This window comes from Kogia breviceps, chromosome 10 (assembly GCF_026419965.1).
Source record: "Kogia breviceps isolate mKogBre1 chromosome 10, mKogBre1 haplotype 1, whole genome shotgun sequence".
Classification (NCBI taxonomy): domain Eukaryota; kingdom Metazoa; phylum Chordata; class Mammalia; order Artiodactyla; family Physeteridae; genus Kogia; species Kogia breviceps.
Window position 1 is genome coordinate 101896107 of NC_081319.1, and position 72089 is coordinate 101968195.

The 72089-nt window shown below is 42.0% G+C and overlaps 1 protein-coding gene across 2 annotated transcripts; it reads left to right on the top strand.

Annotated features, from left to right (window-relative positions):
* Positions 1 to 4333: 4333 nt before the first annotated feature.
* Positions 4334 to 45227, top strand: BLOC1S5 (biogenesis of lysosomal organelles complex 1 subunit 5). Of its 2 annotated transcripts, XM_059077208.2 has the most exons (5): positions 4334 to 4525; positions 8944 to 9026; positions 25940 to 26069; positions 32901 to 32959; positions 43214 to 45225. In XM_059077208.2, the coding sequence occupies exons 1-5, from the start codon at positions 4405 to 4407 to the stop codon at positions 43421 to 43423; spliced, it is 603 nt and encodes a 200-aa protein (XP_058933191.1). In that variant the 5' UTR covers positions 4334 to 4404; the 3' UTR covers positions 43424 to 45225. The 2 variants fall into 2 exon arrangements, with proteins under 2 accessions (XP_058933191.1, XP_066862883.1); XM_067006782.1 differs by lacking the exon at positions 25940 to 26069 and having other exon boundaries at positions 4356 to 4525; positions 43214 to 45227.
* The last annotated feature ends 26862 nt before the right edge of the window (positions 45228 to 72089 follow it).

Sequence of the window (72089 nt, forward strand, 5' to 3'; positions counted from 1 at the left end):
CCTTAGTGGATTACAACAACAAAAATTTATCATTTCTCATAGTGAAACCGCACAATTCAGATTGGGACGTGGAACCCACTGTCTTTTCATTGAGATCACACACCTGGTCTCAGGACTTAATGAAGCTCAGGTTCTTTATGTCTCAGCATAGAAAGAATTTAGTGAGAGACAAAGGGATAGGTAAGAAATGAATTTATTTAGGGAGGTACATACTCCATAGACGGAACGCGGGCTGTCTCAAAAGGCTGGAGTGGCCCTGGGAGAAACACGTTTCACACACAGACCGTGTGGGCCATCTCAGAAGGCAAGAGGTCCCAGAATATGGGGTGGTTAGTTTTTATGGGCCGGGTAATTTCATAGGCTAACGAGTGGGAGAATTATTCCAACTATTTTGGGGAAGGGGCGTGGATTTCCAGGACTTGGGCCACCGCCCACCTTTTGGCCTTTTATCATCAGCCTCAGAACTGTCATGGCGCTGGTGGGTGTGTCATTTAGCTGATGTATTACAATGAGCGTATAATGAGGCTCCAGGTCCACCGGAAGTCGAATCTTGCGCCATCTTTGACCTAATGGTTTCTAGCCAGTTTTTGTCATATCCTCAATGGCTATGTCATTCTTTTAGAGGTTGTGCCCTGCCCCCTTCCCTCCTGTTTCCATAACACTGTGGGTTGATTAGGCAGTTTTCTGACTTCATGTTGTGGCATCCACTCCATTGCAGTTCATGGGCCTGCATTCAGCTGAGTGATGGCTTGGCTGAAAGATCCAAGAAGGCCTCCCTCACACTTGGCTGCTAGGGGGCTTCCGTTCTCACCTATAAAGCCTCTCTCTACAGGGGATGTCTCATCTTCCCGTGCTTCTCCACAGCATGGCCTCTCCCCAGCAGGACAGCCTAGATAGACTCCCTGACAAGAGCAAAAGCAGAAACTGCCAGGTGACTTAAGGCCCACCATGTTCTACCCATCAAAGCAAGTCACAAGGTCAGTTCATACTCCAGGGGAGGGGAGACAAACTCCATCTCTTGATGGGTGGGAAGGGAGGAAACATCGCAGCCATCTTAGAGACTCTCCCACATTCTCTGATCCTTGGCTTCTATATCTGAAAATGGGTATTTTAATATTTATCCCAACTAGGTTAATGAGAAGATGGTATGTTACGTGTGATGACATTTTATAAATTGTAAAGCGCAAAACACGTGCAAGACATTATAGTGGTGGCAAATAAAGGTGGATTTTGGGAGAAAGCAGATTATACAGGGCTTGAAAAGGAGATAGAAGAGGTTATTGAAATAGTATTTATTGAGCATTTGCTGTGCCAAGCACTGTTCTAAGTACTTTACAAGTATTATCTTCTTCAATCATCACAACTTTATAATATGGATATCTTATTGCTATTCTGTAGAAAAGGAACATCAGGCAAGTGGCACAGTCAGAATTTGAACCCAGTTCTGTCTGATTCCAAAGTCTTAACTACTACACCTGGAATTCTTTTTTTGTTTGTTTGTTTGCCGTACGCGGGCCTCTCACTGTTGTGGCCTCTCCCGTTGCGGAGCACAGGCTCCGGACGCGCAGGCTCAGCGGCCATGGCTCACGGGCCCAGCCGCTCCGCGGCACGTGTGATCTTCCCGGACCGGGGCACGAATCCACGTCCCCTGCATCGGCAGGCGGACACTCAACCACTGCGCCACCAGGGAAGCCCTGGAATTCTTATATCATAATCAACTGGCAATTGGGTATGGGGAGGTAGCAGCTACCCCAGAACTACTGAAACAGAATCTGGGGAGGTAGAACCCAGAATCTGCAATTTTAGCAGCCATGTTAATGTGGGAGAAGTATCAATCTCACTGTACTAGAGGGAGCCTGAAGCCAAATCTGGCTTCTGTATCCCGACACCAAATTAAATCTTGGAGACAGAGTTTTGGGTGAAGTAGAAGAGAATAGCTTTATTGCTTTGCCAGGCAAAGGAGGCCACAGCAGACTCCTGCTCTCAGAACTGTGTGTCCCAATCTAGAAGGGGTAGTGAGAAATTTTATAGTAATGATTCAAAGAGGGCGTGATCAACTCGTGGACATTCTTCTGACTGGTTGGTGGGGAAGTAAGTGGGAGTCAGTATGGTCAACCTTCTGGTTCTAAATGGTCTGGGGTCAACGTGCTTATTACAGTTAATTTCTCCCTCCTGGTAGGGGTTTCAGTATCTGCAAAGATATTGTTATGTATCCCTGCCCCTAAGGCTGCACTATTTTTTTTTTTTTTTTTTTTTTTTGGCCACACTGCGTGGCTTGCGGGGATCTCAGTTCCCAGACTAGGGGAACCTGGGATTGAAACCCAGGCCACTGCAGTGAAAGCACTGAGTCCCATCCACTGGACCATTAAGGAACTTCTGACACTACTGTTTCTTTTCACTGTTCCTCCCTTGTCTCTGCATCCCCTCCCTTCCCTAATTAGCAACTGTTTGAACCTGCTAGTTAGAACTCTGGGAAGGTCATGGAGGCTGAATGAAGCCTATTTTCTGTAATCGAGAAATGAGGGACACAGAATTTTGTGTCCAGGAGCCCCACAGTGTCCTGCTCAGTATCAAGTCTTCCCAGGTTTTTCAGTAGTTCAAAGAAACTAAGAAGACAAGCTTAGAGAAGATTTAGTCTGGCAGATGCAGAAGAAAACTTAAATACAAAAAGTGCCTAGAAGTGGGGAGGATAATGAGTGGCTTTAAAAATAATTACGTTTTCTAGAGGTTAATGCCAAAGCGAGGGAAATAAAAGGTTAGAAGCCGGACCCAGTAACATGCAATTAACCAAGTTCACATTCTATTTATGAATTCATCTATTTTATGCCTCTTTGTTATTCCTGTGCTAGAAAACCCCAAGTTCCATCTTCACTGCACCCCATCAGACTTACACAACATTTCAGGTCTGAAGATAAAGTATACCTCCTCTGGGAAGTCGTTCCTGGCCACCTCCTGCCCCCAGGTGTCCCACACATGTGCTGCACTTTCCTCCATCCTATCATATACAAGGCGCTAGACTGTAAATGTTGGTGACTGAGAGACCCTTGAGGGTAAGGACAGTGCAGGAAGAGAGGAGGGAGAAGGAAGAGATTAAGAGATGATTCTTAGAAAGAACCGCTGGGTGAACACAGGAGATGAAGGAGTCACTGCAAAGTTGCACCGTCTGTCGTTTGAACAGGCACAAATATTAACGCAAGTTCATGTGCCCGACGCACAGCGAGGCCAAACAAACTGAAACGTCGGCGTTTGGAGCAGAGAAACGTTTACTTGCAAGGCCGTGCAAGGAGACAAGGCGGCCCATGTCCTAAAAAGCCTCCTGCTCTCTGAAGGGTTTCGGCAAAGCATTTTTAAAGGCCAACTGCAAGGTCAGGGGAGGGGTCTGCAGGATACGCGATCAGATCGTGCACAATACTCTGATTGGCTGATGATGAAGGAACAGGGTGGTGTCACAGGGGTTAACTTTATCAGTCCTTAGGCTCTGGGAGGCCTGGGGCTACATGCTCTGAGTCATCAAGTAGTTAACATCTTCCATTTGGTGGGGGTGGGTTCACATCTGCGAAACACCTCAGGAAAATTGCATCAATTACTATTATCTAGGTACTTCAGAGAGGAGCTAAAGCAGAGGCTATGGGGGAAGGCCTGTGCCAGGAAGGGAATGGCAACTTGTTGAGAATACAAGATCAACTCTAAGGAGTTTACCAAACAGCAGCACTAGATACAAATCTGTCAGCACCAGGTTTGTCTCTTCAGGGCTACGAATCAAAGCAGCCTAGCAAATTATGGTCCCTTCCATAATTACATGCATTTATTTTATCTTAGCCCCTATAACAACTGGTTGAGATTCTGTAAATACAAATGCCAAGAACAGACGTTTTTGCTCTTTACATGGGCATGAATGAGTCTGAGAAGTGATTTGGGCAAATTACTTAATCCTGTTTCTTCTTTTGTTAGAAAGAAATGACAAAACTGTGTCCCGCAGTTGCCATGATGAGCAAATGTGGCAAGGCACACACGTCAACAACCTCCATTAAATACTGGTGGCAGGTAAAAATATAGATAATGTATTTACACCACTATTATTCATATTCATCTATGACTAGATCCCCTCTCCGCCAACCTCTCTAAACCACGATAAATTCCAGCAGGTTTGGGGAGGAATAACTTTAGCTCTAACTTTCAGACACCTTCCTATTCCGGCAGCATCTGCCCTAACCCAGCATGGCGGCACCGGCTTCTTCAGGCTCACGTCCCTGGCCACACCACAGTGGCTTTATAGGAACCGCCCCCTGGGTAGACTCAGCTTCCCCGATGCCCTTTGATGACGCCAAAAACCCGCGCGGGGAAAGCGGGCCGCGTAGGTTTGCGCAGGCGCAGCGCGGCCGCGGGTGGGCGGAGCTGGCCGGGATGAACGGCGGAGGGTCGGAGACCCCCTTGGTTTGTGAGGCCGCCCCGGGCGGCGGCGGCGGCGGCGGCAAGAAGAAGGACTCGGGGACCGCGGGCTCGCCAGCCCACCTCATTATCAAGGGTACGGAGTAGTAGGGCTCTTGGCCCGGTGGTCCCAGCGCAGCCCCACCTCCCAGGCGACGTCCTCTGACCCGGGGCCGAGCCCCAGGTCGAACCCTGGCTCCCGAGCGGCCTAGCGTTTGCGGTGGGTGGGTCGGTGGTTGGGTGGGTCGGTGGGGGAGGGGTCCTTGCGTATTGGCGCCTGTTTCCGCACGGCAGGTGCCTCCCAGTAACAGCAAACCGCCCCAGCCCCTCCTGCTTCCTCGTAGAAGCCGCAGCCCGGCTGTCGGGCTGCCCTCTCCCCTCCCCCAGCCCGGGACCCTGCGTGGAGCTGCCGTGGACGCGGGCTCGCGACCCACGTGTGATGCCCTGAGCTTGGGAGTCGGGAAGAGCCCGCGCACCCAGGCAGGCCGCCTAGGAGGTGTGTGCCTAGGTCGTTCGCTCTGACCCTGTCTGCTCCTGGTCGTGCAAGGTGGAAACGGGAGAACATGAAAGCATCTTAAAACACGAGAGGCCCCCAACACGTGTACCGATGTCCACTCGTCCCGTCTGGTTTGAGCTGGGAGAAGGTTACAACCTAGCTGTAGCCCGGATTCTCACAGAACCTGAATTGGTTTGATTCTCCAAGCTCTCAACAACTGTTGCCTGCGGGAAGATCTTTGCCAGTTAAATACCGCACCGCCTTATCTCCGTCCTCTCTTAACTTCTCGTTTCTGCCGGCAGCCCTACCGTCTTGCAGTGTTGACGCCCTTGTAGGATTCCGGCGCCCTTCAGCGCTGCCCAGGGAATGGCATCCTCGTGTTCATGCCTATTGTATTTTAACCGTATCTGTCAGGTTTGTGTAGAATTCAGTGTGTCTCAAACCTAGTTAGTAGTGTGGGCGTAGTGCATGGGTGTTAGGCCTTAATTATAATTGTTTACATGTGCAATCTTAGTGAACTATTACTTAAATTTTTTTAAAATTAAGGTAAAATACATGGAATATAAAGTTTCCCTTAATCATTTTAGCGTACAATTCAGTGGCATTGGTACGTTTCACGTTGTTGTGAAACCGTCACCACCATCCAGCTCCATAACTATTTCATCTTCCCAAACTGAAGCTGTGTACCCATTGAACACGGACTCCTCAGTCTCCCCTTTCCCCCGCCCCTGGCAGCCACCATTTTACTTTCTGTTTCTGAATGTGGCTACTTTAGGTACTTCATATAAGTAAAATCGTGCATGTGTCGGAATTTCCTTCCTTTTTAAAGCTGAATATGATTCAAATACTTCATTGTATACACACACACACCCAACATTTGGGGTGTCCATTCACCCATGGATGGACACTTGGATTGCTTCCCATTTTTGGCCCTTGTGAGCATGGATGTACAAATATCAAGTTCTTGCTTTCAATTGTTTTGGATATATACCCGCAGCTGGATTGCTGGATCAAATGATAAATCTATTTGTAACTTTGTGAGCAGCCACTATACTGTTTTCCATAGTGGCTGAACCGTTTTACATTCTCACCAACAGTTCACAAGTGTTCCCATTTCTCCACAGCCTAAACAATACTTGTGATTTTCTGTTTCTTTGATAGTGGCCATTCTAATGGGTGTGAGGTAGTATCTTGTAGATTTGTTTTTGTTTTGTTTTTAAATATGTATTTATTTATTTTGGCTGCGCCAGGTCTTAATTGCGGCACATGGCATCTAGTTCCCTGACCAGGGATCGAACCTGGGCCCCCTGACTTGGGAGCTCGGTGTCTTACCCACTGGACCACCAAGGAAGTCCCAGGATCTTGTAGTTTTGATATGCATTTCCCTAAGGTTAATGATGATGAACATCTTTTTATGTGCCTACTCGACATTTGTAAATCCTATTTGGAGAAATGTCTATTCAAGTCCTTTGCCCATTTTTTTAATCAGGTAGTGTATTTTGTTGCTGTTGAATTGTAGGAGATCTTTTTCTATTCTGGATATTAGCCACTTTACAGCCATGATTTGCATATATTTTCTCCCATTCCATGGGTTGCCTTTTCACTCTGTTAATTGTGTCCTTTGATGCACAGAAGTTTGTGATTTTGATGTAGTACTTTTTTTTTTAATTGAAGTACAGTTGATTTACAATATATTAGTTTCAGATGTACTTTCTTTAAAAGAAGGTAATTCAAAGGAAGTTTTTCAGGTTAATTCAAAATTGAGTTATGATTGAAAATATGTCTAGAACCTCCTTGGGTTTTTTTGTGGAACCATTTATTTTCATTATGAAAATCTGTTTTTAGTTCATCTTACTTGAAAACTATCGATTGTGAAAATATACGTGTCGAGTTTTATTGCCAGGGTCTAGTGAAAGGGAAATATATAAATAAATGATTTCAATACTTAGGCCCCAGGTCTTTGAGGTTTTCTGGGCTGTGGTTGGCTGTTAGGAGACAGGGGGAGCTTCCTGGGGCATGGAGTGTCTGACCTGAGTCTTGAAGAATAAAGGGTTAGTAGTTGAGAAAAGAGGACAAGGATATTTTGGACTTAGTTTGGAACAGCATGATCAAAGGCGTGGAGGCCTGAGTCAACATGGCATGTTCGGGAAACTACATGTGGGAATCAGATCGAAGAAGAATTCTTGCGTTCTTGAGGAGATTGGACTTCTCGTTGAATGTTCCATATTGTTCTGGAGCAACGATAAGTACAAGAGTCATGTGGTTAGATCTGTGTTTTAAATAGAGCACTCAGGCAGGTACAGTGGGTCCTCATCTTGCAGGATGCCCATTTGTGAACTTGCCTACTTTATAAAGTGAATTTGTAATTGCAGAATCAGAGAATACAAAGGACCTACTGTCCTGCAGATAAGCAGAATTGACTGTTCGTGGAGTGGGTTGAAGAGGGGTGTGACTCACTGTTGAAATAGTCCAAGACAGGCAAGGATGGAACAGAAGGGATGGATTTGAGAAGCAGTGAGGTGACAATGGTGACGATGTGGGTGTTACCAGAAAAATTTACTCTGCAGTAAATTGTTCCTTATGATGGGCAAAGAGATCCACATACTACATTAAAGGTCTGCAAATTCAGGGCCAGAACTTTATTAGATAATGAGAGATCTGCAGTTTACTGTGTCTTTTCTTTTCTTGTCTCATAGTCTGCTGAAGTGCTTATTTCTATCTTTTGTGTGAAAAGATTGTCTAACTTCCACATTAGAGTATGAACTTTGGAGAACAAAGGATTATTATATCTTTTGTCTTATTAACAAACAACAAAAGTGCTTTGCCTGTAGCAGGGCTAGGATTGAGTTTATGTGGAAATATGTGGCTTACCTTTACATTATTAAACTGAGAATTTGTTTGTAATCCTTGGGATATGCCTGCAACTACGAATTATTATAATGTGTTTGTTTTGTTGTTATAATGTTATTACAAAACCAGCCTAATTTCTGTGGTTGTGTGTGTTTCAGAATCTTTTCTTCCCCCTAACCTTCACATCTTAAGCTTTGGAGCGCAGTCAGCGTTTCAGAAGTGATCATTATCCACTTCTGAACAGTACTGAATTCTCCAAAGACTAAGTAAATCCCCGTTACATCAGGCCACAGACGCAGATATCCCCAAATCAGTGTAATAGCTTCTCAGTCATATAGAAAAATGTATGTTAACCCTCTGTGGATGATACAAACACTTTGGTCTCCGAGATACTCACTGGAGTAGAGAGGAAATTTCAGGACAATATGGTAAGTGGTATGAGAGCAGAATATACCCCGGGATGACTCACCAAAAACAGTTAAAATTCAGAACTTTTTTTCCTTAATTATGACTTATAGAGACTTACAATGAACACTCACCACCCATCTTAATAAACACACATGAAGAGCCCCATCGTGCCCTTTGCTCTCATTGCACGGCCCTCCTCTAAGGTAACCGCTGTCTTGAATTTGGTGTTTATCATTCTCGTGCATTTCTTTATAGATTTATGGCTTCTGTATATGTCCCAGCAGGAAGTGATTTTGCATATTTTGAAAGTTTATATCAATGGCTTTATCCTTCTGAAAGTTGCTTTTTTGCTTAACATTTTATTTGTGGGATTTATCCTTGTTAATAAATGTCACCCCACTGTATTCATTTTCACTCACTGATTTGTAATATCCATCCTATGGGTATGTTAGGTCATTCCCCCTTTTTTTTTCTTTTGACATATTCATGCTGTAGTAAACATTATGCATTTCTCTTTCCTTTGTTTAAGAGTTTTTCTAGGGCACATACTTAGGCGTGAAATTGCTAGGTATACGTCTTCAACTTTATTAGATATTGCCAAATTGCTCTCGAAAGTACTTTACCAATTTACTGACTGGATAATCCATAGTCTGAACTGGATTTTAACCTTCATACGTTTATGGGGAACAGGAAGAGTAAAACAAGGTAGAGATCGTGCCACTTAGCGTGGATTGACCTTGAATTTCATTTTGTCTTTACAGATCTTGGAGAAATTCATTCAAGGCTGTTAGATCACAGACCAGTTATCCAAGGTGAAACCCGTTATTTTGTGAAAGAATTTGAAGTGAGTATTTGAAACCTATTTTGTAAAAAGACTGCCCTAATTGTTAGTGTGTTAATATACGGAAGGGAAATTCCCTAGTTTTAAAATCTATGGTTTCTGTTCATGTGTTCATAAAATATACAAAGTATTCAGAGGCCTTGACATGAACGAAGGGAGCTCGAGAGCGGGCAGCGGGCGCCTCGGGCTCCAGTCCTGGGCCTGCCCTCGGATATTGACTGACTGTTGAGCTCAGGTCTTCATGTATAAAATGAGATATAATGAAAAAAATGATTTAACAGATGAATGGGTCAGTTTTGCAGACCCATTTTCTATGTATTTTTTTCTCATTTGGGGCAGCAGCATCTACCCAAAGCACTCAAGTTAAAACATGCGAATTGCCCTTGGCTGTTCCATCCCCTTTAGGTTGCATTCAAAGATCAGGCCTTCCAAATGTGACCTAATAAATCTCTGTCCTTTCTGATTGGTATGTCTGCTTTGTCACCCGGTCAAATCCAGTCTTCACCCTGCTGCCAGAGCGCTCTAACATGAACTTTTTGCAAACCTTTGATATCATTTTCTGTCTACAGGACAAAGCCCGGCAGCCTTCTGTGACCTGGCTCCTATCTTTCCGGCCTTACCGTCTCCCACCCCACCTTGTGTGCTATGTCCCAACAGTCCGGATGCACTCGCCTGCCATCCTGTTTCGTTTCACTGTGATTTTGCACATGTATAATTGGTTCACTGTGCATTGAATAGTAACATCCCCAGCTGCTGTTGGGTAGATGGTAAATGATGTTACACAGGCAGTTTTGTGATTTTTGTGGAAGTTGGGGTTTGGTTTTTTTTTTTTTTTGGCCTTGCAGCTTGCAGGATCTTAGTTCCCCGACCAGTGATTGAACCCCCTGGCAGTGAGATCACCAAGGCCTAACCATTGGACCGCCAGAGAATTCCTGGGGTTTTATTTTCAAATGAGACTCCAACCAAGCAGGAAGTCCAAACCTGCTAAAAGGAGAGAGCCTTTCCATAAACCCTTTAAAAGTACAGAAAGCCTGTGGTACAGAGCACTCAAAACAGAGACAGAGCTGCAGCATTAGACACCATTTCTGGGTTCAAGAGACTCAAAGTCTGCATAATATCTGTTTCACGGGGTTATTGTGAAGATTAAGGGTGTGTGTATCGTGGAATATTTTCTGGTACCTAGGAATAACTTGGTTATCTTTGTCACCATGCCTGTTGCTGTTGTAGGGTAAGAATGATTATCCCCCACACAGAAAATTCACCGTAGACTATTCCTTCACCATATGCTGTGTAAAGATTATTAACAGTTCAGTTAGTGAGAATAAAGTAGTGGGAACGAAGTCTGGGCACAGCCTGGTGGGTACTCTGCTCACGGCCTTACAAGGTGAAAATCAAGGAGCTGCCCGGGCTCCACTCTGATTTGGTGCTCCGGGTCCTCTTTCTGACTCACAGGACTCCGGCGGGACTCAGCTCCTTGCCCAGGTAGCCGAAGTTCCCGTTTCCTTGCGTGCTGTCGGCCGGGGCCGCTCTCAGCTCCTAGAGGCCACCCACATTCCCTGCCACGTGGCCCCTTCCTTCTTCAGAGACATACGTGGAGTCTCCCTTTCATGCTTTAAACCTCTCACCGAGAAGAGTCCCATCCCTGTTAAGGACTCACCTGATGGAGTCAGGCCCACCAGGGATAATCTCCGTTTCTTAAAGTCAGCTGATTTGGGGCTTTAAGTAGACCTTCACAATAGCTATACAGCAGCACCTCAGTTAGGGTTTGACTGAATAACTGAGAGGTGTGTATATCCTAGGGGTGGTGCTCTCAGGGACCATCTTGAATTCTGCCTTCCATGAGCTCTTATTACTGCCTGTATTTTCCTTACTCTTTGCTTGGTTATTGCCCGTTGTCCTTCCTAGAATATAGACACTTACCTTTCTTATGCTCTGTTGTGTTCAAAGTGCCTGAAAGAATGTCTTGTGCATTGTAGGTACTTAATATGATTCAAAAGCACAATTAACAGAGCTTGGCCTAAAATTTGGCTTTTCCAACATCCTTTCATAAGTCATCTTTTTTTTTTTTTTTTTTTTTTTTGCCAGTCTGGTTAATTTGAAATGCTAAAAGCTTTTATTTTTAAAAAGTTTGTAAATGTATCTCTAAAGGCCTACTTTATATTAAAAGAAGCATAGAATTTTGGAATTAAGATGGATTCTGTAATCCAACCCCCCCCCCTCAGCTTCACTGAGCCCAGAGATGGAAAGAAATGTGTGGAAGGTCACACAGCTGATTAGTGGCTGAGCACTCGTTAGATAATGTAGGTGGTTCCTGTGAAAGGGCTGTACAGGCAAGACTGAGTCTTGAATGGATGATGGAAGAAGTGTTATTACATTTACGCTGTGGAATATGTTATATTGAAGAGCTCACTCCCTTTGAAGCCAACACCTCTGTTAACTGGGACCGAGAGAAGACTGGCGTGTGCCTGAGAGGAGAGCAGTTACCTGGGTTCTGCGTTGTTCAGCCCTCCAAGGTCTCTTTGGAGACAGAGCTGTGCTGAAGCGTAAAAGAACATGGGCCTTGGAGCTGGACGTGTGACATATCTGGGCTCAAATCCTGGTATCCCTCTTCCTAGGTGTGATTATTTGCTTTATTAAGGCCGAGTTTCCTCTTTTTTAAAACGGGAACAATAATACATACTGCAGAGTTTTTGTGAGGATTAAGTAATGTATCATTTTTTTAAATCCCTGGTATGTCGATGTCAGGCAGTTGTTGGTAACTTATTATTAAGAGAAAGATGGGAGCAAGTAAAATCAAAATTGTATTAATTCAGAATTTGGAATACTTTGAATGAGTTTTGGTTCAGTTTTTAATGTCTTTAGGGAAAACAGTGATTTGCTAAGCAAATGGCATAGACATCTCTGGAAAATGTTTACTAAAGAATAAAATTTTCACACTGTGTATGACAGTAAGCTTATTATAGAAAGTGAAACAAAATGTCTTCAGCACTTATTTTGTGTGAGACCTCATGTCAGGAACCAGTGCTGTATCCCTGAGTAAGACAGACGGGCCCAGCCTTTATGCAGCAGGGCAGGCTCACGTTGTCACTGAAGAATGGTCTCTGAAGGGCTCAAAAATATTTCATCAGCTGCGTTTGCGCTCTCTCCAGCTAATTGCTCACATGACTCCTCTTGAAAAGTACTTGATGCCGTCCTTTCAGGCAGTCACCTCCCCCGTCTGTCTTTTTTAGTGTGTCCTGGAAGCTTTGCTGTACGTCAGGCTTGGCTACCTTTTCTGTCTGTTACACACTAACTTTTCCCCTCAGATTACGAGAGAAAAGCTGAAAGCATTTTAGAGATTTAGATTTGAATAGATATGTGCATTACTTACCGTTCTTTTCCATCTTGGCCCAAATAAAAACATCCTCTGTTTAATAAAACTGGTCTTTCCCCAGCGTCGCACAGCTGGACCGGAGGAACAGGGAGGCAGAGCTGCCAGGGCTTCCTACAAGTTCCGTCCTTTTTAAACAAATTGAAGTACACTTGATTTACAGTGTTTCAGGTGTGCAGCAGAGTGATTCAGTTATACATACATATATATATATATATATATATATATATATACCCGCACACCTATACATATATATGTATGTTCTTTTTTAGATTCTTCTCCATTACAGGTCATTACATGATATTGTACATGGCTCCATGTGCCACACAGTAGGTCCTTAAGTTTTGTCTTCTCTAGGTCATTTAAATGTGGTTCACTTGAAGAAAAACTGGCTAGCATTTAAAAGGAAACTCGTTCATAGTTTATATATTTTTAAAAGTTAACGCACGCGACAACGATAATCTTTTTCTGTATAAAATTTTCTTTCTAAAAGTGGGGAATAAGTGCCACACGGTGGCAGCATTACCTAAATTATCGACGTTCTCTTATAATATTTTAAGCTCTCTTTTTGTGTTTGTTAGGATTTCAGGATAGTTGACTGTCTTGCTCCCAACTGCACACAGCTCTTTTATTCCCCCCGATTCCAGTAAAGACTATGAACAGAGATCCTGGCAGGGCCTCTCCAGCGAGCCTGTCTGGTTGTGTCAGCGGGTAAAGGCATGATCTTCTGCACTGTTATCTTTCCAGCTGCAGAGGCGCTGGGGCCTCTCGTGTGGGACAGAGGGGAGGCCGTGCAGGTCAGCGTTTATGAAGTGCTTAGGGGCTGTGCAGTCCTGCACGAACTCATCTTTAGCAAACTTCGGTCTCTGACTGCTTTATCGACTGGTTCCCGAATACCTTGGTGTATCATAAGGAAGGTGTTTGGTCACTGGTGACAGACACCTGAGGAGAGTGGCTTTCCAAAGTGCTTGCTCTTCTCTCACAGCAGCCAGAGCCAGAGCCCGGGGCTCGTGTGGCAGCCCCAGGCTGTCAGCTCTTCCTCCAGCTTCTGCTGCTTCCTCCCTGCCGGGCTGCGCTCACCCCAGGCTCATGTTCACAGGGTGGCTGTGGGAGCCCAGCCGTGGCGCGTGCATTTCATGCAGCAGAAAGGACGGCAGGTGGGCGACGGCTAGCTGTGTCTGTCACGTGCAGGTTTACCACCAAGTGGTATCTGGGTGTGGAGAGGAGGAGAGGAGGGGGATGGATCCAGAGCTGCCTGTCGCACCAGATACGCAAAAATAGTTACGAAACCGTCTCTACCTTCAGGAATTTACAGTCTGCGGAGAGCAGATTGTAATGGTGAAATTATAGTGATAAAATAAGCACAAAGTGATTGAAATCTCAGAAGAGGAGATAACTCCCAACTGAGCTGGGAGGGAAATCTTCAGAAGGGCGGGGGGCTGATACTTGAACTAAGAAAGAAAAATAGATGTTAGAGAAATAGGGAAAAAATGGAAGAAATGATTAAAATTGAGGCCAAAAAAATTGTTAAAATAAGTACAGTAGTTACAGGAGGTGTGAGGGTTCTTATTGCTGCGTCTGAATGTGAGTTGTACTGATAAAAAGATAAAGTCCCTTAAAAGGCAGGGCAGACAAGAATTTCATTTGACATCTGATCTCATTTTTGTTAGGTTGTAAGAGTAGCTGTCAGAGTATTAAAAATCAGGAAAAAGTCGATCCCATGTGGCATGTAATAGATTCACGTATGTATGATAACGGTTTTAAAACTTGTGAGAAAAAAAAAACTTGTGGGACTGACCATTTTGTGATGGAAAGAAAATTTTACATATTACATCGGTCTCTCATTTCCTCTCCAATACGATCATGTCACATCTTTAATGTAACTGTTACAGTGACTGCACTAACGTTACGAACAGTTGCTAACATTTTGAAGCGTTTAGTGCCAGGCAGTGTCTTGAAGCAACATTACCTGAGCACTTGTTACTAATTTCAACTTGAGAAGAGTTAAGTGCACATGTAGTTTTGTGGGTGTTATTCATCGGAAACCAAGCTTCGTTGGTGCCGTGCTTTGCTCGGAGAATTTTCACCCCAGAAGTAATATTCATATAACAAATAAACAGATGTTGGTTTATAGTCTTCCTTTGTAGTAGCTGTCAACCGTACACCTCAGCCAAAAATATCAGCGTAAAAACAAGCACATACCGATGGGCCTCTTTGTTGTTTAAATTAATTATTGTCATTAATGGGCTGTTAGAGAGGTGACGGTACAAATTCACTTACTATAACGTGAAATTTAAGGCTCAACGATGGCTATAAGGGAGACGGCCTAACCAGGTCACATGCGGTGGCTCTGTCTTCTGCCCATGTCGATAAAGCCTATCAGAAAACGGAAGGAGAGGGGAGGCCATGTGAAAAGGAGACTGTCCTCACTTGTTGCCTTATCAGTATTAACTGGGAAGGAAAGGATGCTATTGCAGATTAGATTCTGAGGGAGAGGGAAAGGCTAGAGACAGAAGAGGTGACCACCTAATACTAATCTTGCTTAGAGTAGGGAACCAACAGACAGCAGCCAGAGTGGAGACCAGGGCATTGTAAGAAGTATTAGTGTAAACATAACCATGAGAACAAAAACTCCAACTTTTGAAAATACTGAAAGAGGGCTTCCCTGGTGGCGCAGTGGTCAAGAGTCCGCCTGCCGATGCGGAGGACGCGGGTTCGTGCCCCGGTCCAGGAAGATCCTACATGCCACAGAGCGGCTGGGCCCGTGAGCCATGGCCGCTGGGCCTGTGTGTCCGGAGCTTGTGCTCCGCAACGGGAGAGGCCACAACAGTGAGAGGCCTGCGTAACACACACACACACACACACACACACACACACACACACACACACACACACACACACAATTACTGAAAGAGATACCCAAAAGACAAAACAAATAGACCGCATGACCACATAGAGAAAGATTATATATGTTGTGGGTGTGTGTGTGTTAATCAGCGTGACTCAAAGTGAAATAAGAAAAGTCTGTATATCGTTTCTGTTTAAGAAGGAATTGAAATATATATATATATTTATACATATATATATATTTATACATATGTGTATGTACACACACATGTATGTTTATATACGCGTCTGTGTATACATGCACATACATATGTATATATGTGCATGTATATCCTCATAGTTAAGATGATAGCAGTATAAAAATATAAAAATAATTAGAGTGATAGAGGAAATAGGGTACAAAAAATAGTGATAGAAGCTAGACTTTTTTGAATATATATTTTTTTACATGTAGTTTGGAAGCCATGTAAATATTTTACATAATTTTAAAGAAAATTAAATTTTAAGGAGCAATCCCTAAAAATCAAGTAACATGTAAAAAAGCAAACCCATTTTTCTAGATGGTGGCATTGCCACACAGATAAATTCTTCCAGGTAACTTTAAAACACAGTAATTTGTGTACATTTCTAGTGGAATACCCTTCAGAACAGAAAGTTAAACCTGAAATTATTTTCAGTAGTCATTTTGTTAATTCTGGCACTAGTATTTCATTGACTTGGTGATAAAGCAAATGAGTAACTCTGTTGGTATTTTGAGAATTGAAAAAGAAACATAAAGACAGGAGGATAATTAAAAATTCTGGGGCTTCCCTGGTGGTGCAGTGGTTGAGAGTCCGCCTGCCGATGCAGGGGACACAGGTTCGTGCCCCGGTCTGGGAAGATCCCACGTGCCGCGGAGCAGCTGGGCCCGTGAGCCATGGCCGCTGAGCGTGCGCGCCCGGAGCCTGTGCTCCGCGACGGGAGAGGCCACAGCAGTGAGAGGCCCGCGTACCGCAAAAAAAAAAAAAAAAAAAAAATTCTGTAGTCCCGAATTTAAGGGTTTTTTAAAAAAATAAATTATTTATTTATTTTTGGCTGTGTCGGGTCTTTGTTGCGGGGCGCAGGCTTTCTCTTGTCGTGGCGAGCGGGGGGGCTTCTCTTCGTTGCGGTGCGCGGGCTCTAGGTGTGCGCTCTCAGTAGTTGTGGCTCGCGGGCTCTAGAGAGCAGGCTCAGTAGTTGTGGCGCACGGGCTTAGTTCTCCGCGGCATGTGGGATCTTGCCGGACCAGGGCTCGAACCCGTGTCCCCTGCATTGGCTGGCAGATTCTTAACCACGGAGCCACCAAGGAAGTCCCCTGAATTTAAGTTTGATTATGAATGTCAACTTAAGATGTTTCGTTTCTTTTCACAAAAATACCTGTGTCCTAGCCTTGTCCACTCAAAGGGCTAGAAATGATGACTGACCCTTAGTGCTCAGTCTCTAAATACCAGTGGTGTTTAGAGACCTGCTGATTCCAAGTCTGGGTCAGGAAATGGACAAGAAGAGCCTGGAGCATCAGGTCGAACTAGAAAGCCGAGAAGCTACTAAGGAGCACTGGGGTTTGGACTGAAGCATTCCAGAGCCAAGATAAATAGGCTCTCCCTGGAAATAGGGTAATTTCAGCATCAGTGAGGACAGATAACTGCAATGGGTTAAAAACTTCAGATATTCCTATGAGTCACACGAGTGCGTGGAAACATACCAAAAAACACCTTTAGCGAAATTTAGGGAACCAAACCATTATTTTTGAAACTAGTGAATAAAGAGAAATAATCAAATTATTCTGCCTTTCATATGAGCATATCTCAGAGTAACCAGATAGTTGCCGAGGGGAAATTTCTCATTATGGAAGTATCCCTGCTGATAAATGAAGACGGAATGTTACCAGCATCCTGTTGAAAGTGCACAGCCCACCTCTGAAATGTTCCCCTTTTTTTTGAATTTTATTTTATTCTTATACAGCAGGTTCTTATTAGCTATCTGTTTTATACATATTAATGTATATATGTCAATCCCAATCTCCAAATTCATCACACCACCACACATTTCCCCCCCCACTTTCCCCCCTTGGTGTCCATACGTTTGTTCTCTACATCTGTGTCTCAGTTTCTCCCTTGCAAACTGGTTCATCTGTACCATTTTTCTACATTCCACATATAAGCGTTAATAAACAATATTTGTTTTTTCTCTTTCTGACTTCACTCTGTATGACAGACTATATAGGTCCATCCACGTCTCTACAAATGACCCAGTTTCGTTCCTTTTTATGGCTGAGTAATATTCCACTGTATATATGTACCACATCTTCTTTATCCATTCGTCTGTCACTGGGCATTTAGGTTGCATCCATGACCTGGCTATTGTAAATAGTGCTGCAGTGAACATTGGGGTGCATGTGTCTTTTTTTTTTTTTTTTTTTTTTTTGTGGTACACAGTCCTCTCACTGCTGTGGCCTTTCCCGTTGCAGAGCACAGGTTCCGGACGCACAGGCTCAGCGGCCATGGTTCATGGGCCCAGCCACTCCGTGGCACGTGGGATCTTCCCAGACCGGGTCACGAACCCGTGTCCCATGCATCGGCAGGCGGACTCTCAACCACTGCACCACCAGGGAAACCCGCATGTGTCTTTTTAATTATGGTTTTCTCAGGGTATATGCCCAGTAGTGGGATTGCTGGGTCATATGGTAGTTCTATTTTAAGTTTTTTAAGGAACCTCCCTACTCCATAGTGGCTGTATCAATTTACATTCCCACCAACAGTACAAGAGGGTTCCCTTTTCTCCACACCCTCACCAGCATTTGTTGTTTGTAGATTTTCTGATGCTGCCCATTCTAACTGGTGTGAGGTGATACCTCATTGTAGTTTTGATTTGCATTTCTCTAATAATTTGTGATGTTGAGCAGCTTTTCATGTGCTTCTTAGCCATCTGTATATCTTCTTTGGAGAAATGTCTATTTAGGTCTTCTGCCCATTTTTTTGATAGGGTTGTTTGTTTTTTTAATATTGAGCTTCATGAGCTGTTTATATATTTTGGAGATTAATCCTCTGTCCGTTGATTCGTTTGCAAATATTTTCTCCCATTCTGAGGGTTGTCTTTTCATCTTGTTTATAGTTTCCTTTGCTGTGCAAAAGCTTTTAAGTTTCAGTAGGTCCCATTTGTTTATTTTTGTTTTTATTTCCATGACTTTAAGGAAGTGGGTCAAAAAAGATCTTGCTGTGATTTATGTCAGAGTGTTCTTCCTATGTTTTCCTCTAAGAATTTTATAGTGTCTGGCCTTACATTTAGGTCTTTAATCCATTTTGAGTTTATTTTTGTGTATGGTGTTAGAGAGTGTTTAAATTTCATTTTTTTACATGTAGCTGTCCAGTTTTCCCAGCACCACTTATGGAAGAGGCTGTCTTTTCTCCATTGTATATCCTTGCCTCCTTTGTCATAGATTAGTTGACCATAGGTGCATGGGCTTGTCTCTGGGCTTTCTGTCCTGTTCATTGATCTGTATTTGTGTTTTTGTGCCAGTACCGTATTGTCTTCATTACTGTAGCATTGGAGTGTAGTTTGAAGTCGGGGAGTCTGATTCCTCCAGCTCCATTTTTTTGCCTCAAGATTGCTTTGGCTATTCGGGGTCTTTTGTGTCTCTGTACAAATTTTAAGATTTATTGTTCTAGTTCTATAAAAAATGCCTTTGGTAATTTGATAGGGATTGCATTGAATCTGTAGATTGCTTTGGGTAGTATAGTCATTTTCACAATGTTGATTCTTCCAATCCAAGAATGTGGTATATCTCTCCATCTGTTTGTGTAATCTTTGATTTCTTTCATCAGTGTCTTATAGTTTTCTGAGTACAGGTCTTTTACCTCCATAGGTAGGTTTATTCCTAGGTATTTTATTGTTTTTGTTGTAATGGTGAATGGGATTGTTACCTTAATTTCTCTTTCTGATCTTTTGTCGTTAGTGTATAGGAGTGCAAGAGATTTCTGTGCATTAATTTTGTATCCTGCAACTTTACCAAATTCATTGATTAGCTCAAGTAGTTTTCTGGTGGTATCGTGAGGATTCTCTATGTATAATATCATGTCATCTGCAGACAGTGACAGTTTTACTTCTTTTCCAACTTGTATTCTTTTTATTTATTTTTCTTCTCTGATTGTTGTGGCTAGCACTTCCAAAACTATGTTGAATAATAGTGGTGAGAGTGGACATCCTTGTCTTGTTCCTGATATTAGAGGAAACGCTTTTAGTTTTTCACCATTGAGAATGATGTTTGCTGTGGGTTTGTCCTATATGGCCTTTATTATGTTGATGTAGGTTCCCTCTGTGCCCACTTTCTGGAGAGTTTTTATCATAAATGGGTGTTGAATTTTGTCAGAAGCTTTTTCTGCATCTGTTGAGATCATCTTACGGTTTTTATTTTTCAATTTGTTAATGTGGTGTATCACATTAATTGATTTGCGTATATTGAAGAATCCTTGCATCCCTGGGATAAATCACACTTGATCATGGTGTATGATCCTTTTAATGTGTTGTCGGATTCTGTTTGCTAGTATTTTGTTGAGGATTTTTCCATCTATAGTCATCAGTGATATTGGTCTGTAATTTCCTTTTTTTTGTAGTATCTTTGTCTGGTTTTGGTATCAGGGTGATGGTGGCTTCATAGAATGAGTTTGGGAGTGTTCCTTCCTCTGCAATTTTTGGAATGGTTTCAGAAGGATGGGTGTTAGCTCTTCTCTAAATGTTTGATAGAATTCACCTGTGAAGCTATCTGGTTCTGGACTTTGTTTGTTGGAAGATTTTTAATCACAGTTTCAATTTCAGTGCTTGTGTTTGGTCTGTTCATGTTTTCTATTTCTTCCCGTTTGAGTCTTGGAAGGTTATACCTTTCTAAGAATTTGTCCATTTCTTCCAGGTGGTCCATTTTACTGGCATAGAGTTGCTTGTAGTAGTCTCTTACTGATGCTTTGTATTTCTGCAGTGTCTGTTGTAACTTCTCCTATTCATTTCTAATTTTATTGATTGAGTCCTCTCCCTCTTTTTCTTCATGAGTCTGGCTAATGGCTTATCAATTTTGTTTATCTTCTCAAAGAACCAGCTTTTAGTTTTATTGATCTTTGCTATTGTTTTCTTTGTTTCTACTTCATTTATTTCTGCTCTGATCTTTATGATTTCTTTCCTTCTACTAACTTTGGATTTTGTTTGTTCTTGTTTCTCTGGTTCCTTTAGGTGTAAGTTTAGATTGTTTATTTGAGATTTTTCTTGTTTCTTGAGGTAGGTTTGTATAGCTATAAACTTCCCTCTTAGAACTGCTTTTGCTGCATCCCGTAGGTTTTGGATCATTGTGTTTTCATTGTCATTTGTCTCTAGGTATTTATTTCCTCTTTGATTTCTTCAGTGATCTCTTGGTTATTTAGTAACGTATTGTTTAACCTCCATGTGTTTGTGTTTTTTACATTTTTTTTCCCTGTAATTCATTTCTAATCTCATAGCATTATGGTCAGAAAAGATGCTTGATATGATTTCAATTTTCCTGAATTTTCTGAGGCTTGATATGTTACCCAAGATGTGATCTATCCTGGGAAATGTTCCATGCATAATTGAGAAGAAAGTGTAATCTGCTGTTTTTGGATGGAATGTCCTATAAATATCAATTAAATCTGTCTGGTCTAGTGTGTCATTTAAAGCTTGGTTTCCTTATTAATTTTCTGTCTGGATAATATGTCCATTGGTGTAAGTGAGGTGTTAAAGTCCCCCTATTATTGTGTTACTGTTGATTTTCTCTTTTATAGCTGTTAGCATTTACCTTATGTATTGAGGTGCTCCTATGTTGGGTGCATATATAATTGTTCTATCTTCTTCTTGGATTGATCGCTTGATCGTTATATAGTCTCTTTCCTTGTCTCTTGTAACATTATTTTAAAGTCTATTTAATCTGATGTGAGTATTGCTACTCCAGCTTTCTTTTGATTTCCATTTGCATGGAATATCTTTTTCCATCCCCTCACTTTCAGTCTATATGTGTCCCTAGGTCTGAAGTGAGTCTCTTGTAGACAGCATCTATATGGGTCTTGTTTTTGTATCCATTCAGCAAGCCTGTGTCTTTTGGTTGGAGCATTTAATCCATTCACGTTTAAGGTAATTATCGATATGTATGTTCCTATTACCATTTCTAAATTGTTTTGGGTTTGTTTTTGTAGGTCCTTTTCTTCTCTTGTGTCTCCCACTTAGAGAAGTTCCTTTAGCATTTGTTGTAGAGCTGGTTTGGTGGTGCTGAATTCTCTTAGCCTTTGCTTGTCTGTAGAGCTTTTGATTTCTCTGTCAAATCTGATTGAGATCCTTGACAGGTAGAGTCATCTTGGTTGTAGGTTCTTGCCTTTCATCACTTTAAATATATTGTGCCACTCCCTTCTGGCTTGTAGAGTTTCTGCTGAGAAATCAGCTGTTAACCATGTGGGGGTTCCCTTGTATGTTATTTGTTGTTTTTCCCTTTTAATAATTTTTCTTTTGTCTTTAATTTTTGTCTATTTGATTACTGTGTGTCTTGGCATGTTTCTCCTTGGGTTTATATTGCCTGGGACTCTGCGTTTCCTGGACTTGGGTGGCTATTTCCTTTCTCATGTCAGAGAAGGTTTCAACTGTTATCTCTTCATATATTTTCTCGGGTCCTTTCTCTCTCTCCTCTCCTGGGACCCATATAATGCGAATGTTGGTGCATTTAATGTTGTCCCAGAGGTCTCTTAGGCTGTCTTCATTTCTTTTCATTCTTTTTACTTTATTTTGTTCCGCAGCAGTGAATTCCACCATTCCGTCTTCCAGGTCACTTATCCGTTCTTCTCCCTCAGTTATTCTGCTATTGATTCCGTCTAGTGTGTTTTTCATTTCAGTTATTGTATTGTTCATCTCTGTTTGTTTGTTCTTTAATTCTTCTAGGTGTTTGTTCTTTAATTCTTCTAGGTCTTTGTTAAACATTTCTTGCATCTTTGCCTCCATTCTTTTTCTGAGGTCCTGGATCATCTTCACTTTCATTATTCTGAATTCTTTTTCTGGAAGGTTGCCTATCTCCACTTCATTTAGTTGTTTCCTGGGGTTTTCTCTTGTTCCTTCATCTGGTACACAGTCCTCTGCCTTTTCATTTTGTCTATTTTTCTGTGAATGTGATTTTCCTTCCACAGGCTGCAGAATTGTAGTTCTTTTTGCTTCTGCTGTCTGCCCTCTGGTGGATAAGGCTATCTAAGAGGCTTGTGCACGTTTCCTGATGGGAGGGACTGGTGGTGGGTAGAGCTGGGTATTGCCCTGGTGGGCAGAGCTCAGTAAAACTTTAATCCACTTGTCTGCTGATGGGTGGGGCTGGGTTCCCTCCCTGTTGGTTGTTTGGCCTGAGGCAACCCAGCACTGGTGCCTACCTGGGCTTTTGGTGGGGCTAATGGTGGACTCTGGGAGGGCTCACGCCAAGGGGAGTACTTCCGAGAACTTCTGCTGCCAGCGTCCTTGTCCCCACGGTGAGCCACAGCCACCCCCTGCCTCTGCAGGAGACCTTCCAACACTAGCAGGTAGGTCTGGTTTGGTCTCCTGTGGGGTCACTACTTCTGGATCCTGATGCGTACACTACTTTGTGTGTGCCCTCCAAGAGTGGAGTCTCTGTTTCCCCGAGTCCTGTCGAACCACTGCAGTCAAATCCCACTAGCCTTCAAAGTCTGATTCTCTGGGAATTTCTCCTCCTGTTGCCGGACCCCCAGGTTGGGAAGTGTGACGTGGGGCTCAGAACCTTCATTCTAGTAGGTGGACTTCTGTGATGTAAGTGTTCTCCAGTTTGTTAGTCACCCACCCAGTGGTCATTTGATTTGATTTGATTTCATTGTGATTGCGTCCCTCCTACATCTCACTGTGGCTTCTCCTTTGTCTTTGGATGTGGGGTATCTGTTTTGGTGAGTTCCAGTGTCTTGCTGTCGGTGATTGTCCAGCTGTTAGTTGTGATTCCGGTGCTCTCGCAGGAGGGAGGGAGCGAGCACACGTCCTTCCACTCTGCCATCTTGAACCAATCTCTACCTCTGAAATATGCCTGCAAACAAAAGGCAAAACAAACGGTGAATCTGATCAAGCCTCTAGTTGTAACTACCCATTTACAGGAAAGAGAAGAGACAAAAGGGTATCTTAAATCACACCATTAGGATTCATTCAGTTAAAAAACAGATTGTGGGAAACTGCAGAACAGATGACTCACTTTTTTTCAACAAATTGCAAGGCAGAAAAAAAATGGAAGGGAAATCTATAGATTAAAAAGGATTTAGGAAACATATTAACCAGTTGCAGTGTATGAATCTTGTTTAGATTTCAGTCTAAATGAACTGGAGGATAGAAGGAAACATTGGGATATTTGAGGTAATGTGAGTACTTCATTGATATTTAGTATTGAAGAATTATTGTTGAGAAAGAGAAAGTGAGTGAGTGGGTGGGCGGGTGGGGGCAGGGGGAGGAGGATATGGGGGAGGGGAAGGGTGCTGTGGCTTCTTTTTCTTTTTTTTAAGAGGGGTCCTTGTTTTTTAAAGGTAGATGTTGAAATATTGCTTTAAAAGAATCTAGGATAGTGGGTAGGGGGCTGTATGGAGTGTTACAGGGGGAACAACGTCAGCCGCGAGTTGAAGCTTGGTGATGAGTACATGAGGATTCCTCCTTTCATTCTCTCTCAACTTTTGTATAAGTTTAAAATTTTTTATTATGGAAACATTTGAGTAAAAATCTGACCACAGCTGCTCCATAAGAATTGTTCAAAACTAAATCCCCAGTAACTAACATTATTTCCTTGCAATCAAGTTTACCACCCTTTTTAAAGTAAACTTTCCGTCTTGTATTATTTTAAGGTTTACAGTAAAGTTACTAAGGTAGTACAGAGGTCTCCTATACCCCTCACCCCCCACTGTTTTGTTTTGGGTTGGTTGTTTGTTTAGGTTGCGTTGGGTCTTCGTTGGGCTTTCTCTAGTTGCAGTGAGTGGGGGCTACTCTTCATTGTGGTGTGAGGGCTTCTCATTGCGGTGGCTTCTCTGGTTGCAGGGCATGAACTCTAGGCGCACGGGCTTCAGTAGTTGCACACAGGCTCAGTAGCTGTGGCTCGTGGGCTCTAGAGCACAGGCTCAGTAGCTGTGGTGCACGGGCTTAGTTGCTCCGCGGCATGTGGGATCTTCCCAGACAAGGGCTCGAACGTGTCCCCTGCACAGGCAGGTGGATTCTTAACCACTGCGCCACCAGGGAAGTCCCCTCCAGTTGTTAAATGTTTTACATTAATTACCACACTACATTGGTAAAAACTAAGAAACTGACATTGATACATTACTGCTAATGAAACACCAGACTTTATTTGGTGCTTTTTTCCATTGCAGTCCTCTTCCTGTCCCAGATGTAATCCAAGGCACCACACTGCATTTAATTGTCATGTCTGTCTAGTCCTCTTTGGTCTGTGACAGTTTCTCAGTCTTTCCTTGTTTTTCTTGATCTTGACAGTCTTGAGTCCTGGGCAGTATCCTGTAGAATGTCCCCCAATCTGGGTATGTCTGCTGTTTTTCCTAAGATTAGACTTGGTTTATGGGCTTTGGGAAAGAGTACCAGAGAGGTTAAAGTGCCCTTCTTGTCACATTACATTGGGAGGTGCATGCTGTCACCATGACATCACTGATGAGGTCACCTTCGTTGACTCCACTGTAAAGTTAATATTTTTCTCATTCCCTGCTCTATTCTTTGGAAGCAGGTCACTAAGTCTAGCCCACCCAAGTGGAAGGGTGGTTTAAGCTCAGCTTTCAGAAGGGGGGATGGGCCGGGGGTCCCCAAGACCACCCCCAGGTTCATTGATTACTCAGGACTCAGCATGTGGTTGTACTGGTGGCTGAACTCTATTACGGCAAAAGGATGCAGAGCAAAATCAGCAAAGGGAACAGGTGCATGGGGAGAGGTCTACAGGAAGCCAGGCAGAAACTTCCAAAAATGCCCCCGGCAGTGAGTTGTGACAACACGCATGAAATATTGTCTCCCAGGGAAACTCGTCTGAACCTGGGGGTCCATGGTTCTTATTGGGGACTGGACAAGTAGGCACCCCCTCTGCCTAGCGTGTATCAAGATTCCCGACTCCCAGAAGTAAAGAGGTGTCTTATACCTCCATGGGAGCTGTTTCCTGCTCTAATTCCCAGCCCCCAGTCAAAGGCCACCTTGCAGGCAGGCCTTTGTAAGGAGGAGGTCTCAGGCACGCAGTGTTAACTCTTTTCTGTACGGGGAAGCACCCACATACTATTACTTTCACCACACATTTTTAGTTGAGAAAACTGGAATCAGATGAAAGATACAGAGCATAATAATAGAAGCTTTATGATGGTAAGAACTACAAAATAAAATTGAAAACCAGATCATTTCTTTCTTTGCCACAGTTGAAATACATGGAGTCTAGGTCTCTTCTTTTTCTTTTCGTATTTCTTATGCCCATTTTTAAACATAGTATAAAAATATTACATTGCAACTTTTGAAGCATTTCATAATTTTAAAAAATGCCTCCAGGTTGTGACCTCATTTATTGCCAAATAATTAGAAGAAGGCTGTGTAAATTTCAGTAGTAGGTAATAACATAACCAAAACCTGGGTGGAAGTCCCAGAAAGTAATTACTAAGATTTAAGACACAGTATGTACTAGCTGTTTACTTTCTTTTAATAGGAAAAACGTGGTCTTCGAGAAATGCGAGTTCTTGAAAATTTGAAGAATATGATCCATGAAACAAATGAACATACTCTTCCCACGTGTAGGGAAACAATGCAAGACAACTTAAACCAAGTTCTCCAGAGATGTAAGCCAGCGATTTTTTTATATTGCTTTATTTCAGATGCATGCTTTGCCAAAATGGATGTCCTTGAGTATTTGCTGAGAGATGGAGAGAGAATTCTTAAGCAGGAGCCAGAAGAGGGAAGTCACAGATAAAGTGCTTATCTAGCAGTTAGTGTGTGTTGCCCTTGATGCAACATTAATCTCCAAAGCAAGATGGGTGCACAAGATAATCCTTCTAGGATGTTAAGACAATCGAAACATTTTTTACCTTAAAAAAAAACCTACGCATAAGAAAAAGTTTGATGACCAGTAATTAGGGTATGAAATGAAGCTTCTTTTTCAAACAGGATACTAGAGTTTTTAACTAAAAAAAAAAACCTGTCAAAAACGTTTGTGTTTTATCACTTTCTTCATTAAGCAAAATATTTTAACATGGAGAGATGTTTGCTTAAAAGGATATTTATTAAACATATTGAACTATAAAATAAAAGGAGTTTTATTAGTAACAGTTTAAAATTAGAGGTGTATCAGAAACTCGGGGCTTCTCGGATCCATATTGACACAGTTCAGTTTGTCCAGGGACACATGATGCTGGTAGGTAACGATGGAGGGCGACATGAACCAGTATCTTTCTGGGGAGAAAATAGCAAAACTGGAGGGTAATGTAATGGCCTGTGAGGGAAGGTAGCAGGGGGGCTTGGCTAATGACTGAGTTATGTAAGAGTATGTGTGCAAGTCCAGGTTAGCCTGGGTCCTCTGATGCTCAGAGGAGCTTGGAGAGGACAGACCTCCCACAATCACATTTGGTTTCTTTGAGTAGAAGAGCAAAGAGTCTAAAATTGACTTCAGGCTTTGCATGATAACTGCAAACACACCCTTGTTCGTTCATACCATCACTTCCTTAACCTTGACAAGCTTTCTAGTCATTACAGTAAAAGTAAAACTCAGATTACTATTGATAAGAATGCTTATGTGCTTATAACTTTCCTTGTACACACTTTGAGTATATAGAAAAATATTGGATAAAACTTAGTAAGAAAAAGAAAACTGTGAATGGTTATTTTGACTTGTTTCTTTCTTGGGCCAGAGCTATTTCTGACGTGAGGCCTCATGCTAAAAGTATAGTCTTCACAATGAAATAGAAAAGTTTTACAGGTAACAGGGAATCCAGACTGTAAATGTATTCTCCTAAAAGAAAGAATTAAAGCACATAGAATGTGAAGTAATAATGAAAGTTTTAACCTCTGAGGATTTAGAGTTAATTTTGTTGCTAGAAGCAGGAATGGCTTCCTCAGTAGGCTCCAGCCTAAGTATTTCCTTGTAGCTATTATCATGAGCCTAACGGGGATAATGGAGATAATTATCTGCTTTTAGAGCCAATGTAGTTTTAAAACTTGGCCTGGGCCCAGCTGTTGTCCCTGGAGGGTTTCATGTTTAAAAACTTTACATTTTGAGCCATGGCACTGGCTTGCTTATAAGTGAGTTTATCTAGGCAGTATACTCTGATCTAACTAATACTTTACAAGGTTAGTGACAGTTGAGTTTTGTTTTGTGCCTGTTAGTAGATCTGTCTTATTTATCTCTTCTCCGCATGTTTGAGGGCTGAGCTGGGAATGTGGTCGGCTGAGGATCTTAGAACTCGGTGGTGTGGTTCTTAAGCTATTGATCGATCGTTGTGCATAAAACTGAGCAACTGTGGAGCATTAAGTGGGGGGGACGTCTTGGATTGTTTGGATGGAGACGGTTACAGAATCCTAGCTGAGCGTCTTAGCATTGGATGAGCAGAGGCTTCAGAACCAAAACTCACCCGTGGTTCCTTAAAAAAACACAAAAAGTGAGAGCTCTAGGAGGGTACATAAGAGTAACCCGTGAAGTACCGTTTTCTCATCCTGAAGACACTGGTTAGTGTCTGTGTTCTACTTATTATTTATTTCATAGACTTGTAAACTTCACCATGTTTGTTGTCTCAAGATCTTGCTTAGTATTGAGGACCCAGCCTTTGATTTTAGAGGGTAAGAAGGACAGAAAGCCTTTAGGTTATTCCTCATTCAAATTAATTAAGTTTTAAGAGCAGTGACTTTATTTTTTATTATTTAAACAAAAGGATATATGCCTAAGTAATAAGAAAGTAGAAATAAAGAAGAAAATAAGAAAGAAAAAGAAGCAGGAAATCACTTTAATTGCCTAAAGATAACCATTGCTTTTTAAATTTGGTGAATATCATTCCCAACATCTTTGTATATATCCAAATAGAAGGATGGATGGAGGGGCAGTAGCTGAATGAATAGATGGGAAGTTATGAGGGGGAGAGAGAACTTTTGACAAGAATGGGATCAGACAATTTTTAAGTTAAGGTAATAATCTTAAATTTTGAGTTTACAAGAACAAAATTTCAAGTAAAATTTAAGGAAATACCTTAAAATAAGTATTTATTATAGAAGATAGTAGTTACTAAAAGATCATTCAAAGAAAAATAATTATAAAAAGGTACAGAAGTTAGAGCTGTGTTGTTGCTTCTGCATTAATTAGTCGGTGTGAGGTGGAGGGTCCGGGACTTCTTCGCTCCCCTCTTGCCTCTACTCCCCAACCGCTCATTTGTGAATTTTAACTTTGTTTACAAATGAGGGTTTATAGTATTTGCTTTGGGCTCTGCAGTAATAATGTTGCGAATTGTTTATTTGGTCTTAGACTATTCAGTTTCTTTCCATGTTTTAATTTATTTTTAGATTTGTAATGATGCCGTTATAGTTTGTCTCCTTAGCTCTGCAATCTCATTTTTCATGTTTAATAAATTCATATTGTTATTTTGTGTTACAAAATACCTTTGGAGAATTTTATTAGATTTTCTTTCAGAATGGATGCTTTGTCTGTCTTATCTGTCTTTCCTGTTTTATACTCCTTTCTCCCTACCCCCCTCATCTGTTTCTCTACAAATTAAAGATAAGAATTTTGTCAATCCATTTTCTTTTTTAATTTTTGATATTTTATTTATTTGGCTGTATTGGGTCTTATTTGCGGCACGCAGGCTCAGTAGTTGTGGCGCACGTGCTCTCTAGTTGTGACGCACAGGCTCCAGAGCGTGCAGGCTCAGTAGTAGCAGCGAGCAGTCTTAGTTGCCCCGTGGTATGTGGGATCTTAGTTCTCCGACCAGGGATCAAACCCACATCCCCTGCATCGGAAGGCGGATTCTTTACCACTGGACCACCAGGGAAGTCCCAGTCTGTTTTCTTTTTCTCGTTTTTGGGGGGTTGGAGTGGTTATGGTGAAGTGAGGAGTCTCAGTTCTTTATAGACTCTGTGTTCCTATTCTTGGCCACCACTTTTTTTCTTTTTTTAAATAAATTTATTTGTTTATTTATTTGTTTATGGCTGCGTCGGGTCATCGTTGCTGCATGCGGGCTTTCTCTAGGTGCGGCGAGCGGGGGCTACTCTTCGTTGTGGTGCATGGGCTTCTCTTTGCAGTGGCTTCTCGTTGTGGAGCACGGGCTCTAGGCGTGCAGGGCTTCAGTAGTTGTGGCTCTCAGGCTCAGTAGTTGTGACCCACGGGTTCTAGAGCACAGGCTCAGTAGTTGTGGCGCACGAGCTTAGTTGCTCCACAGCCTGTGGGATCTTCCCAGATCAGGGCTGGAACCCGTGTCCCCTGCATTGGCAGGCAGATTCTTAACCATTGCGCCACCAGGGAAGTCCTTGGCCACCACTTTTCAAAGTTTAAATATAATTATATAATTCCTCGTTCAGTAAATGATGGATTTTTTTAACCTTTTTAAAAAGGTGTTGATTTATTTTATAAGGTACTTAGGGGACTAAGTTTGTCTGATTTTGCTTCACTCTGCCTCGGTAGCTAGAAAACTTTAAGAACTCGTTATGACTTAAGATACTAATTTTTAATAGCACTTGACTAGTTAGATTTTTTTACCTGTATTTTCCTCATTGACCATCTTAACTGTGTAAAGTAAATATTTATCATCCTCTTCCCTATACATTTATAGTTGAGGAAACTGGAAGTGTTTTAACATCCATGGTTCTCCCTGATAGTCGGAGGGACGCCATGCAGACTCAGTCCTACTGCTGCCAGAGCTGAAGCTCTTTCAACTTCAGAAGGACGCTTCTGCGGAAAAGGTCATAAGGAAAGTCCACCTTGTCTCCTACAGCACAGGCTCCTCCTTCTCAGTCTGCTTTGTTAGTTTCCACTTCTCTCCTTGACTTTTGACATTGGGGTGCCCTAAGGCTTGGTTCTGGGACATCTTTTCCGTCTGTACACACTATTTGTTCATTGAAATGAATGAATGAGAATTCAGCCAACATCTGCTCCTAAAACCAAACCAGAGCTACAGGTGTGTATTTGCGGTTTACACATACACACTGTGACAGAATGAATTTGTTTCTCTTTCACGTGAGGACATAGGGACACTGTTAGCTGTTGTATGTAGCAATTACTGTGTGTGGTGCTAATCTCCTCAAGTAATCTTTTGGTTTAGAGAAAATAATTTGATGAATTCTTAACTCCTTAACGGCAATATAGTCTCCTGAAACACTGAGACAGCAGGGGAAATGGTTTCCTACTGAATCGGGAATGACCAGTATGTGGTGTAGAAGTGATAGGAAGGTTTAGATAAATGGCCCTTTTCCTCTTGGAGTCTCTACTTGGGAAGAAAGGGGAAGAAAGGGTAGTTAGGTGATTTTCTTAGATTTTAGAAGAGCAGATTTCATTAAATTCAGAAAGCAAACCTTTTTTATCATGTGGATAAAGAATGAAAAATTTCAGGGACTGAAATTTCTAAAAATGGATATTCTAAGTACAAAGATAATCCTGATAAGGAACTAAAGTGTGCCTTTGTCTGATGTGTTCTAATTAAATTTTTTAAGTATATAACAAATGACAAAATATAAATGTCATAGTCCTGTAACTCTTCTTTTAGATTAAGCCCAGAATGATCTGAAAATGATGAAGCACCCAAAGACCACAAAATGGATTTTTTTTAAAGTTATGTTCAGAGCCAAGAAAAAAAAAATACAGGAAATGATAGAACCACCACTCGGGAGAGAGGATGTAATATTAATATACCACAGAAAGAAGGCAGAGCTAATCAACTCCTATTTTGTTGTGTTTTCAACTTTTCTATTAGAACAAACAATGATTGGGAACCTTAATTTTTAGTACTAATGTATTATCTTTGATGTGACTAAAATGAATGGTTACTGATAAAAAACATGACTTTTTAAAAGCTGAATCCTCCCCTTTGCCATACTCTCTCAGGGAGGGGCCTAACATTTTCCTGAAAGAGAAGTCACAGCCCCTGCCCTGTATGGAACTTTGAACTTGGGGCTGGGTTGAGTGGGGTAGAAAGGCGTAATTGTGAAACAGCTGGGTAAAATTGTTTAAGCAAATACAAGATAAAGTGGTAGGATATACATATACCTGGTAAAAGAATTTCAAATAAGAGAAAATCCTTGTAGGGAAAGGATTCAACTGGAGGGCTTTATGAAGGCACTAAACCTTGAACTGGTCTTTTGAAACATGTAAACATTTTAATTAGAGGAAAGGAATAAGGAAAGCACTTTCAGTAGGGAGAGGATAGTGCATAGAATAATAGCAACAGTAACATTTCTTGACCGCTTACCATTTGTGAAGAACGACTCTGAGTGACTTTTATTATTAATCTTTCAGTTATTTTTAAGCATACTGTCTACTGCATCATCTCATCCTTTTCTCACGTCCATTGTTATGTTCATTTTACGAATGAGGAACTAAGGTTCTGAGAGATTAGGAGCAGCAACAGTAGCACCTGGCACATAGCAAATGCTCAATAAATACCTGGCAAATGGCCGAATGAAGGAGCAAGCAAACAAGCCCAAGGTCAGTCACACATAATTAAAGTTCAACCCGAGGTTTGACTGAGGAAGGCTGACTCCTAGCCCACACACCAGCCAGCGAAGTAAGTGAAAACGTTTGTGTACAGAAATAAAATGGATCTGGTAAAGGAAGATGTTTGAACAGCTGATGGATTAAAACCAGTTTCATCGTTGAAATTATAAGAGAGGTAGAGAGCCCTGAAGGTAAGAGCCAAGTCTTAGGGTCAGGGGTCTGACTTTAAGTCCCGCTTTCTGTGCCTGTTGGTCATATTTCCTCCTTGAGTGACATTTCACTGCGCTTTTACAGATGACAGAAATCTGTAAAATGGGATAGTGATCCTCACCTCGTAGGAAAGTGGGATTCAGAGGAGTAATACATGGAAAGTACTTACCACAGTTCTTGGCACGTAGCAATACTCAGCAAAGAACTGCAGTAATCATTACTAGCAATTTTAAGTCATTAAAAGGGGAAATGACTCCAAAGAAAGCAGTCCAGAGAAACCTGAATCTGGCAGTGGCAGCCAGGGTGAATTAGAAGAGGTGAGAAGCATAGAAGAGAGTCATCGAAGCATTCTGGGTATCAAGTCCTGCCCGCAGGAGAGCAGGGGTAGCAGTGAGGAAGGGGCAGGGGGAGTTGAAGAACCAGAGAGACTCTGTAAAGTCTCCATCCATCAGAATGGAATGACACATTTATCAGGTAGAGGACTCTGAGGTCATCGATGACAACTTGCCTTCGGGATTAGTACTAAATGCCCTCGGCTCGTGGCTCGCGGCTCGCGGCTCGCGGCTCACAGATGATAGTGGTTCTCGTTATGACATCCTGAATACCTTTTTGTCCCCTTTTAGCCACCCTACCGTGACCAAAATAATACCAGCTGTTTTTGCACAGTTTCTTGAGATCTAAAACAGTCCAAGTGCTGGTTTTTGTTTTTGTTTTTATCCAGGTAAGTTCCTCCTTGAACAAGGGCTGCTGATTGAAAACCCACTCTGTTTTATTTCAGTGCAAGCAGCTACCGACTTGGTCTGTAGACTCCAACAGAGGGAACAGGAGCGAAAAAAGGTAAAAGTGGACCATTTGGATAATGGAGACTGTAACTCCAGGGCTTTTATTATCATCATATTATTAGCAGTTGCTTTTGATTTTAAAAAATTCTCTGAATTTGTTTTCTCTTACGCAGTGACTTTAAAAGATTAAAAAATGGCTAATTCATTGAAGATGTGTTGAGGAGGGTATGGTCACATAAGTGCACAGTCTGTATTTTTATAATTCAAATTGCAGACCTCTTTTTCTCCTTTTCAACTTTTCCCTGAAAGTGGTATTTGTCTCTTAGAGGAGAAAGAATAGGACTTTTACATGGAACAAAAAATACCCACCAGATTGGAAATATAAATCTTCAGGCCTGAGGCCTTGAGTGTATTATGTATATTTCTTCTAGAGAAGGAGGCATTCATGCCTATGGATGGGTTCTTTAATGAATACTCATAAGACTGTGTGAATCACTTGCTGGGTAGTGCTTTGCTTATTTGAATTATATCTTAACTAAATTCAGATGTGGAAAAACAGCACAAGAATTTAAGTTCCTGTAATAATTTGGTGTTTTAACTTACAGTTTTCATAAAGTATTTTTATAACTTTATTGTTCTAAACTAGTAAGGATACATTTGTTACGAAATCTTGAGTCACTCTGAAAGTAATGCCTTTTTGCGTGTTTATATCAACAAGTGTTACTATCTCCATTTGTCCTGAATGTGGTTTATCCATAATAATGGTACCGATCTGGCACTGTAAAAAAAAATACGGACCTTGCCTGAGTTTAAATTTCTCCACCTTTTGCTCAACTCTTAATGTTGATATAAATTGAAAAATTCTACAATTTGATGAATCAAGCCTTACTGAAAAGGCAGTTAAGCCAGGTGGGAGGGCTGCCGGAAAGGAGCAGGATCCCAGCAGGCCAGGCTGGGAAGCAGGGCTGTTGTGAGAACACTGACGGCAGGGCAGGGCAGAGCCGTGGGCAGGGAAGTTGGTGCCGGGGTGCAGTGCTTGCACAGCGTCCGGAGAGCACGGCGGGGACAGCCATGGGGGCTTCGGTGCGCCAGGCCCAGCTGGACAGCAGACAGTTTTTTAGTCTCTACTTGGCTAGGTGCCACTGGGGGTGAAAGATTTTAATTGAAGTTTAAGGCAGTTCATACATGTGGGAGCTGAAAGTCTAGGAGTCCCAAACCACTAACGCTAATATAATGTAGGATAAAGTAAGGGCTGTGATAGTTACAAAGAACTTTGCAGGATCTTGGCAAAAAGTGTAATTTACTAGGAAGATAGTGGCATCCGAGCCTAACCTTGATCAGTGAGTAGGAATTCGAGTGATAGAACATGAGAAGAAAGATACTGTAGGATAAGGGATATAGTGGAAGCAAAGGCAAAAGATGGGAGAAGTCGGTGGTCTCACGGAACTGGTTCGTAGACTGTCTAGATGGATGTTTCCAGAGAGGAGTGTAGAGAATCAAGCATTCAGTGTTAAGCAATTAGTTGTGGAAGCACCAGGAACATTCCTGTGTTTGAGAATCAGAAAGACTTTTTCTGCTAGAACACTGGCTGTGCTCACTGTTACTGGCTGTAAGTTGTGCATTTCTCTTGGCTTTCAAAATAAAAATGAAAAAGGGGTGTTTTTTACGTGAATATGCACTCACATGATATTGGTCTTTATTTCTAAGACGTTCTCAGGGCAGTTATGATTCTGATAAAATGGCAATCCCTGTCATTCTTAAGCAGAACTGACCTGTCATTAAATTATAATTGGGATAGATGGTTCCTCTTGTCACTTTGAACTTTTTTCATGTTTGGTGCATTTAACTGTATGTAAGTAAGAAAATTACCAAATTGGGTAAAAAAATACCTGGTGTCTTCTATTTCTGGTACTTGCCTTTATTAGCTAACTGTATGCCCTTGGACAAGTCCTTGAGCTTCAAAGCAAATACTTTTTCTACTTACCTGATAGATTGATGTTCTACTTACTTACCTGATATATTGTGGTATATAATTTATGTGAAATAGCTTTACTTTCCAAACGTCAGGTGGTTTTTTTCCCCCACCACCTCGATCGTTTGTTTAAGATGCAGGCAATCACTCTGGATAAGAGCCCGGCTGTGGTCTGTAGGGTTGGTGAAGCACTTGATTTTCTAAATTGAAAGATACTGTCCCTTGGTTTTAAAAAAAAATGGCCTCAAGAAATAATAAAGCCCTTGGGGTATTTTGGTCTTAAATATATTTCTTATAGGTGCTATCTCAGAGAATGTTATTGAACTATTTTTTTTTAATAATTAATTTATTTTTGGCTGTGTTGGGTCTTTGTTTCTGTGTGAGGGCTTCCTCTAGTTGCGGCAAGCAGGGGCCACTCTTCATCGCGGTGCGCGGGCCTCTCACTGTCGCAGCCTCTCGTTGCGGAGCACACGCTCCAGACGCGCAGGCTCAGTAGTTGTGGCTCACGGGCCTAGTTGCTCCGCGGCATGTGGGATCTTCCCGGACCAGGGCTCGAACCTGTGTCCCCTGCATTAGCAGGCAGATTCTCAACCACTGCGCCACCAGGGAAGCCCTGAACTTTTTTTTTTTATGGAATACACATTAAAAATCAGTATTTTAGAATATATTGAAATGTAGTCTTTATTTCTTTTATTAGTGCTTATCTAGTTAGCAGAACATTTGAAATATGGAACTTTGAGGTCTTCTTTTTTTTTTTTTAAGTGCCATATCTGATTTTGCCAAAACTTCGTGTGGCAGAGGTTTCAGACTACATATATATAAGACAGAGAGGTAAAGTTTAATTTCTCATCTAGCAAATACGTGCAAAGCAAAATTAACCTCTAGCTGCATTTTATAATCTAATGTTAATTGTTGCCTCGGTTATTCTATTGGCTACATTTTGTATATTTGAATGGCTCTCAGAGAAAGATGGGAGTAGTAGTGGAATAAAATAGACTATTGCCATTAATCATTCCTTCATGTCAAGACAATTTGTGGAATTCTGTGGGAAGTAAGTTACGATAAACGTCATTCATCCAAATCATATTTCCCACAATTGATATCTAAAAGTACATTCAGAAGAACAATAAATGCACATTCCCCAGTTATTTGACATATGTCTTAAAAACTGGTAACTAATACAGGTTGCGTATTGGGCACTAGCAATAAGAGTAGTGACATGAAAATACACTTGTCTTATAAAATTCACTGACTTAAATAAGCTGTCAAAGGCAGATGATGAGCTGATTAATATCTGTCACTGGTTTAAACTTAGGTTCATGTACAGGCATCAACTATTAAAGTTCTGTTCAACCAGACTAGAGATAATACTAAAGTAAACATGAATCCTTTGATTCATCTTGTCCACAAATGTTTATTAAATTTAGTTTTCCCTCTATGATTTTTTTTTTTTATGAGAGCAATGAGATAGCATGGTTTATACATTTTTTCTTGTTTGAAAATGTAGGGTAATGGATTAGTACATACAATCGGCCCTCTGCATCTGCTGGTTCTGCATCCGTGGATTCAACCAAAATATTTTAAATGTATATATTTTTTAACTCTAGAAAGTTCCAAAAAGCAAAACTTGAATTTGCCACATGCTGGCAGCTGTTTCCATAGCACTCACACTGTATTTATATAGCATTTATATGTATTAGGTATTATAAGTAATCTAGAGATGATTTAAAGTACATGGGAGGATGTACAGGTTATATGCAAATACTACACCATTCTTGTAAGGGACTTGAGCATCCATGGATTTTGGTATCCACAGTGGGGGGGCAGTCCTGGAACCAAAACCCCATGGATACCACAGGATGACAGTACATAATATTCTAAATATTTAAAATAATTACTGGCAGTTGTTATTCTGGTACTTCTTATTGAAGTGAATACTTTTTCATTTATCTATGTAAGGCGTATGTAAAATTAAAGGCACATGTGCTGCTGACAGATGTTCCAAAGGACCTTTTAGACATTAGTGGCTTTATTCAGAGTTTTCCCTTAGACCAGGGTTTTTCACCCTCTGCACTGTTGACATTTTGGAGCAGATAAATCTTCGTTGTGGAGTCTGTCCTGCATGTTGTAGGATGTTTAGCAATCCTTGGCCTCTACCCACTAGATGCTGGTATCCCCCCCCACCCCGCAACCTGTGTTGTGATAACCAAAAACCTGGGGGACAGGAGCCTCAAAATCCCCCCCACTGAGAGCTACTGACTTAGACTAATGCGCGCAAAAACGTGTTTCTATTACGTATCCGTGAGTTCATTGATAGACCTGGTCCTAGACACAGTTTGCCTTCAGGATTGACTTCTCTTCAAATGTTATCTCCAATGGGACGTAAGTAAGCTGGGTTATTATTACTATTTCTTTCTGTTGTAGAAAGAGACAGAAACCATTACAGCTAATTATTTTTGGTACACAGTTTTAGCTCATTAATAAACTTGCTCTTTATTTTCTTTTAAAGTTGACATTTTCTTTTTTATCTTGGGAAAACAAATGTATCCACTTTGAGTATGCAATTGATTTCATTTAGGAAGAACCCTCTGAAACTTGATTTGAATTATTTTTATTGTGATAAAATACACAGATATGTCGTTTGGGAAAGTATTAAACATAAGAATAAGTCTAGAAGAGATTCATAAAAGTCACATTTCACAATGAATTCTAGAAATTGTAATACTATCTTTATTTCTTTGGAAACCTTTTTAGTGGCTCCCAATGTGTCCACAGCAGAAAACTACAGAGTGAAACATACAAATTTAAGTTTAAAAAAAAGTAATGTAGAATGATAGATTTGAACTAATTCAGGTTTTATTTCTGCAGTTGCTCTGCTGGATTATTTTTTATTTTATTTTATTTTTTTAAATTTTATTTATTTTTTGACTGTGTTGTGTCTTCATTGCTGCGCACGGGCTTTCTCTAGTTGCGGTGAGCAGGGGCTACTCTTTGTTGCAGTGTGTGGGCTTCTCATTGTGGTCACTTCTCTTGTTGTGGAGCCAAGCTCTAGGTGCGCTGGCTTCAGTAGTTGCGGCGCACAGGCCCAGTAGTTGTGGCTCACGGGCTTAGTTGCTCCTTGGCATGTGGGATCTTCCCAGACCAGGGATTGAACCCATGTCGCCTGCATTGGCAGGTGGACTCTTAACCACTGCGCCACTGGAGAAGTCCTGGATCATTTTTTAAATGCAAGGACATTTGGTAATTCAGGGATTAGAGGGGCTGAGCATCTAAAGAAAGCTGACATGATTCTGAACTATTAGGAATTTACTTTTGGAAATGAATGTGTGTAGCTGACTCACTTTGTTCAGGACTGGCTCTGTAACTGGAAGTCCTTTAAATTAACTTCAGGGTTTATTAACGGATAAACAATGAAAATGTGTTAATTTGAAACTTACATATTACTAAACTTCAACAGTAACCTCAATAACTGTTTAGAACTCAGACCAAAGAAGGATTTGGGGGTTAAGAGTATTTTATCACTGACATTACTCAGTATTGCCAGCACCTGGTGATAATAAAAACCAGTCTTTCAGTTGTGTGTGTCATTGGTTTAAATTCTGTTCAGACAGTACCACCCCCTTGTTGCTTGGACCCAGGGCAGAGCTCTCCCACCCTCGTGCTGTTGGTATGCCATTAGTACATATTGTATCGTTATTGAAAAAAGAAAGCCGCGGTCCATCATGTGTCATATGACTACATGTTGTTGTAATTAAGTAAATAGGTTTGTATGAACAAAGGAAAAAGTGTAAGTGTACCCATCAAACTAATAATAATACTAGGAAAAAGGAAACAAGGGAAAGGATTTGTATGTGTATGTTGGGGGGGGACTGTCCCTTTATATTCTTGTGTTTGAATTTGTTTCTAAGATCTGTGATACTTCTTTAATAAAAATTAAGGGGAAATGCTAATATAAGAGGAATTACTGAGCCTGAAGTATTTATACTTTCTGTTTTGATAGATTTTTGCACATTGCTCACCAAAGACCCTAATTACTGCCACCACCATGAACCTCAAGTTTTAAATGTATAATTGAGTATGAACGCTTTGGGTAGCTGCTAGGAATTTAACTGCTGGCCGTAGTTACCCGTTACAGGTAATTTGAAGCTTTAAAGGGTAAAAGTAGCTCCATTACTATGCTGTGTTCCTTCTGTTGGTCTTGTGTGGATCTGTTGCGCACATAACAGCAGTTAGACATGGTCATTATTTTGCCAACGCATTTCAGCTGTAGAGGAACCCTTCTTTCAGACTAAATCTGACGTAGAGCCCCCTATATTGAACGTGAAAGCCGAATTACTGTGCACAGGCGATGACAGTCTGCAGTTAGCTCACTGTTTATAAAGGATTGTTCCTTATTTCTGAGCGTTCTCTTTCATTGTAAACAGACTCATTGGCATGTTAGGCTAAACCTTTGGCGCTTATAACTTGCTCTGCGTGAACTGGAGGCGTGCTGCCATTAGGATGGGCTCGGTTCTCAAGGAGGTGGCACCTTTGCTGCTTCAGATCAAGGAGCAGTTTAGCTCCCTGTTCTGTTCTGATGAGGTTACCCCTGCCCGGACTGTTATTTCCTGACATTTTGAATAGATATGCCCTGAGGTAACCTTCACTCCTGTTGGCTTAGAATAGTTTTTAACTTGCTCCTGGGTGATGATATGTGAGATATAGCTAACTTGGGTTTTTTCTGCTGTTGTATACAATAAAACCTCATGTGTCTAGAAGTCTTAGAACACGAATCATTCCATAGAGCCAGGTCAAGCACAAAGCTGAGATTTTTATCATCTTGAAGCACAGTACTTTTATGACTTTAACTATTTGGGATGGAAATCTTTAAAAGTATATTCCACACTTTTCTGGTTTTAAAAAAAGTTTATTAAATGTTACAGGTTAATTTTCTGTATGAATTAGGAATTACTGAGAATGTAAAATTTTACGCTATGGTGAAAATGGTGATGTCCTCAGGGAATTAGAGAGAAAAAAGTGTTTCTCTATTTCAAATGCCCTCAGATACTGTCTGTTTCTAAGTTTCTGTATCTGTCTTTTTTGTAAGGCTGATGCCTATCATTTCTTTCTATCTCATTTATCAGCATTTTCTTTAATTTGACTTTTAATATGGTATAGCTTTGGAAAACAGTTAAGTAACCTGGTTAGAATTGTGTGTAAGGTAGGGCAAATAAATTCAGAATCAGAAGAGTTTTTCATGAATACTGCCGTATTTTTTTTTTTTTTTTTTTTGACCGCTTAAAGTTCTTACCGTAAAGTTCTCAACTAAGTTTCAGGTAGGTGTTATTTTCTGGTAGCTGACTTTTGTTTATAGGTAAAGATTACAGTGTTGTCAGTACAGGAATATACAAGCTACCCCTCCCTTTTTTTCTCTACTAATTGTTGTGGAGAATGCAAGATTGCAAAGCAGTTATTGTTATTAAAGGTGGAAGACTAAGAAAGGATAGAGTGACTTCCAGACCTTTTTTTAAATTTTATTAAGGTATAGTTGATTTACAATGTTGTGTTTAATTTCTGCTTAAGCACAGTGATTCAGTTATACATATATATATTATTTTTCATATTCTTTTCCACTGTGGTTTCACAGCATATTGAATATAGTTCCCTGTGCTATACAGGGCCTTGGTGTTTATCTAACACACACACACACACACACACACACACACACACACACACGTTTGTATCTGCTAATCCCACACTCCTAATCATTCCTTCCCCTATCCCCCTTCCCCCTTGGCAACCACTAGTCTGCAGAACTTCTTGATATGAAAGCAAGACTAGATTTTCAGCTCGGTTAGGGAATTGTCAGTATTCAACTTCTTTTCACCTGGACTAGGAGGCCAAGAAGTGAAATGTCATATGAAAAAGCTACTTGGATGTATATGTCTTCGGTAATAATATTCTGAAGCTACAAAATAGAGATACTGGTCTTTGGCAATATCTTAATTAAAGTCTTCTCTTACAGCCAAATGGTAAATAGTGGAATCATCTGGGAAGATTGAATTGAGTATGGGACTGGGAGGGGAGAACTATTACTTTTATTCTAGTTGCCTTGTATTGTTTGAATTATAAAAATCTATTGCTAAAATCAGATTATTAAAATTAAAGATTTAAAACCCTAAATTGAAGAGGATTAAAAAGTGGTTTGATCTGCCTTCTAGATGCATTGCGATGCATTGCTCATGTCTGTATAATAATGCTTACCTCCTATTAAGCACTGGAGGCCCTGAGCTAGGAACTTGACATGATACAGGTTTATTTATGAATGTAAATATTCTTTTCCTCATTGTAAAATTAAAGAAAATTTAACGTGGCCAGAGTTCATGCAACTCGTAACAGGTGAACCAGAATTTGAAGCCAGGTTTATCCACTTCCCAAATCTTCATTTTTCTCTGGTGAGCTGTATGGCAACATGCTGCCTGGTGGGAAGTAGAACCTGGGCTGTTGCCTCATGGCCCAGATGACAGGGTCAGCCCAAGCTAATGACAGTGCTTCAGTTAAAAAGAAAAGACTAATCTGTTAAACATCTTCTGAGCATGCAGGGTTAGTATCCTCTGTACTTATTAGAAATTAATTTTCAGCCAAAGCAAGGCATCATTTTGATGAAATTTATTTGCATTTTTCTTCTCTATGACTTTTCTCTTAAAATAGAATAGTTCTGTAAAAGTTCCATGAAAAGAATTTAATGAACTCTTCATGTTTTATTCATTTTTTGAAGAATTACTGTCCATGAGGCTGAAAGGTTAAGAAGAAATGTTTTGAATTTTGTTTAACCTGTTTCCCAAACTTCCTGGATCAGCAAACCCCATCCTAACCCTCTCTCTCCACCACTGTACTGCCTGCTCAGATCACATGGGTCTGTGGGACATATTTTAGGGGAACGTTTCACCATAACTGAAACTTCAGATTCACTTCTAACCTCTTGCCTTGGTGCTGAGGAACTTTAGATCAGATGGGCAGAAAAAACTCTTGTAATAGTTTATTTATTTTTTGACTCGCAGAAGACCTTTAGCTGTCTATGTAAAACTTCCCTGGAAAGGTCTGATTTGCACTTCGTGATAGAAAAGCCATAGGTTTGGGTGTCAGCAAGTCCTAAGTTTGAGTCTACAATGTAGTAGCTCAGTGACCATGGAGAAATAAATGTAGTGTTCTTAAGCCTTAATTTCTTCATCTGTAAAATGAGAATCCTGTAACCTCAGAAGTAGATAAGATATACAAAACAACTAGCAGAAATACACCTTTCATAGATACTTAGAGCACCGTAGCTTCTCCACCTTGCTTCTCATGGCCCAGATGAGAGAGAAGATACTGGGCGGCATTATGGGTGGCAGGAAGACACGGCTTCCGTCTTTTTCCTGAGTGACCCGGTGTCCTCCTGTTTCATTAGAGCTCGGGGATTAGTAAGCCTTTGGGTGCTCTGTAGGTTTTGATGGTTTGCATCTGTCACAGTGCTTGTTTTTTTTAACAGGACTTCGTCTGTGGCAAAACTTCTAGACACATATGTAGAATACTGAGGCAGAGATATAAAGGTTTTTTTATACTTTCTTTTTGTATTTAGCTCTTTGTGGGTTGGCCGGAAGGTGGTTACAGGAAAATCCGAACGAACTTTTTGGCCAACCCAATACATATTCAAAGATAATAATTTAAATTATATTAAATTTATGCCTTTTAACTTATATATTGTTTCATCTTTATTGTTGTGTTACTCAAAAGAAAAAATTTGTCCTCATATAGAAATATTAAGGGACATCTCAAGATGCATTTAGATATTTGACACAGATGCTTTTGCCATTTATTTGCTTTAAGTTTTGGAACTGAACCAAGAGAGAGTTCTTGAGTTCTCTTCCAGTGATTAATAATCTATGATTCTTTTAATGTGTCCAAAAAATATTTTATGTGAGACATGCATTTTAATTTCTTAAAATAACAATTCTTTTGGCATGTGTTCTTTAAACTTAATTTTTGAATTATATGCTATTAAATGGATTTGAGGAGAAATAGAGGTATGAAAATTTACCTGGATTATGTTTGATTTTGTCATTTAAAATACTAGACGTTTTTGAAATTTCAGAAATGTGAATGCCCATGTTCGGGCATAGTAAGAGAAGCCTTAGATGTTTCTAATATGTCATGTTCTTGTTGGACATTAAAACTATAAAGCAGTTTTGTCACTGTGACTTATAAGCCGATTGTTACACTGTAGTGAGCAAATATCAAGAGGTAGTTATTTTTGTCTCTCTGCATAGAGAAATAATTGTCTCCAGAATGTACCATGACTTTCAAATTTTCTTTTCTCAGATGCATAATGACCATTTAATAGCTAGTGAGAAACAGCATATGCTGCAGCGGGAGGGTTTCATGAAGGAGCAACAGAGCAAACGGGCCGAGGTGGACAAAGAGCACAGACAAGCCATGGAGAGGCTTGAAGCGCGGTACGCCGGGCTGGCGAGGGCCCTGGCAAGACGTCCGGCCTTCGGAGAGCTTGAACCGACGGTGACAAAGCGATGAGCAAACGGCGCCTTCCCCTCAGACACCCCTCCCAACAAACCGCTTAGCCTCCGCCTCAAGCTCAGCACTGTATCCCGTGTCACTCTTCTACGGAAGAAAGGAACTGCTACCGGAGTCTTAGCTGTTCCCTAGAAGAAGAATGCCACATCTTCCCAGTTTTAAGTTCCTGTATCTGCCTATATTTCTAAATGGGGAGAAGTAGGAAGGAAATGGTATAAACATGCTCTCCGTTAATGAGGATGGGTCTTAGTTTCCATTGATTGTCTCCGAGAACTGGAAATACAGACTTCTTAGAAAAGTAATTTAATTCGTTCTTAGGCAGGGTTAATGTTACTTTAGCATTGTGGCTCGGAAGGCCCATATGGTGGCTGCCTGTCAGAGCCTCCCGGGCTCTTGGAGGAGTGTGTACAGTGTTATTCCACGAGTAATGTACTGAGAAACAGCTGTCCTGGGAGCAGAGGCCGCATTGAAGAGAGTCAAAGCTTTGTCTCGGCTCTTCAAAGAGGGCCACGTGGCTCTCTGAATTGGCCTGTTGGGAGAAGTCGCAGATTTTGCATGGCAGCGTAATGCCGTGTTTCACTGGATGACAAGACATGCTTGTTAAAGTTTGTGGCCTTCCAGCACTTCATATTTTCAGCTTTTAAAATGTGCTCACAAGGAAAAGCTTAACAAAAATAGAGTTGACTTTTAACCTCTCCAAGAACCATAATCTTGCCCATAGATTTACCTCATTTTTATGTGTGTTTTGCTGTGGGTAAGCTTTCTAAGATAAATAATGTCTATACATGTTTCAACTATTTAATGAGTAATCAGCAAAATCTGCCAAGGCGTCCCTCTGGAACCATATAAAGATTCTGGCTCTGAGTAAACCAGAAGTATTTGCCCACATGGCAAATGATCCATGTTAAATATAAATCCTTTTTTAGTGTTTAATGTCTGTTCTCATAAGCAGGTGTATTAAGATGAAACATGTACCAGTTCTGTCATCACCGTGATCTTTAAAAATCTGCATTTACCAATCTAATTGAGGAACTAAGTTGATTTGTTATTTGCCATAAACCAAGCAGAATGAAATGCAATAATTTCAAGAGATTTATGGCAAATGAATTTGAGGTATGGATAAATCTTTCAGGTCTTTTTTTGTTTATTGCTCTTCAGTAAAGAAAGGCACAAGAAAGAAAATACTCAACTCTTATGTTATCTCAGTGTTGCTACTGCAGAAAAGTGACAATGCTTGCTTGTGTAAATTTATGGCTTGCTGTCAAAGCTTCATTCTTGGCTGCATGTTGAAAATGTGATTAAAGTTAATAGAGGAGATGAAATAAGTATTTGAGATTTCTTTCAGTAACACTGAACTTCTGCCAGCTCCCTCTGTCTGCTACTGTAGGCTTGACAGGTTCATCCATCATCCTCTGGTACCTGGATGGAAAAGAGCACTTGCTGACATTCAGGCATGTTGGAATTTTCTTAATTCTCTTTCAGTGGATGGAAAAAGAAAACATACTTCCCAAAATATCCCACACATGAAAAGGGAGGGGAGCCTTCAATGGAAATTCCTTTTGTACCATAGGGCAGTTTGGGGGGAGCCATTGATTGCCAGTGCACCACTGAACGGATGCTGGGACCAGGAGACCAGGAGACCAGGGCTCTGTGTGTGAGCAGCAGCGGTTCCCCAACTTGTGCGAAGATTCCTGACAGTGTTTGTTCATCTCATATGAATAATAAATACTTTACCATATGAGTTTGTATATACTGTAGAAGGATCTGAGAGACTTCTTAAACCAAAATGCTTTAATGGACTTTTTGAGCTTTAAACATTGATACTAAATTCTTTCTTTGTGACTTTCTTAGCTGTTCAGTATAGCTTCTAAAAGAGAGGGTTGCTTTTCTTTCCCTTTAATATTTTTAGTAGTGAGCACTTTCACTTATATTTCCCAGTTTTTAAATCACTTTTGATATGTATTTTATTTATATATAAAAAGTAGCTTTAGTCATTACATAACATACAGCATTTCTGCTGTTGTGCTGTCAAGCAGAGAGAATATGGATTCTGTGTGCCTCACAGCATTAGTTTCTAATGATCAAACGAAATAATGTTTGTCAGCTTAAAGTGCTATAGAAATATTTGTTTTTAAATTCCAAGTATTTTTTATTTTTCATCATGATTTCTTTTTTTTTTTTTTTTTTTTTTTTTTTTTTTTTTTGCGGTACGCGGGCCTCTCACTGCTGTGGCCTCTCCCGTTGCGGAGCACAGGCTCCGGACGCGCAGGCACAGCGGCCACGGCTCACGGGCCCAGCCGCTCCATGGCACATGGGATCCTCCCAGACCGGGGCACGAACTCGTATCCCCTGCATCGGCAGGCGGACTCTCAACCACTGCGCCACCAGGGAAGCCCCTAGAATTGAATCTTACATTTGTAGTCACAGCCTCTATTTCTAGTAATGTCTTTGTGTCAGTTTATATTGCTTTAAAATCTGTTTCTAAAAGAGAGATTTTTACAGGCCACACCAGCTGGTTAATAATTTGTAGGGTATATATTTCTTTATTCTTCTGTTGGACCTTTATATCATGTTTTCACGTGCCCCTTAAAAACTGTAACTAGGCTTCCCTGGTGGCGCAGTGGTTGAGAATCCGCCTGCCGATGCAGGAGACACGGGTTCGTGCCCTGGTCCGGGAGGATCCCACATGCCGCGGAGTGGCTGGGCCCGTGAGCCATGGCCGCTGAGCCTGCGCATCTGCAGCCTGTGCTCCGCAATGGGAGAGGCCACAACAGTGAGAGGCCCGCATACCACAAAAAAAAAAAAAAAACTGTAACTAGATTTTTTTTTCTTTCTATCTAATTATCTTTTAACTGGAGACTTTAATCCATTTACATTTGTTGAAATTACTAATATATTAGGATTAATTGTACAGTAAGTCCAGTACATATGAACCTTCGAGTTGCGAATTTTCAAAGATGCGAATGTGCATTCGCCTGTCCAATCGCCTGTCCAATCACATAAGCTAGTTCACGTGTCTTTCATACATTGAACACCTTGCTGTGCAACACGAGGAGCTTACTGATAAAGACCTGACAGAATTGGAGGCCCAGAGAAAGGACGAAGAGAGGCAAGAGGAAGAAGAAGTAACTGAAGAACAGAAGAGATTCACGACACAGGAAATGACAGGGGGATTGTCTTTATTTGAGGCGGCACTGTTAGTGTTTGAGCACAGGACCCGAACGTAGAATGGTACACGAGGGTTGCAGCAGCCATTCAGAATGCGATCCAGTGCTACCATGTCATCTGTGACAGCAAAAAAAAAAAAAAGAGCTCTTACCTGGACATCACTGGATCGTTTTTACAAGAGGATAGGTAGAATTGAATCCAGCAAGGAACCAGAACCTGTGCCATCAACATCAGGTGTGAGTGAAATTGCAGCTTGCCCTCCGTCTCCTATTGCTGATAATCCTTCAGCTCTACCCTCTCCCATCTCCTCTCCCTCCTCCAGTCAGTAACTCTTCTTGCCTGTTCACTTGATGCCAGCCCCAGTATGCCAGCTGTTGTGCTGTACTACTGTACTTTTCAAGGTACTGTACTGTGAGATTAAAAATGTTTTATTTTTTGTGTTTGCTTTTTATGTATTACTTGTGTGAAAAGTATTATAAACCTATTACAGTACAGTACTGTATAGCCCATTGTGTTAATTTGGTACCTAAGGTAACTTTGTCAGACTTAAAAACAAATTGGACTTACAAATGCACTCTCAGAACGGAACTTGTTCACATGTAGGGGACTTGCTGTACCATCTTACTGTGCTTTTTGTCCCACCATTTTGTTTCCTCACTGCCTTTGGGGTTTTTTTCTTTTCTTTTTCCACACTGAGTTTTGTTTTGTTTTGTTTTACAGTTAATTTTCCTGTACTAGTTTGAAAGGTAAAACTCAATTTTTATCTTTTTAGTGCTTACCATGAAATTTAGTTTGCATAGTTAACAGAATCTAAAGTTTATGTCTTTACTCTTATTTGAACATTAGACTTCTGAACAAAGTGATTGCTTCCCCTTAACTTATAAGTGTCTAGAATTTTAGTTTTATCTCAGTTCAACTCCAAAAATAGTTATTTTTTACAGTCAGTATTTGCTTATTATCCTTGAAAGTTATCTGGGTGTACAATTCTAGATAGACAGTTATTTTCTCTCAGTATTTAAAGATATTGTTCCACTGTCATCTTGCTTCCAGTGTTGCTTCTGAAATGACACTTGTCAGTCTGATCAGTATTCCTTTGTAGATAATCCGTCTTCTCTTTCAGGTTATGTGTAAGTTCTTTATCTTAGGCATTCTACAATCAAATGTCATTATACTACAACATGTCTAATGTGGATTTCTTTTCATTAATCTATTCAGATTAACTGAGCTTCTTGAATCTGAGAATTAGTGCCTTTCATGAATTATGAAAAATTCTCAACTTTTACCTCTTTGAATATTGTACCTTTACATTCTTTGGATTCTCTCCTTTAGGAGATCAAATTAGACTTAAGTGTTCCCATCTCGCTCTGTTCTCCATATTGCTTTATCTCCATTTCGTATTTTCTATCTCGTTGTCTCTGTGTTGAATTCTGGATGATTTGTTTAAATCTGTTGTCCAGTCCACTAATTCTGTCTTCTCACTGTCTTTAACCTGTTTAACCTATCAAGTTTTAAATTATGGGTATATATTTTTCATTTCCAAAAGTGTTGTTTGGTTCTTTTTCAAACTTCCTTGGTCATTTGGGATAGTTCCATTATTCCCTCTTTTTCTTTTCTTTGAACATATTAAATGTACTTATTTTGCATTCTGCATATGATGATTTCTATATTTTTCTCCTTTTTTGTGAACCTGAATCTACAGTTTGTTGTTTGTTGTTTTGTCTGAAACAAGTTTTGGGTGACTTGTTTTTTGATGTGATCAGTGAATTTTCATTGTGAGTTTACATTCCTATGAACTTCATTTTCCGGGAGTTTTTGGTATGTTTTGTATTTTTTGGTTTGGGGTTTTTTTTCTTAGCACCTCCCTTTTGTTTCTTATGGCCTTCTAACCCTGGACCACTTCAAAGTCAGTTTTCACCTTGAGTTTCCCTCCACCCCCTCCCTGTCACTCAGTGTGTGTGTGCTCACAGACACTCACAGGCAGTGTGAATTTCTTCCTCAAATGTATGCCAGTGTCAGTCTGTGATAAGACATTCCTAGAGATTTTTTTCATCCTTCACAGCTCTACTTGGAATAAAGAAGAGAAACTTTAGGTGTTTTCCTAGTTCACTCACTGAGAGTGGTGCCCTTTGGGGATTCACCAATTGTACTGCAGTCCAGCTCAGTCCCTGTTGTGAGCTGAATTGTGTCCCCCAAAATTCATACGTTAAAGTCCTAACCCCCACTGTGACTGTATTTGGAGACAAGGCCTATGAGGAGGTAATTAAGGTTGAATGGGGTCAGAAGGGTGGGGCCCTGATGTGATAGCACTGGTGTCCTTATAAGAAGAAGAAGAGACAGCAGAACACCCTTTCTCCACGTGCACACAGAGAAAAGATCATATGGTTGCAGCAGAAAAGGTGGCCATCAGCAAACCAGGAAGAGAGGCCTCAACAGAATGGAATTTTCCAGCACCTTGATCTTGGACTTCTTACCTCCTGAACTGTGAGAAGATAAATTTCTTTTGTGTAAGCTACCCCATCTGTGGTATTTTGTTATGGTGACCCAAGCAGACTAACACAGTCCCAGGCCGTGATTCCTGCCCCCATGCAGGCACGGGTCCTTAAAACTGAGATTCTTCTAGGTCACAGGGATGGGGACCTAGGACAGTTATCAGTTCCAGAGCCAAATTCTTCTGTAGAATTTCAAGTTTTTCCCAATCTGCCTTCAGCTGTTTTCATTAATTTGCGATGAACTTGGCCATGAATAAAAAATACAGTTAACTAACACAACATTGTAAAGCAGTTATACTCCAATAAGAAAAAAATAATAAAGTAAAAATAAATACAGTTAAAATTTTTTTCTAGCATTTTTGGTGTTCAGTAGCTAGTGGAGATTTCTCTGTACAAAAAGGTATGTTAGGTATATGTTGATTTTATTATATTCAAATTTCCCTCCCAAAAGACCTTGTCCATATTCTAGTATAAAGGATGATACCTTTTCTTTTAATCATTGTGCCTAATATTCATTATTTTCTATTTTGTGTCTTCTTATTATCTGTGAACTAATTTTATTGTTTCCATTACTTCTGTTGGATTCATTTTACTATTCGTGAGCTAATAAAAGCAAATAAGCGTATAACAGTCTCATTTTGAACCTGTATAACTCTTATCTGAATATTTCATTTTGGATTTCTTTTTTTTTTAATTTTAGGACATTGTTGTATATAGTTTGTGAAAACATCCCAGGTCCCTATTATGAGTATGTAGATAGAAGTAGATTTGTGGTATTAAACCCAAGGTTTCATGAAAATCTGGAGGAATCACAAATGCATCCAATATACATTGTGAATTCTCTTTTTTGCTTCGGTCACACATAGGCTTTCAATCTGAACACTTGCAGTCTCCACAGAGGTATTATTTATGAGTGAAACTTCTGACTATAAGAGAAGTCAGTGTCATCTGCAAATAGAGTTTTACTTCTATGATATTGTTTATCATAGACTCCACCAAAGAAACTTACAACTAATAAATTCAGTAAACTTGCAGGATTCAAAATCAATATACAGGGACCTGCTGTGTTTCCATTCACTAACAATGAACAATTGAAAAGAGAAATTAAGAAAACAATCTCATTTACAATTGCATCAAAAAGAGTAAAACACCTAGAAATAAATTTAAAGAGGTGAAAGATTTGTACACCAAAAACTACAAGATGTTGATGAAAGGTATTAAAGAAACAAATAAATGGAAGATATTTCATGCTCATGGATTGGAAGGATTAATACTGTTAACATGTTCATACTACCCAAAGCAATCTACAGATTTAATGAAATCCCTATCAAAATTTCAATGGCATTTTTCACAGAAATAAACAGTCCTGAAGTTTGGAACCACAAAAGAGCCCAAATAGCCAAAGCAATCTTAAGAAAGAAGAACAAAGCTGGAGGTGCTTCCTGATTTCAAACTATATTACTAAGCTACAGTAATCAGAACAGTATGGTATTGGCATAAAAACAGACACATAGACCAATGGAACAGAGCCCAGAAATAAACTCATATATATATATATATATATATATATATATATATATATATATATATATATAGTCAGTTAATTTATGACAGAGGAGCCAGGAATATACAGTGGGGAAAGGACAGTTTCTATAATAAATGGTGTTGGGAAAAGTGGACAGCCACATGGAAAGGTTGAAACAACACCTCCATCTTACACCATAAAACTAGTAGAAGAAAACATAGGGGGTGAACTCCTTGACATTTGTCTTAGCAGTGATTTTTGGATATGAAACCAAAAGCAAAGGCAACAAAAGCAAAAATAAACAAGTGGGAGTATAGCAAATAAAAAGCTTCTGCACAGCAAAGGAAACATCAACAGAATGAAAAGGTAACCTACAGAGTGGAAGAAAATACTTGCAAATTATATATGTGATAAGGGGTTAATATCCAAAAAATATAAAGAACTTGTATAACAATAGACACTTTTCCAAGGGAGGTAAACAAATGGCCAACAGGTGCATGAAACATGCTCAACGTCACTAATCATCAGGGAAATGCAAATCAAAACCATGATGAGATACCACCTCACCCCTGTTGGGATGACTGTCATCAAAAAGAAAAGAGATAGCGAGTACTGGTGAGGATGTAGAGAAAAAGAACCCTCATACACTGTTGGTGGGATTGTATTGGTGTAGCCACTATGGAAAACATCGTGGAGGTTCCTCAAAACAATTAAAACTATAACTGCCATATGATCGAACAGTTTCACTTCTGAGTATATATCCAAAAGAAACAATCACTATCTGGAAGAGATCATCTGCACCCCCATGTTCATTGCAGCGTTATTTACAATAGCAAAGACATGGAAACAACCTAAGTGACCATCAGTGGATGGATGGATAAAGAAGATGTGATGTGTGTATATATACACACACAATGGACTATTACTCAGCCACAAGAAAGAAGGAAACCCTGCCGTTTGCAACAACATGGATGGACCTTGAAGGCATTATGCTAAGTGAATCAGTCGGAGAAAGAGAAATACTAAATGATCTCACTTCTATTTAGAACCTAAAACAAACAAACACACAAAAACCTCATAGAAACAACAGATTGGTAATTGCCAGCAGCAGGGGGTGGGGGGAGGCAAAATGGGTTGGGGGGGTCAAAGGATACGAGATTTCAGTTGTAAGTTCTGGGGAGGTAATGTACATCATGGTGACTGTAGTTAACAATATCGTATATTTGAAAAGTACTAAGAGCGGATCTTAACGTTCTCATCACAAGAATTCTAGATCAAATTCTTTTTTTTTTTTTTTTTTTTTTTTTTTTTTTTTTTTGTGGTATGCGGGCTTCACTGTTATGGCCTCTCCCGTTGCGGAGCACAGGCTCCGGACGCACAGGCTCAGCGGCCATGGCTCACGGGCCCAGCCGCTCCGCGGCATGCGGGATCTTCCCAGACCGGGGCACGAACCCGTGTCCCCTGCATCGGCAGGCGGACTCTCAACCACTGCGCCACCAGGGAAGCCCTCAAATTCTTAACTTTTATGAAATCGTCCATATTTTTAAAATTACAACTCTTCAGAGAAACAATTTTGTAAATATTTTTAAGGCTACTATGATGAGTCCCTTAAAACAGAATTTGTAGAGAATCTGAATAGAAAGCCATAAGTTAAATCTTTTTTTTAAATTTCATGTACTCTGAAACGCTTAAGCAGCTTCTTTGGAGATGTATGTTTTTTAGAAAAATAGTTCATAAAATTACAGTGAGGTTGTGATCACACACACAAACCTTATGCGGTCCATTGGGTATTGAATAAATTTGTTTTAAAATTAATTATATATCAAATAAATATTAAGATGGAAACAATATTTAATTTTACTAAGAAAAATGTTGATGCTGAAGAATTTGTTTTTTACTCGGGATCTAAAATTTGTAGCTAAAAAACCAGCAGGTGTCACTGTGATAACAGATTTTTTTTTTTTTTCCTCACTAAGCAGTTTTGTGTAGATGGGTGCATACAATCTGTGAACAAAGATGTGTAAGAAGTAATGAATTTGAGTTATATCCTGAGCAAAAATGTCAAAACTTAAGAAAGCATATATATAGTATCCCTGGAGGGTTAGGAGTACTTTTAAGAATTGTATTTTTTCCTAACTTTCTTCGTGTTTCATAATACAGATTTTTTAATTATATTATTGATGTGAAGGTATTATTAGCAGTAAAAGTACAGTAAAACCCCCTGGTGAGGCTTTGGACTTTATATTGAAGTGTAGAATAGTACACAGTTCATTAGGTTACGTCTTGTGTAACCAAAATCAAGTCAAGAAACAGCATTCCCCATAATGTTTTTAAATGGATTTGGAAAAAAACCTTGCTTCTTTCCTCCAAATTATAGTTTTATAACTTCTAAATTAATTTTTAGAGACAAAAATATGGTAATTGGTGGAAAATAATAGTAGGAATTAAAGAGCTAGTTGTCAGGGTATCTTTTGCCCAACAAGTATGGAAGCCAAAGTAGAATTTAATACACATTTATTCACTGAAGCATTGTGCTGTGTCTGGGTTGTATTCCAAGAGACCTATAGTCAATAATAGCACTCCATCTTAATGGAATTTGTGATCAGTTTTGCACATGTAATAACAAAATAGAAAAACCAGGATGATAGTGTTACACCGTATCGTATTAAAGACCATGCTCTACCAAGAAAACAGTTTATGATTAAAATAAGCGAATTCCTAGTAGGAACTATCTTTGTAAGTTATAATCAGAGAATCATTAGTAATAAAGATAAAACTTAAATTCAGTAGGATTTGGAGAAGAATGAGAAGAATGGCAAAATATCTGGTTCAGTTTCGTTCAGTAAGCATTTATGAAGCACCTGTGGTCCAGCCACTTTGTATTTCTAGATAAATTGTAGGGATTTTTTAAAAATGCGTAAAGCTCAGTTTCTGCCCTTGTTTATCAAAAACGCAAATGAAAATACTGGCAAGTTCATACAATAATTACTAGACTTCTTTGGTGTTGAAAATATCAGATAAGACTGGAAATTGGGAAGTGCACTTGTTTGCGAGTCAAAAGACCTAAGTTTCAGTGATGCTTCCGTCGCTAAATTTACAGAGACTTAACGTCACTTAGACAATTTTCACATCACTTCCAACTTTATTAATTTGTGCATATCCTGTAAGTTAATGAGACTGTGGCACAGTGACAGTGTGACAGGAAGGTTGCTCTATAGACTCAGATGTGTGACTGATAGAGGAAATTGCTACCCTGCACGTGGGTTTTTGAGAATGTGGCTGAAAATAGCAATTCCTAGTCTAGACAGGGCAGGGATAGCGATGAAGATCTCAGTTTGGAATTTAAGATTGTGGGAATTTTTGACATCCATATATAGGTATGTCTGTGCACTGTTTATATTTCTTACGACAACAAAATTTAGATAATCAGCCCTGTTGCTTTTTTGTATATAATCATAACTGTTAGCCCAAGTGACTGAATTTTTTTGCTTTTGAGAATAGCATCACTATTAGGAAGATCAAAAAGATGTTAAGATATCAAAAAGATATCTTTATTTTTTAGATAAATATTTTGCTTTTATACATTAGTGAGAAAATGCTATGGGCTTTTATTAGGCAGCTAGGCCTATTTAAGGATTTCGCATTTCCTTTCCCAGAAGATTAAATTGTTCAAGGACAAAGAATGTGTTTTGTGCTGTTCTCTATCCCATGCTTAGAACATGTGCTGTGTGTTAAAAAAAAAAAAAAGTTCTCTCCATAGTATAAGGCTAGTAATGAGTTTAAGTGAGGCTTGCATTACCCTTGCTATTTTTGTTACATTTGTGTTTCACAGTGGCTGAATATGAAGATAAAGACTAGATGAACATGGTCTGTTATTTTTAGTCTACACCATCAGGTTTCTGGTCCGTCAGCTAGCTTATAATATTTGCTATTTCTCTCAGGAAAGCTTTTAGGATAAACTATGTACTGTGAAAGTAGAAAGTTGACATCTTCTGGAAAAAAACAGTGACTCCCAATTACCAAATATATATCTGTTTGGGAATGAATCTTCAGATAGAAACAATGATGTACATAGTGATTAGGCTTTTCTAGCCACAAAGACTATTGTGTCTCAAAATATTATAGTACCAGCAGCAGGACCAGTGATGTAAGCTAGTGATCAGCCACTATATTGAAGGCCTTTTTTTTTTTTTTTGAGAGATGCATTTCGAGTTTCAACTTGTGGGAGCTGGACTGTAGTTCTGGAAGCAGTATTACCAGGTAGGAACGGGGGGGTGGAAGAATCCATTCCTGAAGGGAGGCTTCTTTGGTAGAGGCCGAACCCTCCCTCATCCCCAGTCCCGGCCTCCCTCCAGTCTGCTTTCCTCGCTGTTGTCACGCTGACTGCCTGAAACAGAAAGTTCTCCATCCCGCTTGCCAGTGAAGTAGCACCGTTTCTTATCTGGTGCTAAAGAGATTTTCAAGTTTCTTAAGTGATTTGTTGAGAATTAGAAGTAGATGAGAGAAGAGAAGCATCCCTCCTCACCACCACCACCAAACACACACACACACACACACACACACACACACACACACACACGTTTTTAACATACTTAGGTGACGGTGATCGTTCTTTAAACGCACCACCGGGTGAAAGGAATCTCCATGTGCAGATTCCGTGAGCTCCCATGACGTTTTGTCCCTGGTCCTCTTAAGGTGGGACGTTCTGTGAGCCGACCAGTTGGTTGTGAGGTTGCTGCCCATAGACTTCCACTGGGGCTGGAGAAGTGACAGGGGGCTGGGGGGGAGCAGCCCCCAGGGTTTATTTTCCTTTCTCCTCTTCCCTTCTTTCTTCCCTGAACTGACCCCGCCATCCCAGACACGGGTTACCACGAAGTGAGCCAGTGCTGCTGGAGGTGCCGGGCCCCACGGGTGTCAACACGCCGAAGAGGATGACAGAACACGCCTCCCTCTCATCTGTGTCGGATACACGTGTTTGTGTGTATCCCTCGTGTCGATTCTGGGTTTATTCTCTCATCATCTCATGGAGGTATTTCATTAGGGACGCAGAGTAAGACCACACTTGAGTCCTGGAATGTGTGGACATTCCTAATGTTAATCACCCGAAAAAGTGGTGATTCTTAGGACCAGGCAGGTGTGGAAACCTCTCTCTCCCCTCCTGTCCCCTCCCCCCGCTGCTCATCTGGAATTTCGGAAGTCTGGGCACACTTGATAGCAGCCTTAGTGGGTAGGGGTTACAGATGACCTCTGCCTCATGGAGGTGGTCAGGGAGTCTTTGTAGGAGGGCCTGGGCCAAAGACGAGTGAGTTGTGCTTTGTAAACCACATTATCTGGTTATATTTTGTGACTCTTTCCGTTTTGTGACCCCCAGTCTTTAGTGAAACCCTTTTTAAAAAATGTGTTTAATGTTCCAACGTGATCTCCGCTGTGTGGAGGGAATTAAGGAAGGAGCTGAGCTCCAGTCTCAAGCGTGTCACCACGCTTGGTGGTGACAGCAGGGAGAGGGGAGAGAGCCCCAAGGGGGAGGTGGGTGACATACCTGTGTGAGGTCTGGTTTCCTCTCCAGGTGGAGGTTTCGTTTCCATTGCCCACCTAGATTCAATTTTAGTGAAGAAAAGGACAAGTTCCTTTTGAAGTGTTCGGAAAAGGAAAGCTCAAGGCTACAGCAAGTGAAAAGGAAGAGGCAATGTGCACAGTTGCTGTGGCCAGCGGACTGCCAGAACCGAGTCTAGGTCTCCGTCGTATCTTCAAACACAAACACACACACAAAACAAAACTTCGATTAAATGTGTACAGAAGAAAAATGCATGTTTCAAACATTAGTAATGATCAAACTAGTTCTATTGCCATTTTTAGAAGATGAAAAGATAAAAACTTAAAGAGTATGCAAAATCTTTGGGCTTCCCTGGTGGCGCAGTGGTTGAGAGTCCGCCTGCCGATGCAGGGGACGCGGGTTCGTGCCCCGGTCCGGGAAGATCCCACGTGCCGCGGAGCGGCTGGGCCCGTGAGCCATGGCCGCTGGGCCTGCGCGTCCGCAAAGGGAGAGGCCACAACAGTGAGAGGTCCGCATACCACCAAAAAAAAAAAAAAAAAAAGAATATGCAAAAATCTTTAATTCAACAGATTACAAGCGTGTTCGAACTGCCTCCTAAACCCAAGGCGCCCCCCCATCCGCCAGGCCCCACATTTCCCCGTTAACTGCTGCCCACCCGCCTGCTCACGTCTACAGCAGAGCGCCTGCCTGCAAAGAGCCCGCCTCGCCTCGTACCCTCCCCTGGGCCCGCCCCCGCCCCGCCTTCATGCCACGCCCCCACTGCAGCCCCTCCCATCAGGGTCACCAGGAGCCTCCCGCAAGCCAGATGCAATGCTGGGTTCATGCTGCCCCGCCAGCAGTTGACACGGTCGACCCCTCCCTCCTTCTGGAGACGCTTTCTTCACCTGGGTTCCTGGCGGCCGCACAGTCCTGCTTTGCCTTCTCCCCGCCGTGGGCCTCCTCTCCTTCCAGCCTCTGCCTGTTGCCGTGCCTCACAGGTTTCCAACCTGTTCTCTTCCCTACGGCCCGTCGCATGCTTTTATCGACACCCAGTTTATACCTCCAGCCCTGACTGTCGCCCTCATGTATTCAGCTGCCCGGCGAGCGCCTCCGCTTAGGTCTCTAGAATGTAACGTCCGACTTCGGTGTCAGAAGAGACCTTGCCGCCCCTCTCTCTCTCAGACCTGCTCCGCAAGTCTCCCCAGCTCTGTGTACAGCCCCGCTGTGTATCCGGTTGCTTGGGTCAAAATCCAGGCATCAGTTCTCACCCTACGCCCCACATCCGGTCCATCAGTTAGCACGTTGGCTCTGCCTTCATTATCCCCAGTCTAACCACCAGTTCTCACCACCTCCACGCCTGCAGTTCTGGTCTCAGCCACTGCGGTGTTCTCCGTGCACCGCCGGCTCTTACCCCGTCTCCTTGCTCACCCTCTGGCTTCCCACAGCGCCACCCACTCCGTTTTCCACGCAGCAGCCAGGGATCCTTGAGAAAGCACGGACCAGATCTTGTCATTCACCGACGTAAACCCTCTAATGACACCCTCTCCCGCTCAATAAAATCCAAGCCCCTCGGCATGGCCTGCGAGGTGCTGTTGCTGTCACGTTTCATCTGCCTCCCTCCCCGTACACATCGCTTAGTTCCATCTGGCCACGCTGGCTTTCCTGCTGATCTTCAAACACACCTGAGCTCCCTTCCACCTGGGAGCCTTTGTCTGACATGCTCTTCCCTCAGATCCCACCGAGATCCCCTCCCTCAGATCCCACCGAGATCCCCTCCCTCAGATCCCACCGAGATCCCCTCCCTCTCTTTCCTTCGCTCTCTGTTCAAACACTCCCTCCTCCTAGAGGCCTTCCCTGACCACTCAAGTCTTAAATAGCACCCTCCCATTGGCATTTAATGTTTCCCTGACTAGAACATATGCCCATGAAGGCAGGAACCTTGTCTGCCTTATCCGTTCTATATTCCCAGTACCTGGCATGTGGGACTTATTCACTGGATGGATGGATGGATGGATGGATGGATGGATGGATGGATGGATGGATATGCTATAGTCATTCAACCTGTATTTCTGTACACCTGATTTTTTTAAGGTATAATATGGAAGAACTGAGGTATTTCTTAAACTTAATTCCACATTTAGTAATGGATTTTAAAACATTTAAAGATCCTTAAGCTTTTGAATGACAATGGTAGGCATTAGACATTCCATAGAAATAGTTTCCTCTTTATTGAAGTATCATATATAGCACTGCAGCATACTGTTCCGGGGAAAAATAAAATCTCTCTACGGAAACTACTGGAAACTAAAGTTGAATTGTAATAGAACTATGGTGTTTCTATTAAAAATATTTAGACTCTAACCAGAAGATGTTCGGTGCTTCTCATTTCATTAACAAACCATCCAAATAATAATCTCTATGAAGAGGAGATAAGATCATTGTATCATAACTGAATCGGACAGAAGTGTCTGAGAACCACCAGAGGTGGGGTAGTTGAGGGGTAAGAGTGTTCACTGCGAGTTCAAATTCCACCTCTGCTCCTTATTAACCTGGGCAAGTTACCTAACCTCTCTGTGCCTGACTGTCCTCATCTGTAAAATATGGGTAGTAAAAGTAGCAAAACCTACCTAGTTTGTTCTGAGGATTAAATTAGTTAACTTATGTCATATATTTTAAACAGAGCCTGGCATATACGTGCTGTATTTAATATTTGCTTTTATAACCCTTGTGTTATCATCACCATCTATTCTAGATGTCCATTTAGGAATTTACTGTTTGTAATCCACCCATAAAAAGGTTGATAGGTCAACATCATAAGTAGCTTAAGCTTTTTTTTTTTTTTTTTTTTTTTTTTTTTTTGCGGTATGCGGGCCTCTCACTGTTGTGGCCTTTCCCATTGCGGAGCACAGGCTCTGGACGCGCAGGCCTAGTGGCCATGGCTCACGGGCTTAGTTGCTCCGCGGCATGTGGGATCTTCCCGGACCAGGGCACGAACCCGTGTTTCCTGCATCGGCAGGCGGATTCTCAACCGCTGCGCCACCAGGGAAGCCCAAGCTTAAGCTTTTTAAAGGGAAGTCCATAGCAGCTCTCTCTTCTTGGAGCACTTAGCTAGATCAGACTGCTTTCTATGATCCTAAAATACATATTAAAGAAATACTAGTTTTCTAAACCCTTAGATGGCACACCCATACAGCTGGTACCACAAATGATGTCACATTTCAGGGAAACCAGCTAATATATTCCATGGGCTCAAAGGTACTTCTCAGGATGCAATGTGTTTTACTTCTAGATCCCAGGCTGGTCTTTGATTCAGACCCAAATGAGAGAAAAATCAAGCCTTTCAAAGAGGTCTCTGCTGGACCCATTTTGATAGCACTTAATTTATTGGGGTTATTCATTTGCCACATTAGTAGAATTTGGTGAAACTTCTCACTTCTCAGAACAAGTTTTGCTCACACCATTTCAAAAGAATGTTATTGGTATGCGGGTAGGTTGTCTGGGGCCAGTCTCTTATCTAGAGACCAGATTCAAAAAGTCTGAGTTCAGCGAAGTGACTTAGGCTGCACGCTTTTGTTTTGTTTAATGAGCGTGTACGGGTCTGGCTCAAGCACAGTGCTCTCCCCACTAGGAACAATGCCATACACATCATTTCCTGCAATAATGGAGTTGGAAGGCGATTATCTACTCACAGAACAGGCTGAAACAACAGTTCCTGATATTCTTCTCAAATACTTTAACTTCCCAAGGAATCCGGAAAAAATAATTCCATGAGACAGTGTTGTGAATGAAGGTATGACATTTCAGTTTCCTTCACTGGAACCCAGTGGCCAGCAGAAATGAATTACCACCCACTTGGCGTGACTGAGAGGGGCTCTGGCTGGGTGAGTTGTCCATCTTCGCTTTGGGACCCCTGTACTTGTGAGAGGATGGCCATGGGTTTCTTTGTGTCCGTTTATGGGAACCATCCTAGAGATTACCTGCAGTTTCTGGAACTATACTTCTTTTATGACATTGCTTCCTTTTACTCCTAAAGAGAATTTGAGACTTCTGTTTCAGACTTCCTGGACAAGAAATGTATACTTTCTAGAAAGAATGAGGCTACATGTTTTATAGTAGTGTGAGAGCTTTTTAAACCCTGCGGCTCCTATATCTTAAATATGGGTTGGTAAATATTCATAATATTTCATAATAAGAGCCCTCTTCTCTGTGATCTAGGCATCGCCCAGGTAGCTAGTGATGTTCATGGCAAAAAGGAGCGATTAAGATGAAGATTTAGGGCTTCCCTGGTGGCGCAGTGGTTGAGAGTCCGTCTGCCGATGCAGGGGACGCGGGTTCGTGCCCCGGTCCGGGAGGATCCCACGTGCCGCGGAGCGGCTGGGCCCGTGAGCCGTGGCCGCTGCGCCTGCGCGTCCAGAGCCTGTGCTCCGCAACGGGAGAGGCCACGGCAGTGAGAGGCCCGCGTACCGCAAAAAAAAAAAAAAAAAAAAAAGATGAAGATTTAGACACTGCCTTCTGGAATTTTCATATGAAGGAAAACTTTGCAACAGATTGTTATTTCATCAGGGATGCACACGTAGGTTTTCTTCATGTCCTGAGACAAGATTGGGTGCAGTCATGTGGATGCTGATGCAGGACGCCAGTTGTAAAACTCTTTGAAAACTTCCGGGAGATTGCCTGCTTTGAATTTCATCTGAATATTTGACTTTGTGTTGACATACCCTCCCTACTAAATAAAAGGTATAATATATTGTGTGCAAGTGTCACTGGGAGGAACAGCCAGCAGAATGAAGAGAAACTTGAGACACTGTGATTACTCAGGGAGCTTATAGAAGCTGCCTCCAGAAGCGTGTCACAGAAAGGTAGGCTGTTTTCAGGCACGCTGGTTTGGATTTCATAAATCTTCTCCCTGCCTGGAAGCTTAGGTATTGATTTAGTGTCTTTTCATTCAGATACATGAAGTCAAAGTGTTCGACATATTTCTCTAAGGAAATATATAACTTTTTAAAACGTAGTATGAAATTGGCATTTAAAATTGTTTCTTTCTGGGGCTTCCCTGGTGGCGCACTGGTTGAGAGTCCGCCTGCCGATGCAGGGGACGCGGGTTCGTGCCCCGGTCCGGGAGGATCCCACGTGCCGCGGAGCGGCTGGGCCCGTGAGCCGTGGCCGCTGCGCCTGCGCGTCCAGAGCCTGTGCTCCGCAACGGGAGGGGCCGCAACAGTGAGAGGCCCGCGTACCGAAAAAAAAAAAAAAAAAATTGTTTCTTTCTGATTGTATCAGAAATCGGCCAGTTCTTCAGGAATAGCGGAAATAGCTAACCTGGACTCTCTTCCTTTAAGACGTCTTTCCGTGTAGCCCGGCCCTTACGTGACAGTGTACTTGACAGCCTCCATCCAGCTCCTAAAGGCCACATTGTCCACACTGTGGACTTGTCTCCTTTTGACTCCCACCAGCTCTGTTCAAGTCAAGAGACTCAAATTGAGAAACTGTAGGTGGAAATGGGTCAATGTGGCTTTGGTAAAAAGGTAAGAGGTAGAACTCACGTCCTAGCGAAGGGTCCAGGAGGAAGCCCAGCCTGACAGGGGGACCTGGGCCCTCACGCGGTGATGGACGGGAAGCAGCCCCGTGCAGTTCTGGGACGTGGTTAAGGCAGGCCCTGCGGGTGGAAAAGGGCCAGGCGAGGTCTTGGCACCCTCTTCCTCCTGTGGCGTCTGCTGGGCCCGATTTCAGTGGTCTTAGGCATAGTTTAGGAGCTTACAGAGAATAGACCGTGTCTGGAGCCTTAAGTCAGTTGCCTTGGCCGTTTGGCTCTAGTTTGTATCAGTGCAGTCATTTCTGGCTTCTTATCTTGGCTCACGGCCAGGGCTGGCTTAACACAATAGTTAGCCAACGCTATAAACCCCAGTACCTTCATCGTCTTTCTAAGGACCGCAGAGGGAAATCACCAGCTGTGACCAGCTGTGAATAATCAACACATAGATGGAACACTTCAATCCTAATGGCTGCGGTATATATCTAAGGATGGGTGCTATTAATGTTTTCTAGTATCAACGTGATTTCCTTGGTAATGTAGCAGTTCAGGAAGATATATCAGTTGAGTTCCAGTTCATTGTTACCCGTGCTGGATAAACAACAGATTATGAATATGCGTTTACCTTAATACCTTTCTTATAAGCACTTTGAAATATAGAATGAAATGTTTCTAAGGCAAAATCTGTCTTAGAGTGTATCCAGGGGCTGCATCGCTAATCCAGTCCACATTTATCTCGTTCTTGCAACGTACTTTGCAAAGAACAGGGGATGTAAATGAAATATAATACGTGGCTGCTGCTTATGAAAAACTTTAGGCGAAAAACAAAAACTAACTTACATGAAATGGTTGGAAAACAATTTGAAACTAAATTTTAGACCTCTTGGGTTATACAGGAGGAAGAGACCACAGTGGGCTGACATAGTTCATTCCATGTTTCAAGGACCCTTCATGGAAGAGGCAGGATGTAAAGCATGACGGGAACGTCATTGGACAGAAAAGAAAAGAGAGAGAAACATTTAGGAGCCTCTTTTGGACGCCAGGCTCTTTGATAGTAGCGTCATATACGTAATCTCATTAATCCTGCCGAGTAGACATTTATATCCCTGTTTATACATGAGAATATTAAGGATTAGAGAGGTTACAGAGCTTGCTTAAGCTCATATAACTAGAGGGTTGCTAATAAGTAGCGGTTAAGGTTATTGGCTCTGAATTCCAGGAATTTTTGAATTTGTATCCCATCCCGTCTACCGCCTGGCCATGCTTAATGTCTTTGAACTGCAGATTTTTTCGTCAAACCTACTCCAAGAGTAGGTTTGGGGACAATAACAACAGCTGCCTCATAGATTTAGTGTGATGAAAAAACTAAGGAGACAAAGAACTTGGCTGTACCTGCTCAATAAATGTTTTTTTTGTGGTACGCAGGCCTCTCACTGTTGTGGCCTCTCCCGTTGCGGAGCGCAGGCTCAGCGGCCACGGCTCACGGGCCCAGCCGCTCCGCGGCATGTGGGATCTTCCCGGACCGGGGCGCGAACCCGCGTCCCCTGCATCGGCAGGCGGGCTCTCAACCACTGCGCCACCAGGGAAGCCCCGGGGATCCCATATTCTTAATCGTTAGGATATACTCTTTCCTAACATAATTATTACTGTTATTACTACAATTCTTATATGTTTACATTCCAACCACTGGCTGAACATACAATAGTTATTAATTTGCAAGACTCGGGCTCCTTTGATATGTTAGCAATACTTGTGCCTACAGATGGCAGCTTTTAGTCTAATTAACAAAGGATTTGCCCAGGAAACATTCAGTTTGATTTCTTTTTATCTTCAGGTATTAACCTTTGTAGATAATCATAAGACCTATTAGGTAGAACCACTCGGCTCTTCTGCTAAGAAAGAAGGCTGAACATTACTGTACTGAACATACCTTACCTGGTGAAAATGTAAAAAATGGGATGCAAAATTAGGAATGTCAGGTTTTTTGAGCAGTGTACTCACTTTACTAAATCTTCCATAAATTATAGGTAGGCATTAAAACAGTATGTAGGCTTAAAACAAAACAAACAAAACAAAACAGTACATGAGCTTGCTGAAGGCAAAAACGTATACTCTAAGGGACTCTCTGGTATACTATATTTTTCTCATTCATTCAATTTTGTGATTATCTAGAATAAAACACTGTTGACTTTTTCTTTTAATCAAGACAACATCATCTCTAGTTAAAGCTGACCGTAGCATTGGTAGGTCAGGGACATCAGGGAGGTCAGGTCCACAGCGGCGAAGCCATGGCCAGGGCACTGGCAGCGAGATGGGGTCTCCCGGCAGGGAGGGTGGCACTGAGGGCCCCCCACTCGTGCTGCCAGCTGTGAGAGGTGGTGACACCCGGGCCAGCATCCTCCCGTTCTTTATTGCCCAAGTGCGGGGCCATGTGACCACACGCCTTCCTTGGTGGCATGTCAAGCGGAGTCCCAGAACTGCCCCCCTCGCCACCCACACTGCTGAGAGCCACACCCTCAGCCCCCTCCACCAGCTCGCTGACCTTCGGGGTCTCTGTGGCCTCCAGCCTCAACCCTCCGCCCAGCTTCTGAGGCCCTACAGAATCAACGTCCACCCGATTTATCCTATCGCTGTGCCATTACTTCAGCAACCCGACCTTGCGTCAGGCATGAAGAGGACTTCACCTTTCTTTAGCAGACACATTGCTTGTACTTCTTCTCCTCTCTGGAATTTTCTACCTGCTCCCTCTGCAGGGTCATATAATACAGGGTACAGGCTTTGGAGTCAGACAAGAGTAGGTTTGAATCTCACTCACATTCTTTCTCTCTCTCTCTCTCTCTATATATATATATATTTTTTTTTTTTTTTTTTTTTTTGCGGTACGCGGGCCTCTCACTGTTGTGGCCTCTCCCGTTGCGGAGCACAGGCTCCGGACGCGCAGGCCTAGCGGCCATGGCTCACGGGCTTAGTTGCTCTGCGGCATGTGGGATCTTCCCGGACCAGGGCACGAACCCGTGTCTCCTGCATCGGCAGGCGGATTCTCAACCACTGCGCCACCAGGGAAGCCCTCTCTATATATTTTTAAAACATTTATTGAGGGCTTCCCTGGTGGCGCAGTGGTTGAGAGTCCGCCTGCCGACGCAGGGCACGCGGGTTCGAGCCCCGGTCCGGGAAGATCCCACGTGCCGCGGAGCAGCTGGGCCCGTGAGCCGTGGCCGCTGAGCCTGCGCGTCCAGAGCCTGTGCTTTGCAACGGGAGAGGCCACAACAGTGAGAGGCCTGCGTACCACAAAAAAAAAAAAAAAAAAAAAAGAATATGGGATTCCCCAGAGAGTCATGGGGTTGAGTCCTGACCTCACTCCCCTTTAGCTGAATAAACTTTGCATGTTGTATCATAAATCATAGTTTACAAAAAACCTTGCTCACATATTTATTTATCTGAACCGGTCAGTCCTGGGAGGTAGGCAGGAAAGGGGTTACTATTCTCATCTGACGTAAGACCTGAAGTTCAAAGAGGCATTAAGTAACTTAATTGAAGTTAATTAATGGCAAATCCAAGACTCAAAATCTGGTGCTTTTTCCTCTACATCGTTCAGCTGCACAGACCAAAAACAAGGCAGTGAAGGAGCCCCACCTTTTCTGAATATAAGAGCAGGTCCCTCAAAGTGAGAGAGTGGCATGGACATATATCCACTACCAAACGTAGAACAGAGAGCTAGTGGGAAGCAGCCGCACAGCACAGGGAGATCAGCTCGGTGCTCTGTGACCACCTAGAGGGGTGGGATAGGGAGGGTGGGAGGGAGGGAGACGCAAGAGGGAGGAGGTATGGGGATATATGTGTATGTACAGTTGATTCACTTTGTTGTAAAGCAGAAACTAGCACACCATTGTAAAGCAATTATACTCCAATAAAGATGTTTAAAAAAAAAACAGGTCCCTGATAGCAGTAGTTCCTGAGGGCCGGCCCACAGACAGTGATGATGCATGACAGCATTTTCCCGTCTGGGTCATTCAGACTCGAGGGCTGACGGTGAAATGAGAAAATGTGGGGCAGGGTAGAAAGTTGTAAAGAGTTAAGCTTGTTCAATGTAAAGGACTGCCTTTTACTCTAAGGCTACACCTTTCCTACTTTGGGGTGTTAAAATAGTCTCAAAAAGTGATGACAGAACATAGTAATTTTCTGTTGTCATTGTTGACATCTCTACTTGATGTAGTAGAACTTTGGCAAAACCATATTGGTCGACAAACTTTGTTTTAGAAATTTTTTGAGTCCAGAATTTGAGAATCAATACTCTAGCGTGAGTTCATTATTTTATGTATTAAGAGTGTAAGTTCACAGTGTTATTTAGTTATCTACGTTAAGCCATAAAATCAGGCACTTGAATTTTTTTTTTTTTTTTTTTTTTTTTTTGCGGTACGCGGGCCTCTCGCCGCCGTGGCCTCTCCCGTCGCGGAGCACAGGCTCCGGACGCGCAGGCGCAGCGGCCACGGCTCACGGGCCCGGCCGCTCCGCGGCACGTGGGATCCTCCCGGACCGGGGCACGAACCCGCGTTCCCCGCATCGGCAGGCGGGCTCCCAACCACTGCGCCACCAGGGGAAGCCCTGTTTGTTTTGTGGTTTTTTTGCGGTACGCGGGCCTCTCACTGCTGTGGCCTCTCCCGTTGCGGAGCACAGGCTCCAGACGCGCAGGCGCAGTGGCCACGGCTCACAGGCCCAGCTGCTCCGCGGCACATGGGATCCTCCCGGACCGGGGCACGAACCCGCGTCCCCTGCATCGGCAGGCGGTCTCTCAACCACTGCGCCACCAGGGAAGCCCGGCACTTGAATTTTTATACACATTTAATTTTCTCTTTCTTTTTTTATTGTCTAAGTCAGTGATTCTTAGCTTGTTTGGCAGCAGTCACAGACCACGCTGAGCATCTGATGAAAACTACGGATTCCTCTCACTAGCCCACCTCAAAAAGCACGCGCACAACGACCAGCACAGAGTAGTTTGCAAGCTTGGCGGTACTGAAAATAAGGAGCCTCTAGGGGGCGCTAGTCAGTTTGATCATATGTCCCATTCTGTTTTTTCATCTTGTTTGTTTTGCTCTGTTATGTATTAGGGCTTATACAGGGGACGTTGTTTTCACAAGAGACAGGGTAGGGCTTCCCTGGTGGCACAGTGGTTAAGAATCCGCCTGCCAAGGCAGGGAACATGGGTTCGAGCCCTGGTCCGGGAAGATCCCACATGCCCCAGAGTAACTAAGCCGGTGCGCCACAACTCCTGAGCCTGCGCTCTAGAGCCCGCGAGCCACAACTACTGAAGCCCACGTGCCTGGAGCCCGTGCTCCACAAGAGAAGCCACCACAACGTGAAGCCCACGCACTGCAATGAAGAGTAGCCTCTGCTTGCTGCAACTAAAGGAAGCCCGTGCACAGCAACGAAGACCCAAAAATTAAAAAATAAAATAAATAAATTTTTGTATAAATATATAAATTTATATTAAAAAATAGATAGGGCAGAAGGCTCATTGTCAGGACCCAATGTTTATTTGGAGGTCCCTATACCTCGTGTGGTTTTTCAGGTAGAGCTGTCATTTGATGGAAGATTGTGAATATTATTAGATGGTTTTGGCAAGGAAGTGAGGAGCAAGGGTTCTTATATACAGTCGTGACAGTATAAGTTGATGTAATTTCTTTGGAGGGCAATCTGGAAATATCGATCAGCATTTAAAGTGCACATACTTGTATGTGAAGACATGTATACAAAGGTCTTTGTTGGAGCTTTTCATATATGAGTAAACAACTGGAAACATACATGTCCATTGGTATGAGGCTGGTAATATAAATTATGTATTCAAACTAGAATACGATGCAGCCATGAAAAAGGATGAAGCTGCACTACTGATGACAAAAAGGAATGACCTCCAAAATATATTGTTATGTGAAAATGACTTTTAAAAGGAGGAAATGCACACACACACATGGGTTTGGCTGTTTCTGGAGTTTACACAGCAGCTGGTAATAATGACTGGCTTGGAGGTGAGGACTAGGGAGACAAGGGTCTGCAGTGGGAGAGATACTTACTTTTTCTATATATTGTGGTGCCTGAATAATTTTAACTGGGTCCTGGTATTACTCAGTTTTTTAAAAATCTAGTTTTTGTTTGTTTTTTTTTAATTTTTAAAATTATTTTATTTTATTTTTGTCTGTGTTGGGTCTTCGTTTCTGTGCGAGGGCTCTCTCTAGTTGCGGCGAGCAGGGGCCACTCTTCATCGCGGTGCACGGGCCTCTAACTTTTGCGGCCTCTCTTGTTGCGGAGCACGGGCTCCAGACGCGCAGGCTCGGTAGCTGTGGCTCACGGGCCCAGCCACTCCGCGGCACGTGGGATCCTCCCGGACCGGGGCTCGAACCCGGGTGCCCTGCATCAGCAGGCGGACTCTCAACCACTGCGCCACCAGGGAAGCCCCTAAAAAGCTAGTTTTTAAAAAGAACAAATTGTTAAAATCAGTATGCAGTATGAGAAAAAGAGATGAAAGGGTGTTTAGATTAGATGAAATCTGCCTAAATGAAAGGAATGATGCAACACCAACAGACTTTTCTTTTTTTTAAATTTTATTGAAGTCGAGTTGATTTACAATGTTGCATTAATTTCTGCTGTACAGCAAAGTGATTCCGTTATACACATGTATACATTCTTTCCCATATTCTTTTCCACTATGGTTTATCCCAGGATACTGACCATAGTTCCCTGTGCTCGACGGTAGGACGTTGTTGTTTATCCATCCTGTGTATATACCAGCTTGCATCTGCTCATCCCAGACGCCCCCTCCACCCCTCCCCCTTGGTGACCACATGCCTCTTCTCTATGTCTTCGGGTCGTCTTTTCAAGAACAAGGGACACCTGATGGAGGTGAGAATTGGTAAATGAATAAATCAAAGGAAACAGCTTCTCACTCAGCGTGTTTCCAGTCTAAGGGATTTACCGACAGAGGCAGAGTCAAATATTGTGGCTGGAGTTTTTTGTTGTTGTTGTTTTTGGAAGTCTGGTCACTTCTGTGCAGTCATAACACTGTCGTTACGCAAGAAAAGATAAGGGTAAGCAGACCTGGTGGTGCAGGGGTGTAAGCTGATCAGTGCAAAGGAAGGAATTTCTCCCCAACCTCCCTTCTTTTCTGGCTTCTTCCAGTGCCTCAGAATAAACATTACACAACTGGCTAGGTCTGCTTTGAAGAATGGACAGAACTTCCTCTGAATCATTAGATATCATCCACAGCCAAAGGAAGAATTCCAGACCTGCGAGGGCAGCAGAGCTCATCATTCCCTTTTTGCTTTTTTTTGCACCCAGAGTGACGGGCCCTTCAGTTCAGAATGAAGAGTTTGTCAGAGCCCTCCTGCTGCCGTCCTACTCCTTCTTTCCCCAGGAAAGCACAGGCTCAAAGGGAAAGAGTGGGTTTCGGCACCCCCCGCCCAGCCCCGTGGAGCTGGCGATCTCGTGTAAACAACAAGCCCCAGGTGACTGAGGGAGGGACCGAAGAGATATTCAGGAAATAATTCATGCTTTTTTCTCTTTCTCTTTCCTTCTTTGGCTCCAACTAGTAATGAATCCCTCCCCCAGGGGGTAGGCAGAAGACATAAACTAGTGCTGACCGATCTCATTAAGCCCCGGTTACCTATTTGACATTGTTATAGGTCTCGTTTACCCACATGACTCAAGACATACTGCAGCCACGTACCTCAGTCTTATGTTTTAAGATTAAGAGTAATGTGTATCAGGTCGACTTGGATTTGAGCAAGTAAATGGGGTGTAAAATAGAATATCATGTCAAGGTGAGCAAGATAAGTCATACTTAACAAAGCCCACTGCCGAAGGACTCCATTCCGTCCCTCCCGTGTGATCAGGTCAAGGGCAAACCTTTAAGGGTCCAATCACATGATAAGAGGACCCTCTTGTTAAAGGCATTTCTCCCCCATTGTGGAATACAGTCGCAGGCAGACAGAGCATTTGTTCAGTGTGCAGGATGAATGCGTTTCCCTTTTTCTTTCTTTCTTTCTTTCTTTCTTTCTTTTTTTGGCTGTGCTGCATGGCTTGCAGGATCTCAGTTCCCCAGCCAGGGCTCAAACCCGGGTTCCCTGCAGTGGAAGCACGGATTCCTAACCCCTGGACCACCAGGGAATTCCCCGCTTGCCTTTTTCAGGGCTTTGCATTGCAGGGCCTTTGCTGTCAGCCAGTAGCTGGATGGTGTCTACACAGTTAGTGACCCCGGGCCCACCTGGTGGCCAAACACAGGGGCACGGAGTCTTGTATGTCCTACAGACAAGATTCAAAACAGTCGGTATCCAAACGCCCAAAGCCAGGAGAAACTTGTTTCGGTCATTATTCTTTGGCTTAATTACATGCTAGAAAGTTCCAGCTGAACTTTTAAAAGAAGGTCTCTCATATTTAATTAGAATTCCTTTTTTGCTAGCCAAACCCACTGGCACCATGTACAATCCCAACTTTCCACCATTTTAGGAGACCCAGTCCATTTCCAACATTGTCCACTAGAACTTTCTGTGGTGAAGGAAGTGTTACGTATCTGAGTTGTCCAGTATGGCAGCCACCAGCCCCATGTAAGGACTGAGCACTTAGAGTGTGGTTGGTGTAACCAAGGAACTGGGTGTCTGATCTGATCTGCTTTTCATTAACTTGTAAACAACGGTGCCACCCCCAGCTTCAGTGTCCCTTAACGTCTGAGCCCATTTTGACATCAGCATCCTAGCAAATACACAGAAGTCATGATACAGCTATTTTCTTCCTTCCTGGGCAGAGCACGAGCTCTCTTTTTTTTGCCATGAAGATTTAAAAGCAATGTTAAGATACCGCTTCTCTGTTTTCACACAGTTTTCGGGAAAGGGGTGCAGCCTTGTCACCGTGCAGAGGCTGCCATTGTGACTCAGGTGCTGTAACAGGACCTGTGATCCCACCTTATACCTGAATGACAACCTCAGCGAACAGTAGTGAGGCCTCGTTTTCTAAGTGGAATAACCTCGAGTAGAAATCTAAGAATCTCATGTTTGCATAGCCAAGAGCAACATGGGGTACTGGGAAATTCCATCAGTAAGGCAAGCAACTTCTTGGCAGCAGGAACCGTGTCTTTTATCTGTTTCCTTCACTCCTATAGCATAAATTTTAATAACTGCTTCTCCAGCGAGTGACACAGTATGTGAATGAACAAATGAATATGGCTCAAAAGGGATGCTAGTAACATAACCTCCCAGGAGTCTCTCATTAAAGTCCCCAGCACCCTAGCAGGTGTCTTTACTAGCAGAGATGTTACGGAGACACACAATGTAACGAATCATGTTTTGGACTTTTGCAGCAACTGATACAAAACCACTGCAGACTCCTCTATGACTACTTGGAGTACTGTACAGTTAAATGGTAAAACCTACATTTATAAAATCTGTGAGTCCAGAAAAAAATTTCCCTTGTCCACAAGGCTTTTATTTCTCTTTGAATGTGTTTTGCACGATGGCCCCTCCTCCCTTCCTGGCCGTTCCTTTTCTTCTTGACCTGCATTGTACCGTGGCGCTGGCTGATGGACGTGATGTGGTCCGCTGCCTCCCTTCGGTGATTCCTGCGCAGTTTCACAATTATTATGGTCAGTTGCATGAAACTGCTTTGTAGGGACTTCCCTGGCGGTCCAGTGGTTAAGACCCTGCGCTTCCACTGCAGCGGGTGCGGGTTCCATCCCTGGTCGGGGAACTAAGATCCCACATACTGAGATCACACAGGCTGCTTCGGCCGCTAAGCCAGAAAAAAAAAAAAAAAATTGCTTTGTAAACTGAAGCACGGGGTAGTTCCTTTTGCAGATAGCAAAACAAGAGCCTCGCTTTTCTATTCTATGATGCTTCCTGAACAGCGTTCACCGTCTGCATGTTTCTTAAGAGCTGGGCAGCCTGTCTGCTTTCTTCATTGTTCTCATCAAAACAATCCATCAGTTTCTTCACCTGATCAACCTATTTCTGCCTTTAAGCCTTTTTTTTTTTTTTCCCCAAGTTGTACCTAATGATTGGAATGTCCTATCAGGTCAAGTGCTCTAACCTCATTTCCTTCCTAATATCAACATACTTGAAATTCCAACTCAGAAGTAGATGCTTTCAAACAGCAAACCAGGTTGTTACACGGAAGGAAGAACTCAGAGCTCTAGGAAGTGTGATAACTGATCTAAAAATCTACTTGTGCCACTAGCTGGCTGTATGATCTTGGATAAATTACTCACCTTGCCTGGGGTCATTTGCTACCTCTGGAACACGGGGAGAAAGAAGTCCAGGCGACCCAAATGATCCGTCCATACTGTAAAGTCTGTGGGATTAAGGTGCACTGTGGGCTCCCTACCATCCTGTCAAATCCCACAGGGATGGCACACTCTCTAACAAGTGATGCTGCAAACGTATTCC

Coding starts and splice junctions, on each gene's coding strand:
- BLOC1S5 (XM_059077208.2), top strand. CDS start 4,405: ATGAACGGCGGAGGGTCGGAGACCCCCTTGGTTTGTGAGGCCGCCCCG. Junction 9,027..25,939: donor ATTTTGTGAAAGAATTTGAA/GTGAGTATTTGA, acceptor TTCTTTTAATAG/GAAAAACGTGGTCTTCGAGA. Junction 26,070..32,900: donor AAACCAAGTTCTCCAGAGAT/GTAAGCCAGCGA, acceptor GTTTTATTTCAG/TGCAAGCAGCTACCGACTTG.